Source organism: Pyrus communis, chromosome 4 (assembly GCF_963583255.1).
Source record: "Pyrus communis chromosome 4, drPyrComm1.1, whole genome shotgun sequence".
Classification (NCBI taxonomy): domain Eukaryota; kingdom Viridiplantae; phylum Streptophyta; class Magnoliopsida; order Rosales; family Rosaceae; genus Pyrus; species Pyrus communis.
Genome location: NC_084806.1, coordinates 28,662,043 through 28,733,804, shown reverse-complemented (window position 1 = coordinate 28,733,804; position 71,762 = coordinate 28,662,043). Strand labels below are relative to the sequence as shown.

Below are 71,762 nucleotides of genomic sequence, written 5' to 3'. Positions count from 1 at the left end.
AGAAGGGAGAAAAAAAAAATGGTGCATTTGAACAGAATGATGATAATTTAAAACTCTAAATATGAAAAAGCTTAATTTTCATATGTGTTAAACGAATGATGATATCTTAAAACTTTAATTTATCAAAATGACCACGATCTTTTAAAACTTGTTTAAAAAACACCATAAATTCTAACGAACTTAGAAAACTATGTTGGCTAAAAAAATGCAATTTAAAAACTCAAAGAAATGGGAACAGTCAAACTAAATTAGATGTCGCCCTCATCACCATGGGTACATATTTGATTTGGAAGAAAAATAAGCAATGCTATATATGATTGTGTTCTCATTTCTCCATTTTTCATTTTCCAATAAATACGAAACCAAATGTATCAACCATTTATTCAACTCAGTGCAGCAACTTGTTATATAAATAAAGGTGGAAATGATAGAAGAGGAAGTGGTATTATCAGATAGTGAAGAAGATACATATGGATTGAAAAAAGGGGAAGCAATTAAACTATGTAATTTAACAAAAGTGAAGGGCAACTCATCCTTTTGAATTAAATTGGGTAAAATACCACCTCAGGTTTGAGGTATATTGCAACATCGTACAACATTTTCAAAATATTTCACTTTCATAGCGTAAGTACTATTTTATTTCAATATAATAAATCTATTACATTTTTCATCCATTGATCCGTTAAGCGTTGATGTGGCTGCCAAATTTGTGCCACGTGGCAAAATACTAATTTTTTATACATTAAAAATATTATAATAACTTACCTATTGAAAAATAAAATATAAAATAAAAACTGAAAGCCCAGAAACACATTCCCCCCGACCACCTCTCTCTCTTCCACTCTCTTCACCTCCCTTCCCATCCAAAAACCCACCCCACCCCAACCTCCCCTGCAACCCCAGCAGCTACAGCCCTAGATTGCTTTTGCACTTACAACGCTCCAACCCATCGTTCCTACAATCCCCCTCCAACTTCTCCCTCCTCAAGTCCACCCTACGCCTCTCCAAAGTAAGCATCTTTTTGTAAAACCCAAGTGTTTGTCGAATGAGAACTTTGTAAGCTGGGAGGAATTTCACATAACATTAATCATAGAATAAGCAGGCTATACAAGCCTTACAAAACGGAGGAGAAGATAAACATGCAACCCACGTTAAACATTAACCTAAACGTGGTATATGACTAAGTCAAAAGGAAAACAACTTCTACCGATCCCTAAAAGCTAGGGCTTATTCGGTCATGCAGTTAAAACTGCTTACATCAACACCCTAAGTCTACGTAGTGGATAGAGCCACTACCTCCACCAACCTAATAATCTAACATTTCCTCCCTTAAACTGATTGCTATTGCTAAGCAATCAGTTTACACCTGGTTCCAGGCATACTCCCATAAGCCCACGCATCTTCAGAAAAGCATCAGTCTTCAAAGGTTTGGTTAATATGTCTGCTACTTGCTCCTGAGTGTTGCAGTGAACCAGCTGCACGATTTTGTTCTTAGTCATTTCACGAAGAAAGTGAAATCGTACATCTATGTGTTTGCTTCGGCCATGCATCACAGGATTCTTGGAGAGCTTTATTGTCGAACTGTTGTCACAGAAAACCGTTGTAGAATCTTGTTGAGCTTGACCTAATTCCTTCATTATTCTCCTCAACCAGGTTGCATGACAAGCACATGAAGCTGCTGCTATGAATTCGGCTTCAGTTGTTGATAACGTGACCACAGGCTGCTTCTTGGAAGACCAACACACAGCTCCTGAACTTAGCATGAACAAGTACCCCGATGTGCTCTTTCTATCATCTAAGTCACCTGCATAGTCACTATCTGAATAGCCTCTGAGCTCAGTGTGTCCTCCCTTTTTGTAAAGAATTCCAAGGTTGATCGTGCCCTTCAAGTATCTCAAAACCCTCTTTGCCGCTGCCAAATGCATTTCTGTTGGACTCTCCATGAACCTGTTGATTAAGCTTACCACAAACATAGTGTCCGGCCGAGTGGCTGTGAGATACATGAGGCTTCCCACGATCTGTTTATAGAAGGTGCTATCAACCTTCTCACCAGTTACATTTTTTGTTAGCTTGGTGCCTGAAACAATGGGATTGTGCACTGGATTGCAGTTCTACATTTTAAACCTTTCCAACACTTCCTAAGCATATATTTTTTTACAAATAAATATTCCATCTACCTGCTGCAATACCTCAATTCCGAGGAAATATCTCATCTTACCAAGATCGGTCATTTCAAACTCATTCATCATCGACTGCTTAAACTTAATGAACATGCATTCATCATTGCCAGTGTAAATGAGATCATCAACATAAAGACAAACAATGAGAATTTTACCTCCATCTCCACCTTTGATAAATAAAGTGTGTTCATAGGGACACTTCACAAATCCTTCCTTCGAGAAGTAAGCTTCTATACGACTATACCAAGCATGAGGGGCTTGCTTTAAGTCCATATAAAGCTTTCCGTAATTTGTAAACTTTCTGCTCCTTACCTCTCTGCACATATCCAGGTGGCTGTTCTACAAACACCTCTTCATCAACTTCTCCATGTAAAAAGGCATTTTTCACGTCCAACTGATAGATTGTCCATTCCTTTTGAGCAGCAAGTGCAACAACAACTCGGATGGTATCTAACCGAGCCACAGGAGCAAAAACTTCAACATAATCGACTCCATATTCTTGAGCATACCCCTTAGTCACCAGTCGTGCCTTGTACTTGTCCACCTCTCCATTCTCATTCAGTTTAGTCTTGTAGACCCATTTAACTCCAATTGTCTTCCCTCCTTGAGGTAAATCTGTCAATTCCTAAGTGTTGTTCCTCTCAATAACTTCTATTTCGACATCCATAGCTTTCCTCCATTTTGCACTCTTCACAGCTTCATTGTAATAAGTTGGATCACTGTCTGCTAAGAGAGCCAAATGCACCATGTCTTCTCAGATAATCCATCTCCTGTCACGTAATCTCTCATCCATACTGGTGGAGCCCTAGGTCTTCTTTCTAATGGGCTGGATATGTTTGCTTCTGAGACTTCATCTGATCCACTATTGTTGCTTGTGCCGCTTCCATCTCCATTTTCACTTCCATTTCCATGTGGTCCATCTTCATCTCATCCCTGACTGTCAACTTCATCAGCCTCAAGTTCCTTATCTGCTTCATCGTCCCATTCCAAATCTGCTATGACAGCTTCATGATGATGCTCATCCCAATCCCAGCTACTATTCTCATCAAATCGAACATCACGACTGATTAGAATCCTTTGCGAGATTGGATCAAATAGCCGATAGGCCTTTGATCCTTCACTTATCCCAAGTAGCACACACTTCCTACTTTTATCATCTAGCTTGGTCATCTTGTTATCTGGAATGTGTACGTATGAAATGCAGCCAAAAACCCTGAAATAACTTACAGATGGTATCGTACCACTCCATGCCTCCTCAGGTGTTTTGTTTTTAACTGCAACTGTGAGACTCCTGTTGAGCACATGAACTGTCCAGTTTGCTGCTTCTGGCCAAAAAGTCTTAGGTATGTTCTTCTCGGTTAATAAGCTACGTACCATATTCATGATAGTCTAATTCTTACGCTCAGCTACTCCATTTTGTTGTGGCGTGTAAGCTGCTGTCAATTGTCTTTGAATCCCATTCTCAACACATAACTCATCAAACTCATGTGATGAGAACTCCCCACCACGATCCGTGCACAAACTTTTAATACTTGCATCAGTTTCGTTTTCAACTAGACTTTTGAAAGCTTTAAAAGTTCGAAAGGCTTCTAACTTCTCAGTTAGAAAGTCGATCCAAGTCTTGCGATTGAAATCATCGATAAAGGTGAGGAGATACCTTTTCTTACTGTTGGATGTAGGTTTGATCGGTCCACAAATATCTGCATGGACGAGTTGTAGGATTTGGCATGCTCTCCAAGTACTTCTTTTTGGAAACGGATCTCTCGGTTGCTTTCCTACCAAGCAATTCTCGCACACTCTTGAGGAGTCCTTTATTTGAGGCAGTCCACTCACCATCTGCTTCTGTTGTAGAGTCTTTAAACCACCAATACTCAAGTGCCCATAACGGCAGTGCCACAACTGAACTGGATCATCTGTGAGGGCATTGAAACATGATTGATCATTGGATTGATATTGAGCAGTAAGAATGAACATGCGATTTGTAGTCATAACCGTCTCCATGATTAGTCCTTTCCCAGGGTGATAGATCTTGCACTTCCCGTGTTTAATGAGAATAGCAAGACCTTTCTCCTGAAGCTGCCCAATACTTAGCAGATTATTCTTCAAAGAAGGTACATAGAACACTCCTGTGATCACCTGAGTCATGCCATTCACTTGTAGTCGAATATTTCCTTTCCCCAAGACAGCCATACTTGTATTGTTTCCTAGTTTCACAGTTTCTCTAAAACTTCCAACAAATTCAGAGAACAACTCCCTCTTACCACACATATGATTGCTGCAACCCGAGTCGAGGAACCAAATGTCTTCTTTGATCTCCTGAGTATCCACATACGCCATTAGCAACATCTCTTCACTAGCCTCTGCATAGTTAGCCTTGGCTTCCCTGTCCTTCTTAGGGCACTCATACTGAAAGTGCCCTAATTCATGACAATTATAGCACTTAACCGTTGACTTGTCGAAGTTCTGTCGACCTCTTCCTCTACCTCTTCCACGAAAGCTTCCTCGACCACGTCCTCTTCCTCCAAATTTCTCTTCATAGGTCACCTTTAGTGCTTGTTCCTCTACGCCATGTCCAACCATCCGCTGCTCATGCACTAACAAGCTACTTTGCAGTTCATCAATTGAGAGAATATCCAAGTCTTTGGATTCCTCTATGGAACAAACCACATAGTCAAATTTAGGAGTCATTGATCTCAAGATCTTCTCAATGACTTCTACATCCGTCAACTTGTCACCATTGATCCTTCTCCTATTGGCGATGGTCAGAGTTCGACCAAAAAATTCATTTACAGTTTCTCCTGTCTTCATGTGAAGCATCTCGAACTCCTTTCGAAGTGCCTGCAGATGTGCTCGTTTAACTCGAGCAGTCCCTTGATACTTCTGTTTCAGCGAATCCCAAATCTCCTTAGCCGTATCTTTGTTCAAGATTGTTTCCAAGACAGCTCGATCAATTGCTTGAAACAGATAGTTCTTGGCCTTCAGATCTTTCAACTTTTGATCTTCGAGCACTTTCCGTTGTCCCTCTACAAGTGAAGCTCCTTCTGCTGCTGCAGGAATTCCATGCTCCACAAGACTCCAATATTCCTTTGAACGTAGGAAATTTTCCATAAGCATTGCCCAGTGGTCATAGTGCCCATCCAGTTTTGGAATAGATGCCTGCATAAAACCACTTCCTTCTCCTGCCATATTCTCGTACCTCTGCACTCAAAAGATTGTTGTCTCTCAAGCTTTTGATCAGGAGCCCCAGGTGGGGGCTCTGATACCAAATGTAAAATCCAAGTGTTTGTCGAATGAGAACTTTGTAAGCTGGGAGGAATTTCGCATAACATTAATCATAGAATAAATAGGCTATATAAGCCTTACAAAACGGAGGAGAAGATAAACATGCAACCCACGTTAAACATTAACCTAAACGTGGTATATGACTAAGTCAAAAGGAAAACAACTTCTATTGATCCCTAAAAGCTAGGGCTTATTCGGTCATGCAGTTAAAACTACTTACAACAACAACCCTAAGTCTACGTAGTGGATAGAGCCACTACCTCCACCAACCTAATAATCTAACACTTTTTCCACAATCCCCTTTTCATAATTTCCTTTTTTTAAATAAACATAAAATAAAAAAGAGAGAAAAAAAAATTCAACTTTTAGTACCAAAAACATTAAAGTGATGATTCTTTTTCCTTCCTTTTGCAGAGTAGATGCGAAATCTGCTTACAGAGTGTGATCAGGGCACCGCTATTTTTACGGCGGAGTGCTCCCATTCCTTCCACTTCGCCGGCATCTCCACCCACGTTAAGAAGAACAACCTCCTCCCATGCCCCGTCTGCAGTACCGCCTGGAAGGAGCTGCCATTAATCTCCATCCACAAACCACAAACCCAACACAAACCGCCACCAATTTCATCGCCCAAGAAACCTAGAGATGCCAATTTCATTCGTCCAGGATCTCAATCTCCAACTTGGTGTCGTTTCCGATTCAAGCCCGACCGGGATCGCAGTTGTGTATTCACTCATAGGTCGGCCCACTGCTCTAGGATCCACATCGATCTGACTTAGAATTCTATACGTCGGAGAGGAGCGAAAGTTGTTAGTCGAACGAAAAGTACTAGTTTCCACCACCAACGTGGCTGCCAAATTTATGGGGTGGGGGGTGTTGCGGGGGAGGTGGGGGTGGGGTGGGATGGGGTAGGTTTTTGGATGGGAGGGAAGGTGAAAGAGAGTGGAGGATAGGGAGGTGGTCGAGGGAATGGGTTTCTAGGCTTTCAGGTTTTTTTTTTTTTTTTTTTTTAAATAGGTAAATTATTATAATATTTTTAATGTATAAAAAAAAAAAAAAAAAAATTTCATGTGGCACAAATTTGACAGCCATGTGGCACAAATGTAACAGCTATGTCAACTCTTAACGGATCAATAGATGGAAAATGTAACTGATGTATTACATTGAAATAAAATAATACTTAAGGTACGAAAGTGAAATGTTTTGAAGATGTTGTATGAGGTTGCAATAGACCTCAAACCTAAGGTGATAAAGTATAATTTACCCAATTAAATTATATATCTAATTTACCAAATAACTGTAAAATTGACAGTTTACATAATGTAAAAAGCATTGTAAATAAATATACCTCAAAACCCAAAGTGTCCCTCCAACGATCCGAATTTTTGATATTAACAAATCTAGCAAATCGATTAGCACTAATTAACAAAGTGCTGATGAAAATAATAGCTTAGAAACAGTATCGAAAATCCATTAGTGCTAATTTAGTAACGGAATGGAAGCACTGTTGCACGAATGAAGAAACTAAAGTGATACATGATGTTAATGTTGTTAAACCACAATTTAACAAAGTGATAGACTATGGTAATGCAAAAGTCGACTCTCTTAGATACTATGCAACTAAAAATTCAATTATTGATGCCTAAACCACAAATTAAGATGATACCCTATCAAAAGCAAAGCAAATTAAATTAAATCACCCTTAATTTAGATCAATGTCTTGGGAAATGAAAATTAGACATCAAGAAAGCTAAACTAAATATCCAATTTTTTACATTCCTAGCAGAATTCAATAAACCACTGAAGCATCTAACTTTAGACATCAAAAGAGGCAAAAAGTATTTGTATTCAACCTCCAGTCAAGAAGTACATCAAAGGAGCCCTAGCACAGTTCCATTTATTCAAGCTTTCTGAGTATCAATTCTAACACATAAGTGAACAAGGTAAAGTTACTAAACCCTAAGTAACTAAAGTTAGTAAACCCTAAGAAAACCACTCACATTGAACCCAACAAAATGCCACAAACAGAAACCCAAATCAAATTTGTGTTAAAAGCCCTCTGTAAGACTATGAACCATCAAATTTAGTTGGCTTTTCACTAACAAAAAGCCATGATGCAGACACCGATAACCAAAAGTAAAGTAATCGGAAAGAACACACAAAATAACCAACAAAGTGATGACATAAAAATTTCAAGCATGTGGTATCATTTGTGAATGAACAAAAAATATATGTATCATGTTGTCTGCAAGAATAGATAATTGAGAATTCCATTCACAGGGTGACCACGACAACAAAAAAACAATAGAAAAATGAACTAAAACAGGCAAAACACATAAAATGCATTTTTGCAGAGAGGTTGAAATGCTGAAAAAACATTGCAACAATAGTAAGAAAACCAGAAAAATTACAATTCTAAACTAAATTAGCTTCATCACGCATAAATCAAGGCAGTTACGGAAGGCTAGCGTCTAAGGTAATCCAATCTATTAAAGCATCATACAGACTATTATACTTTGTTTCTCAGTATGACAATACCAATAAGAAAAAGAAAAGAAAAAAATTCATGGGATAAATTTAAAGTCTATTTGAAAACTTGAATATATTTGTTTGTCAAACTGAGTGATCAAAGTTCAGTGATGCTTTCCAAAAAGAAAAGAAAACGAAGAACTGACGTACTTGTAAAAACATGTTTAGTTGAAGGGTTTTTTACATGTACACAAACAATCATGTACACAGAGATACAACAAATTCTGATAACCACAATCAAGGCAACAAAAAACAAAAGCCAAAATTCAATGGTTTAAGTAGAAAAAGTTCAGTTGTGTTGTCAAAAGCCAAGTGGAGGTGGGAAAGCTTCAGTGGGGTGTCTCAACTTATACTTGCGGATGCCCATCTTAAACCATCCGTGTGCAGGCAAGAGAACATACACCAAGACAACAAACATAGACACACACCAACACATTATCCATTAAGGGCAGGCAAACAAATCCCTGGAAATGGCCGCTAAAAACAACTTTTACATTCTCTATCTCGCACCCTTGTTCCATCTCTCTCTCTCTCTCTCTCTCTGCAAATCAGACAAATCAAACCCCAAATGTAATCGCTTAAATCCTACCCAAACCTAATTCCTGAAATCCCCTCTCTTAGACACCTCATACCTCTCTCTGTCAGAACCGTAAACCAAATCCGTCAAATCCTCCCATTTTTTTCTCACCCTTGTTCCATCTGTCTGTCCTTGCAAAGCGTATAAATAAAACCCCAAATATAATCCTTGAAATCCTCTCTTGATAACCTAAAGCTCTCTCTCTTAGAACCCCAAACCAAATCGCTTGCACGCATCTGCTATATAATTTACAAAACTGTGAACTATAGGTCATAGTGTGCAGCATGCAAAAGTTCTGCCACTATGAATTTCTAACATGCTTATAGGCAGCCACTATAAAGTATAACTATACATATGCATGTACGTGCACAAACAGATGCATATATACAAATGCATGCATGCATACACATATAGGCTTGTACATACACACACAGATGCATACATACATATACATACATGTACACACACACAGATGCATACAGACGTATATACATACACATGTATATATGCTCACACATATAGATATAGCTATATAAATGCCTATACATATATTTAGACATATACTTAGGTATATATTGATACATATAGTTGCACATAATCTTCGTTCTGATCCAAAATTCATGATCTTGTAGATTCTAAGATGAGTGAAATGAAAGATGGAACCTTCTTGAGCAAGGATCAATTACTAGCACAAATTAAAGCTCCCAATTTGCTAATTTCTAAACTTTCATATTTGTTCTATCACTTTACAACAATTTTTAAAGCATGCTTGTTCATAGATATAGGCTATAATCAAACCAAACAGAAAAACTAAATGTATTTCTAATACTAGCAACCATAATTTTCTAACAAAAATAACATATCTTAACACATTTGTTAGGAAACAATTCACAGTCCTTCATATGTGAATGAACAAAAACCAAATGCATAATTTATTTTAAAGGGATAGATAACTGACAGGGCTAGCACAAAAATAAATAATAGAGCAATGAACTAAAAGGGGGAAATGCATCCAGTTTGAATTCTGCAGAAGCTATAACATTGAAAGACCAACACAACAGGAAGAAAAATACACACACGTAGATATACACATAAACACACACACAGGCACAAATACAAAAAAGTTAAAACAGAGCTCAATTAAAAAATAATTTTTTTTTCTTCAAAAAATCACATATTGTAAATTAGTCTATTCTGTTTACTGATTTTGTTCCAATTCAAATCACAGAAAGGAACTGAAAAGTTTAAAACAGGAATGTCAAATACCTTCACCCAAATGCAATGCTTTAGCAAGCTGACCACCAGTAATCTGCACCCAACACCAATGCGAGAAATACGAACTTCGGGATTGAATGAAAAATCACATGGTCAATAAATTTAATAAGTTTAGGGATTAGTATTCTGAAAGAGGATTGAAATATTAAAAAAACTAATAAAAGGGGTAAAATTCTATACATCGAATGGCAGTCAACCCTAAACCCTGGTTTTGAAGACCAATATATTTGTTGTTTTTCTCATGCAAAACGCATTGAAAGCCAAAGTTGATGATCATGTTTACGATGACAAACACTTTACAGCAACTTTAAAAGCATGCTTGTTCAAAGACATAAGATATAATCAAACCAAACTAAAAAATTAAATCTATTTCTAACAACAGCAACCATAATTTCATACCAAAAATAACATATCTCAACAGATTTGTTAGGAAACGATTCACAGTGCATCATATGTGAATGAACAAAAACCAGATGCATAATGTATTTTAGAGGGAGAAAAAAACTGAGCATTTGATTCACAAGGTTAGCACAACAACAAATAATAGGGTAATGAACAAAAAGAGGCAAAATGCATACAGTTTGATTTCTGCAGAAAAGCTATAACACTAAAAGACCAACACAACAGGAAGAAAAAGAGAAATGAAGAGGAAGTGGTATTATTAGACAGTGAAGAAAGCAGCACAAAATATCTGTTTTTTTTTTTTTGTCCCAATTTAATAATTTAAAAATAGATCTTGCACTCCCAGCTAAAAGTTGAAGAACCGAACCATAACCAAACATAAAACAAAGCAAGAAAACAAACAGGTTTCTAAGCAGGTTCAAACCAGAAACAGTGAAACAAGGGAAAATTGGGTTCAAAAGGGACACTTAGAGCTGGTTTGGTATTGCTGTAATTTGAAAAAAAAATTACTTCTGCTGTGTTGTGAGAATAAGTAGCTGTGAAATAAAGCAACAGAGTGTTTGATAAACTTTTTTGTAAAACTGTTTTTGAAAAGAAAAAAAAAACAATATTATAGTGTTTGATAAACTTTTATGTAAAACAAATATGAAAAAAAAAAGCTGGTTTTTCAAAGCTGAGTTTTGCAGCTTTATGTTTTTGGCTTTTTTTCACTTAAAATTGTGAAAAAAAAGTTGAAGCTGAATGTTTACCAAACATAAAAAAAGCTCCTAGCTTTTCTTTAGCCATGTTTTTTCAGAATCACCTCAGTACCAAACTAGGCTTAGCTTTGAAAGGAATTCAAGCTGCCAGCTGGGAGAAATCCTCATCAATGCTTGCAGAGATAGCTTCCAACTGGAACCAAATCTCTGAAACCAACCCTAGGTTTAGGCGTCCCTTCCTGCCTCACCGTTTCTCTAAGCAGAGCTCACAGAGAAAAAACAAAACCCAAATTCTGAGCAGCCCTACTTATTGCTTTGCTCATCCTACCCCTCCCTCTCTCCTCCAATTTTTCCTTCAAGAGTCCTCCTCTCTCTTCTGTCTGGCATCGCACGACCCCTCTCTCTTCTCTTTGCCATCAGACGACTCCTCCTCTCTCTCTCCTCTCTCGCGTCACACAACACCTCCCCTCTCTTCTCACTAGCATCGTTGCAGGCTAGGCCTGCCCATGTCGGCCCTCCATCCAAAAAACCCAACCACAAAAAAAACCCACCAACCCAGTCACAGCCCAAACCTACAAAGGCCATCAACTAAACATGCAAAAAAAAAAAAAAAAAAAAGGTGAAATCCTTAGGGGAATGGCATGTCCGTAAATAGAGTGAAATTGGGGTTCAAAAACTTTTCATTTGTATGGTGCAATTTCAAAGCTTTCTTTAGACTAAAGTAATTGTATTAGTGTCATATATACAAAATAATTGTATTATTAAAGGCTTTTTATATGGTAATTAAAGGCTTTTTTAGGATAAATAATTGTATTAGTTTTATATATACAAAATAATTGTATTATTAATTAGTTAAAAAAATTTATATCTATTTTGTACAAGGGTATTGTAGTAATCAAATTGCTTTTGATTTTGATTCATGTGAACTGGTAAACAGTTAATATAGAATATGCATTATTGCACTCCGATTCCAGATAGTTTTAGTAAACAACTTTAATAGGAATCTGATTCGGATTCCACCTCATTCCAATTCCTCTTCAATTCAATTTTTCTCAATTTGATTACGGATTAATAAATAAGCTATAAATTTATTGCTTTAAGCTTTGTTGTTTTAAACACTTTTAATTATCTTTATTTCAATTTCATTTTAATTCTAATTTGTTCATTTTCAAATCACACTTGACTTCACAGATTTAGTTTCTGCACTTACTTTCTTACTGTGGTAGCAAAATTAGTCTAAATTCATTATCTAATAATCTTGGGTTAAAAATTTAACTTAGAAGGGTTGAAGCAGAAAAATTATTTTTGGATTAAAATTTAAATTTTCTGGATTAAAAATTTCAAGTATTAACCCAAAGATATTAAAAAAACTCCGGTTTCACTAATTAACATAACAGAAAAACTAAAAATTGTCATCTTACGGGAGCAGCACCGATTTAAGAGCACTTTCACCCCTCTCAAATTCCTTAGGTGATAGTGGATTAAATCTCCTCCCTCCCCCTAAAACTCGTCCACCCCATTCCAATCCATTGGGCTCTGGGGGAGCGTAGCTGCCCACCTAGGCAAAAATAGACTAACCTAACTCTTAAGCCATAAAACAAAAGACTGACATCAGCTATAATAAAATAAATTAATAAAAAATTAAGGGATCTTTAACAAAAAGTTTTCGATATTGTTTATTTTAACGAAAAATCACATTTTTACATTAAAAAATTAATCCTCATACTATTTATTTTACCTTTTACTTTACCCTTATCGTTAAATGTCAAAATTTTCGAGATTTTTTGAAAATTAATTGTCTATTGTCTGCGGTTTTTTAGGGGTGGAAATGGTCGAATTGCGTCGAAAGAGGGAATCGATTCCTGAAAACAGTTTCAAGCCGCTCCGAACTGTCACTCAAACGAATTGGGGCGAAACACCGGAGCTTCCGTTTCCTGCTCCGGGAGGGCAATTCGCCACCACTTCATAGGAGGCGAGAAATGGATTGGGGTTTTGTGCATAAAGCTTGGGACAAGTGGGCTTCCCTCAACATTGCTTCTCCTGGTGAGTCCTGAGTCACTAAAAGCAGCTCCTCTCAACATTGGTTCTCCTACTGACTGGGCTGAATCGTTATATATTGGTTTTCGTTCATGGCATTGAGCGTTGAATTGAAATGGTTGCAGATGAGCCATTAAAAGCGGCTTTACTCATCAACTACGACCCTACTGGACCATCTCGCTTGTTGTCTACCATGTATGTTCCTTTCAATTCCATTAATTTTTTGCTTTTGGTTTCTGTTTTCTGTTTTTTGTTTATGAATTTGTGTTCCAGATTGTCCAAATGCGATTCGATTTATAACTTCGTCCTCGAAATATTTGTTCGAATCCACATTGTTTATCCAATTTCTTCCAGAGATTGAGCTGATGGTGGATTGAGGGTTTAGTCATTGTCAATTAGTCTCATAAATTATCTTCATAAAATAAGCAGGAGGAGGAGAAGGATAATGTGTTTGACAAGAATGGTTCCATTTGGTGCAAATATTGGACTCCTGAGTTTTAAGATGTGTTTAGTAAAACTTTTGCTAGTGTCATGAGCAGGGGTTGATTATTATCTATGAATTTTGTTATTTATTTTCTTCAAGACCACAAGACTAATAAAGCCCGGGTTTGATGACCTCGATAAGTGTCTGTGTGACTGTTCTGGAACGATCGAGTTAAAAGCATCTTTTTAGGTGTGTCTATTATAAAAGAATTGGCACAGCCGCACAAGACATGATATTCTTCTCTGTCAATGGGAGTGTCATGCTATATCTATCGGCTTTTCACAAAGTTGGCATTATACTTTCTGGAACTTTCGTCTTTGTAGCTTTTAAGGAATTTGTTTTCTCTTCTCTATAGTCTAAATTTCATTGTGGTTCTGGACTACCCGACTTCACATTTCCTCCAATTTTTTGGTTTCATCTTTGAGAACTATCTTTGTTTGATTCCAAGGAAAATTTGTATCTTTGCAAGGGTTATGACATAGGTTTGATTCAATTTTCATGTTTATATTTTTAGTCTGCTCAATCTCATGCAGACACTAAGTCACGTCTTAAGTTTTGGGGTTCATATGAGTTGACAGACACCAAGTCACGGCTTAAGTTTTGGGGGTTCATATGAGTTGACTTGTTGACTTGATCATCTTTACCCTCTTCAACATTAGTAACTCAATTTTTTTCCCTTTCTCAAATTTGATTTGAAGTTGAACCGCCTGCATTTTGGTAAAATATTCTTAAATTCATGTGCCTTAAATAACAATTTGCAGCCATTGCAGATGATTAATTTTGGTTTCATATCTGAATACATTATGGCCAAGATATCCCCAAGATTACCGAGAGGGCAACAGTTTTCATTCAGTTGTAGTGTTGTACTACGTGCTCGAATTTCATTTTCCAAAATAAAAAAGTTACACGCTAGGACTAGTTTAGCTTTTCAACTCCTATTCATTATTAAAATTTCATCAGTTCAAATTTTAGGGACTTGTAGAAATATTTATTATAGGACTTCTAAAATACCTTGTTCAATGCAGAAATATGGGGGGAATTTCTTGGGAAATTTAGTATAATAGTGCATTTGCTTAACAGTCAAATTGGATGTTAGATACTCCCCAGTCCCTTCTTATCAGTATTGGATTCTTGTTGGAGGTCGATATGTGCAAATTGGTTATGCTACATGTTGCTGTTGTTACATATACATCCAGAGAAAGATAAAAAGCAGGGAGTATGTAAATGATGTTTCAAGTATAGGGGTATAGGGTTTAGGGGTATACGTCAGATACTTAAGAGTAAGGCACTATGGATGTAATTTAGCTGTTTCTGGATTTATTTAGAGGATAACCGTCCTCTTAACACAAACTGTAGTCTTAATGAAACTTTTGAACGTTGAAGGAGGAATGCAAGGATCAGCAAATTCTCTTATCTGTTCTGAACATCTGACTGTTCTCCTTCTGATGGTATAAGGATTAAAATCAGGCTCTCCTTGACGTTCTGAATCCTTATTTTCTGTCCACCTTTTTCACACATGTGATTCTATTTTCTGATCCACATGTGGCATTATTTTTCCAGTTCATTTTGATCCTGCTCATGACTTGTTTATGGATCCCTGCATGAAAAATATATACGTTCACTTAGCATGTCATATTTCCTATGTGCTCCTTCTTTCTGAAGTATATGATACGGAACGGAACGGAACATTCACCTTCACATCTATTGTTGCTTTTATATTCTGTGGACTGGATGCTTGGTTTAGGTGAAAAGAGAATTTTACTTAAAATTTGTCATGCTTATCATGTTGTTCTGTTTGGATACACTACCTGAAGGTTGATTGCATGCATGCAGCGCTGAAGAGGAAGGAATAAAAGTGAATCCAATCGAATTGAGTCAATTCGTTGATTTCATCAAATGTGACAAGCTGCAGACTGAGAGCTTCGTTATTGGAACAAACCAATGTAAGTGTTTCCTGTGGGTGCAATGTGCAATCACAATTCCTAATATTTGTCTGCTTAACTGGAGGATTGGGAGGAGGGGCATGATTTTGCTTTCTGTTATTAAGGAATTTGAAGTGGTCTTGTATGGAAGTACTGAAAACTGAAAAGTTGTGATGAATTTTGACAGTAAGGTTTTCAATATATGAACTTTGTGTGTTTTTTTGTTGTTAACCGTATGTGCGTTCTTTCATTACAAGAAACTGGGTGTTTATGAGAACAGAAAACCGATGACGGAAATGAAAAGAAAAAATATAATAGAATAAACATTGCAGGTACTATGATAGATGTTATCATATCAGTTCATGAGAAGTGCTCATATATGCATACCAGGAAGGATTCGATCGTGTATGAATCTTTGTTAGTTTACCAATTATAGTAGTGTAGACCTCACCTCACCTAGTTTTGACATCTAATTGTGGTATATATTGCTGGATCTAAAATAATGACAGATGTGGTGACATCAATTCATGATAATTGGTTCTGTGCAAGATGCATGAACACATCAAAACATTCTGGTGAAGGTGCCATCGTTATGCAAACAGCAGCATTTCTGTTGGTTGGATTGTAAGCACATACTGCCTTTAATTTTACTCTAAACAACGGACGGGGTTTTGGACGTGAATTTCAAGATATGTATGATCATTTGTGAATTATCATTCAATTGTGCAGGTACGATGGTTCTATTGGCTCAGCATCTCGTGCTATGGCCGCTGTTGATCAGTTTGCATGGCAATTAAGTCGAAAGAATATGTAACCTTGTCAAAAAGATGCAGATAGCGTGGTATTCTCTGGTACCTTGCAATTCTTTTAATACCAACCGTACTAGCGCTGTATTGCCCCAAAAACTATCTAAATTGATTGAATGATATAGGCCTCATAAAACCATCTGAAATCTGAATTTTATAACGCAATGGTAGAAAGTTACGTATCCTAGTAGAAAAATGGATGGTCCGGATCACCTTGAATTGCAACTGTTCAATCAATTTTTTGTACATTCAAATTCTAATACGCGTAGCTAGACCAAAAACAATAATACAAGGTTACGTATCCTAGTTGATAGAGTTTTTGGTCTTTATTCATACGTTTTTTGTTCGAAACTCCCCTTTGGACAATTAATATAGAATGTTATAACCACAAAATCGCCTTTTGTTAGCCAATTTAGTGGCATCGAATAAAAGGGAGGGAGAAAGCATCTGATTATTTAAAAGGTTCGAGCAGAATTATGCGACATAAATCTCTTGCAAGTGATGCCCGATATTCTTTTTCTTGAACGTAACCCAAGGATAACCTCGGGGATCTTTGTGAAATTAACCCAATGATAGGACGTATTCCTTTGATAAATTCTAACAAATATGTAGCATTTCATTTATGTTGACGTAGGAATTAAAATGGAATTTTTTATATTTATGATGTTAACGCTCAATCCAGGTTAACAAATTAAAATAATAAACCCTTGGTGACCTTGGGATATGGACTAAAATAAAAATAGACTCAGAGATTTAAGGTTCATCCTTCAAAACTGGGTTACATCCATTATGTTACTCGAATTGTTATGAATTCAAGACTACAAATATCGCTTGGCAATTTACATGAACTCTCTCTTCTCCCGGTTGTTTGACCCCCTAACTAGAGGTTCCCACCCATTTATAAAGGCCCTTAATGAATTCCCCTAGCCTTGGGTTTTCCCAATCTGGCATTTAATGCGCCACCTATGTAGACACGCGTACTGACACTTTTTCACATGTTGACTAGGTATTCGGCGATGAATTGATAGGTGCTTAGTCAAAATGGCATGCATTTTCAAAGTGATGAGTGCCGAAAGACTTTGTTTGGTCTCGATTATCCAACCACGCCTCTTCAAGCACCGTCCCAACCACCTTTACATCTCGCCTAGGCCTGGCAAACGGGTCGTGTTCGTGTCATTTTCATGTAACACCTACTATCTTAACAGGTCGTGTCGTGTCACACCCGTTATCTTAACGAGTCCTTAACAGGTCAAGTCACTTTACCCAACGCGTTATAACCCCTTAAGAAAAATATATTTTTTTTCTTAAATTTGCACATACCACACATTGCCACATAAATATTACTTCAAAATATTAAAACACATTTGTCGTTTAAGTACTACATCTACACTGAAAAATAAGAGCCTAATAAACAAACATCCATACACTACTAGTCTATTGCAAAATATTAAATGTGCAAGGATATGCAAAATGAAAGAGTTTTTGTTTTCAAGGTTGTGAAGCCTTTCTGAAAAGTTTAAAGCTTGCGAATGGAACTTAAAGCTTGCATGTTATTTGTGACATCCCGTCCCGAAATTATCTAAAACGTACGTGTGAAATTACAAATTTACCCCTAGTTCGTTTCCGTCATGTTTTTGGTTACTTGGTGTGGTGTTGGCAGGTGCTGGGCCACACACACACCCTCACCTTCACTGTCTCTCTGTCTCTATCCCTTTCTCTGTCTCTGTCCCGTGTCTCTCTCTCCCTTCCCATTCACCATAAACGTACGGACAAACACACAACTCACTCAAACGTTCACAGATCGAAGGAACCAAGTACATTTTCGAACTCGTGAGGCTCGTGTGAGTGCAACCATACCATTTTCAGGTGAGAACTTCGACGTTTCACGTCGATTTCACAAGCTCCGATTTGAGTACTATTCATGCAAACTTATTGTAGCATGTTTTTGGGATTTTTAAGCTCGTAGGTAGCTTGGTGGTGTCACAAGGAGCCTCGGAGTACTTAGTTGGACGAATTTGGACGTCGGGATAGCTTGGTTCGAAGTTGGCCGGTTTTGGTTTGTGTGGACAGGTATGATCTAGTGATTTTTAGCCCTTGAAACTTGTATAACGTTGTTCTACTAGTCTAGGGCTTCAATTTGGTGTAAAAATCATGAAAAATGGTTGAGAATCGAGTGAGAAAACACGATTTGAAGTTTTTCCAGTTTTCCGGCGCCGGCGACGTCGCCGGAGGCTCGCCGGAGAAGGTGACGGAATATTCCGTCAAATCTGACGGAATATTCCTGACGCCGTTGACGGAATCCGTTAGAACTAACGGAATATTCCTCATGGCGTCAGTTGACGCCGTCAGCGTGCCAGGCACGTGCCTGTGCGTGGCCAGCGCGTGTGGCCGTGCCTTGGCTGGCGCGTGGGGGCGCGTGCGGCGGTGGAAAATTTTTCTAAAAATATGGTTGTGATCCTGAGATTGTGTAGAGCACGTTGGTATATTCATTTGTCCAATTTGAGCAATGTATGAGAAGTTATTACGAGAAGTTGGTTATGTGCTTTAAAATTAACCTTTTTGTAGTTGTTTCGCGTATAGGTGATACGTATCCCGAGGATGAGCGTGGTCACTCGAGGCAGGGGGGCTACGACCCTTCCACTTACCAGTGAGTGGGCTTTTGGTTTTCCGTATATACCTATATACATTTATATTCCCAGAAATGGTTTAAAAAGGGTTATTTGTGTTATGCCATGCACCATATTATCATTCTTTATGCATCATCACATGCATTAGTAGTTGCATATATATATATATACATATGCATATTGGGTGCTGTGGACGCACAGGTAAGTGCCAGGTAAGTGGTATTCATATTTACATTCAGTAATAGTTTGAGATGCTTAGAGAGCTCATAACCTGCACCCACGGTGTTAGTGCTCCCGCCCAGAGTAGGGCACAGTCCTTCACGTGATGTTCACCTCCCGCACCACACGCTCAGCTTGGATCCAAGTTAGGTGCATAGTCCTGTCGTACAAACCACTTTAGGTGGTTCCAACTCGTAGGTGACCCGCGATTATTCGCACAGCCTTCACGTGATCGTAACACTAGAGCGTATATATATGTTACACCCAGGCCTGTCGTACAGACCACTTTAGGTGGTTCCGACTCGTGGGCAGGTTCAATTATTGAGTTTGAGATTTGAGCTCTATATGCAGCCGTACAGGTCACGTTAGGTGACTCCGGCTGCCAGATTATTTGTTATTGATATGATTTATACCTGAGCACTTGCATTTCATTATGAGGTTCCGACATGGCATATTTTTGAGCATGATTGGCATACCCTTGAGCATGTTTGGCACATCTATATACATACGTATATATGTTTATTTTCTGGGAAGTATACAGGTTTTACGGCGAGGGGTTAGATTGTGTTTTACTAAACGGTTTTAGAAAAGATTTTTTTTTGCCCACTCACACTTTTGTTTTGCGCCCCTCCAGGTTCTAGTTGCTTAGCAGTTTCGGTGGTTTCCCAGAGGGTTCTCTTGGCTTTTCTGACAGATACTCACCAGCGTAGGGTCACCTTCGGGTGTACTATTGTCGCATCTTTTCTTTTGGACTGCTGTAGACTTGCTCTGAACTTGTATCTCACTTACGCTAACACTTGTTTTAGTACTTTGTATGCTAGTTTTAAATTATTCGTACTTTTCATATTATTATCTTAGTAGCTTCCACACGTGCACATGGTTACGTTACCTCCGTGTGACGGCCAGCACGCCCTGATCTCGGTCGGGGTGTGTCAGTTTGGTATCAGAGCTTAGGTTTGGTAGTCCTGTGCTTTTGTGTGAGTATTCTAATGGTTTTGGTGTCTTCTGTCAGAATTATGCCGCCTCGTCGGGAACCACGTCGCTCTGATGAGTCTAGTTTCCCCGATTTTACTCAGATGGGGGAAGCTATTGTCACCGCTATTCAGACAGCTATCCGCCCTCCCCAGAGGACTCCTCTGGAGACTATGTACAATCTGAAATTGGATAAGTTCAAAGGTAATGAGGGTCACGAGGGCGCAGAGCGATGGTTAGAGCACATTGAGAAGACTTTTCGTGTGTTGCACAATCAGGGGAACCTTCCTATGGAGAGGTGGGTCGAGACGACCTCATGGTTTCTGGAGACGGAGTCTGCAGCCTGGTGGGAGCAGGAGCTTCGTCGGTTGACTCCAGCTCAGAGGACTGATTGGAACGTTTTCAAGGATGTGTTCAAGAGGAGGTTTGTGCCTCCTGAGTACATTGATCGTAAGAAGCAGGAGTTCACCGAGTTGAAGCAGCGGAAGATGACGGCTAATGAGTACTATCGCAAGTTTACTGATCTGTCCCGCTACCATTTTGACGTTGCTGGTAATCCAGCGGAGATGCTTCGTCGTTTCCGCTTAGGTACTAGGAAGAGGTGGCGTTCTATGGCGACTACTACACACTGTGAGTCCTACCAGGATTTCTACGAGATATTGTTGAGGATTGAGGACTCTGAGAATATGTCGAGCGACAGTGATGAAGAGAAAGACGGCAATCAGAAGAAAGATGACAAGGGTAAAGGTCAAGCGTCGCTCGGGCCCCGTCAGACTCAAAACTTCAAGAGGGGTAGCGCTAATTCTAGTTCTTCTAGCGGTGGCTTCAGTGCCACTGGACAGGGTCGTGGAGGTAGATTTTCTGGTGGTGATAGAGGCCAGAGGCAGAGTGATGGTGGCCGAGGCCGAGCCCTAGTTTGCCGCAGGTGTAACAACCGGCATTTCGGCGAGTGTAGGCGTGGCAGCAGTGGTTGCTTCACGTGTGGACAGGTGGGACATAGAGCTGCAAATTGTCCCCAGAGTCAGCAGCAGAAACCGCAGCAGACTTTTATGCCACCACATGCACCGATCCAGCAGATCCAGGGTCCGAGTAGCTACGGCCAGGCAGGTCGAGGTGGTGCTTACCACTATCAGGGTGATGCTGTCCCTTATGCTCCGGGACCGTATCAGTATCCCCAGGATCCCTATTCCCAGGATGGCTATCCTCAGTATTCTGGCGGCTACATGCCGTATCCTCCAGCTCCAGTAGGTGGTTCTCAGTGGTACCAAGGAGGACAGTATCAGCAGGGTGAGATTGCCACCAGCAGTGCAGGGTCTTCGAGACAGTCGAGTCAGCCCAGTCAGGGGCGTGGTGCTCAGGGTCGCGGTGTTCAGGCAAGTAGAAGCCGCGGCGGACGTCAGCAGGGCCAGGGGCGTCTTCATAATATTTCCCTGCAGGACGCTCAGAACAACCCAGACTTGATTATGGGTACGTTAAACATTCTTGGTTGTTTTGCTAGAGTCTTAATTGATTGTGGAGCTACACATTCCCTTATTTCTCATACATTTGCTCAAGTGACGCAACCTCACCCCACACCTCTAGGGTACGATTTAGAGTTCGCTATGCCTAGAGGAGAGAGATGTGTTGTAGATTGTGTGTACCCAGGATGTCCAGTGATTGTAGAGGGTGTTGTTTTGTCAGCCGATCTTATCCCGTTAGATATTGTTGACTTTGATGTTATTCTGGGCACGGATTGGTTGCACTTCTATCGTGCCAACATTGATTGTTACGGGAAAGTAGTTACATTTCGCCATCCTGGACTACCTGTGGTTACTTTCGTGGGTGAGCAGAGTGGGGTGAGACACGGCGTTATTTCAGCGTTGCGAGCGAAAAAGTTGTTGTCTAAGGGTTGCCAGGGGTACCTAGCTCATGTGGTGCTAGATGAGGCTGTTCCTAACAGAGTTGAGGACGTGAGAGTGGTCAGACACTTTCCTGATGTATTCCCCGAGGATTTACCTGGTTTACCCCCAGATCGAGACGTGGAGTTCACTATTGAATTGCTTCCAGGTACTAATCCTATTTCTTTAACTCCTTATCGTATGGCTCCCGCGGAGTTAAGGGAATTGAAAGTTCAGTTGCCGGAGTTAGTGGATAAGGGATTCATTCAGCCTAGTACTTCGCCTTGGGGCACTCCAGTATTGTTTGTGAGGAAGAAAGATGGAACTTTGAGGCTGTGTATCGACTACAGGTAATTGAATCGGGTGACGATTAAAAACCGTTATCCATTGCCTCGTATCAATGATTTGTTTGATCAGCTTCGAGGTCCTTATGTGTTCTCCAAGATAGACTTGAGGTCTGGGTACTATCAGCTGAAGATTAGTAGGGATGACGTCCCTAAGACGGCGTTCAGGACTCCTTACGGTCATTACGAGTTTCTGGTTATGCCGTTTGGGTTGACGAATGCACCAGCTGCTTTCATGGATTTAATGAATCGGGTGTTCCAGCCTTACTTGGATAGATTTGTCATTGTCTTCATCGACGATATTCTGGTGTATTCTAAGTCGAAGGCGGAACATGTTCGACATCTTACTTTGGTGTTGAAGAGGTTGAGGGAACACCAATTGTATGCTAAGTTTAGCAAGTGCTAGTTCTGGTTAGATCAAGTTGCGTTCTTGGGGCACATCATTTCTGCTCAGGGTATTTTGGTGGACCCTCAGAAGGTTGCAGCTGTGGAGAGTTGGGAGCAACCGCGAACCGTCACCGATGTGAGAAGTTTCCTTGGGTTGGCGGGGTATTATCGGAGATTCGTTAAGGATTTTTCGGTGATTGCCTTGCCACTGACGAGGTTAACAAGGAAGGATGTTAAATTTGAGTGGGATGATAGGTGTGAACAGAGTTTCCAGCAGCTGAAGCATTGTCTCACTCATGCACCTGTGTTGGCACTCCCGGACGATAGTGGTGATTTCGAGGTTTATAGCGATGCTTCCTTGAATGGTCTGGGATGTGTATTGATGCAGCATGGTAGGGTGATTGCTTATGTTTCACGACAGTTGAAACCCCATGAGTTGAATTACCCTACACATGATTTGGAGTTGGCCGCTATCATCTTTGCGTTGAAGTTGTGGAGACATTATCTTTACGGAGAGAAATGCAGGATCTTTACAGATCACAAGAGTCTTCAGTATCTCTTTACTCAAAAGGAACTTAATCTTCATCAACGGAGGTGTTAGAGTTGCTCAGCGATTACGATTGCACGATTGATTATCACCCTGGTCGTGCGAACGTAATGGCTGATGCACTTAGCAGGAAGTCACAGGGCCGTATTAATGCGTTGTACGCTAGTCGTATTCCTCTTTTGGCGGACTTGCGTGCTACGGGAGTGAGGTTAGAGGCAGAAGATCGAGAAGTGGCGTTACTCGCTAATTTCCAAGTTAGACCAATACTTGTTGATCGGGTGCTTGAAGCTCAGGTAGTTGATCGGGAGACTCAAGAATTAATTCAAGCCCGAGATCAAGGAAGGAGAAGAGACCTCAGAGTTCGTGATTCGGATGGCATGTTGATGCTAGAGGGTAGAATGTTCGTGCCTAATAATGTGGAGTTGAAGAAAGAAATTCTCGATAAAGCATATATCTCGGCTTACGCCATGCATCCAGGAGCTACTAAAATGTACCATACCATTCGACCATTTTATTATTGGCTGGGTATGAAGAGGGAGATAGCCGAGTATGTGAGCAGGTGTGCTGTTTGTCAGCAGGTTAAAGCAGAAAGGAAGAAGCCGTTTGGGTTATTGTAGCTGCTTCCCGTTCCAGAGTGGAAATGGGAAAATATCACTATGGATTTTGTGTACAAGCTCCCGCGTACACATAATGGCTTTGACGGCATTTGGGTGATCGTTGATCGGCTCACTAAATCGGTACATTTTATTCCAGTGAGAGAGAAGTATTCTTTGAGCCGTTTAGCGGAGTTGTTTATCTCGAAGGTTGTGAAGTACCATGGTGTCCCTGTGAGTATTGTCTCGGATCGTGATCCACGATTTACATCGAAGTTTTGGGTGGCTTTTCAGGAAGCTTTGGGCACGAGACTACTTTACAGTACGGCGTATCATCCATAGACAGACGGACAGTTAGAGAGAACCATTCAAACGTTGGAGGATATGCTGCGAGCTTCAGTGTTACAGTTCGGTGATGCTTGGCACCAGCGGTTAGATTTGATGGAATTTGCTTACAACAACAGTTTCCATTCGAGTATCGGCATGGCACCATTTGAGGCATTGCATGGTAGATCTTGTCGCACTCCATTATGTTGGTTAGAGGTTGGAGAAAGAGTCTTAGTGGGTCCGGAGATTGTTGAGGAGACTACTCAGAATGTTCAGGTAATTAAGTCTAACCTGAAAGCAGCTCAGGACAGGCAGAAAAGTTTAGCAGATTGGCATGCTACGGACAGAGTGTATGAGGTCGGAGACTGGGTATTTCTGAAGCTTTCACCATGGAGAGGTGTCGTGCGATTTGGAAAGAAGAGGAAGTTGAGTCCCAGGTACATCGGACCATACATGGTCACAGAACGAGTTGGTGAGGTAGCTTACAGGTTGGAGTTGCCTCCGGAGTTGGCTAGAGTGCATAACGTTTTTCACGTGTCTATGCTCCGACATTATGTTGCTGATCCATCTCATGTGATACCTCCTCAACCGTTAAAGATTAATCCAGATTTGACGTATGACGAGGAACCGGTGACGATCATCGATTGGAAGGAGAAAGTTCTGAGGAACAAGACGGTGAACTTAGTGAAAGTTTTGTGGAGGAATCATTCGGTTGAGGAAGCTACGTGGGAGACAGAAGATCAGATGAGGGATTTGTATCCTAGATTGTTCTTTGACCACTAGGGGTTGTTTTGAATTTCGGGAAGAAATTCTATTAAGGTGGGTAGGTTATGACATCCCGTCCCGAAATTATCTAAAACGTACGTGTGAAATTACAAATTTACCCCTAGTTCGTTTCCGTCATGTTTTTGGTTACTTGGTGTGGTGTTGGCAGGTGCTGGGCCACACACACACCCTCACCTTCACTGTCTCTCTGTCTCTATCCTTTTCTCTGTCTCTGTCCCGTGTCTCTCTCTCCCTTCCCATTCACCATAAACGTACGGACAAACACACAACTCACTCAAACGTCGACACATTGAAGGAACCAAGTACATTTTCGAACTCGTGAAGCTTGTGCGAGTGCAACCATACCATTTTCAGGTGAGAACTTCGACGTTTTCACGTCGATTTCACAAGCTCCGATTTGAGTACTATTCATGCAAACTTATTGTAGCATGTTTTTGGGATTTTTAAGCTCGTAGGTAGCTTGGTGGTGTCACAAGGAGTCTCGGAGTACTTAGTTGGACGAATTTGGACGTCGGGATAGCTTGGTTCGAAGTTGGCCGGTTTTGGTTTGTGTGGACAGGTATGATCTAGTGATTTTTAGCCCTTGAAACTTGTATAACGTTGTTCTACTAGTCTAGGGCTTCAATTTGGTGTAAAAATCGTGAAAAATGGTTGAGAATCGAGTGAGAAAACACGATTTGAAGTTTTTCCAGTTTTACGGCGCCGGCGACGTCGCCGGAGGCTCGCCGGAGAAGGTGACGGAATATTCCGTCAAATCTGACGGAATATTCCTGACGCCGTTGACGGAATCCGTTAGAACTAACGGAATATTCCTCACGGCGTCAGTTGACGCCGTCAGCGTGCCAGGCACGTGCCTGTGCGTGGCCGGCGCGTGTGGCCGTGCCTTGGCCGGCGTGTGGGGGCGCGTGTGGCGGTGGAAATTTTTTCTAAAAATATGGTTGTGATCCTGAGGTTGTGTAGAGCACGTTGGTATATTCATTTGTCCAATTTGAGCAATGTATGAGAAGTTATTACGAGAAGTTGGTTATGTGCTTTAAAATTAACGTTTTTGTAGTTGTTTCGCGTATAGGTGATACGTATCCCGAGGACGAGCGTGGTCACTCGAGGCAGGGGGGCTACGACCCTTCCACTTACCAGTGAGTGGGCTTTTGGTTTTCCATATATACCTATATACATTTATATTCCCAGAAATGGTTTAAAAAGGGTTATTTGTGTTATGCCATGCACCATATTATCATTCTTTATGCATCATCACATGCATTAGTAGTTGCATATATATATATATATATATACATATGCATATTGGGTGCTGTGGACGCACAGGTAAGTGCCAGGTAAGTGGTATTCATATTTACATTCAGTAATAGTTTAAGATGCTTAGAGAGCTGATAACCTGCACCCCCGGTGTTAGTGCTCCCGCCCAGAGTAGGGCACAGTCCTTCACGTGATGTTCACCTCCCGCACCACACGCTCAGCTTAGATCCAAGTTAGGTGCACAGTCCTGTCGTACAGACCACTTTAGGTGGTTCCAACTCGTAGGTGACCCGCGATTATTCGCACAGCCTTCACGTGATCGTAGCACTAGAGCGTATATATATGTTACACCCAGGCCTGTCGTACAGACCACTTTAGGTGGTTCCGACTCGTGGGCAGGTTCAGTTATTGAGTTTGAGATTTGAGCTCTATATGCAGCCGTATAGGTCACGTTAGGTGACTCCGACTGCCAGATTATTTGTTATTGATATGATTTATACCTGAGCACTTGCATTTCATTATAAGGTTCCGACATGGCATATTTTTGAGCATGATTGGCATACCCTTGAGCATGTTTGGCACATCTATATACATACGTATATATGTTTATTTTCTGGGAAGTATACAGGTTTTACGGCGAGGGGTTAGATTGTGTTTTACTAAACGGTTTTAGAAAAGATTTGTTTTTGCCCACTCACACTTTTGTTTTGCGCCCCTCCAGGTTCTAGTTGCTTAGCAGTTTCGGTGGTTTCCCAGAGGGTTCTCCCGGCTTTTCTGATAGATACTCACCAGCGTAGGGTCACCTTCGGGTGTACTATTGTCGCATCTTTTCTTTTGGACTGCTGTAGACTTGCTCTAAACTTGTGTCTCACTTACGCTAGCACTTGTTTTAGTACTTTGTATGCTAGTTTTAAATTATTCTTACTTTTCATATTACTATCTTAGTAGCTTCCGCACGTGCACATGGTTACGTCACCTCTGTGTGACGGCCAGCACGCCCTGATCTCGGTCGGGGTGTGTCATTATTCATTTTACAAAATCCTCAATTTTCATTGATCATCATAACATAAGATTTTATGGTATCCACTAGTGTGAACATTTTAAATTGAAGATCGAATTCATTCATTGTATTCATATAGGGTCAAGGAGTGTAGTTGTAAAAAAATTATCAAAATCGGAGTTAAAATAACCGTTAAATCATGATTTTTCGTTGATAACCGTAAAAAAGTTTTGTCCCATTACTTGATCTCTTAATCTTTTTTTTTTTTGCGATTTTTGGTGTATGCGATCTTGAAGCATATACAAACAAGTTTGACGGTTGGATTGTTGAAATTAGTTTCGTAAAATGCATATCCCATCAAAACGATAGATTCACTAACACTTAAAGTTTATTTATACTTTCATAAAGTATAACATAAGATTTTGTGATATCCACTAGTGTAAATATTTTAAATTGAGAATCGAATTCATTCATTGTATTCATATAGGGTCAAGGAGTGTAGCTGTAAAAAAATCATCAAAATCGGAGTTAAAATAACCGTTAAATCGTGATTTTTCGTTGATAATAGTCGAAAAGTTTTGTCCCATTACTTGATCTCTGAATGTATTTGTTTTTTGCAATTTTTGGCGTATGCGATCTCAAAGTATATACAAACATGTTTGACGTTTGGATTGTTGAAACTAGTTTCCTAGAATGCGTATCCCATCAAAACAATAGATTCACTAACACTTAAGAGTTTATTCATACTTTCATTAAGTACAACATGAGATGTATCCACCAGTGTAAATATTTTAAATTGAAGATCGAGTTCATTCATTGTATTCACATAGGGTCAAAGAGTGTAGCTGTAAAAAATCATCAAAATCGGAGTTAAAATAACCGTTAAATCGTGATTTTTTGTTGATAACCGTAGAAAAGTTTTGCCCGTTACTTGATCTCTGAATGTTTGTTTTTGGAAAATTTTAGTGTATACGATCTCGAAGCATATACAAACAAGTGTGACGGTTGGATCGTTGAAATTAGTTTCGTAGAATGCGTATCTCATCAAAACAATAGGTTCACTAACACTTAAGAGTTTATTCATACTTTCATTAAGCATAACATAAGATTTTGTGGTATTCACTAGTGTAAATATTTTAAATTGAAGATTGAATTCTTTCATTGTATTTATATAGGGTCAAGGAGTGTAGTTGCAAAAAGTCATCAAAATCGGAGTTAAAATAACCGTTAAATTGTGATTTTTCATTTATAATCGTTGAAATGTTTTGTCCCGTTACTTGATCTCTGAATGTTTTTTTTGTTTTTTGCAATTTTTGGCGTATGCGGTCTCGAAGTATATACAAACATGTTTGACGGTTGGATTGTTGAAACTAGTTTCGTAGAATGCGTATCCCATCAAAACAATAGATTCACTAACACTTAAAGAGTTTATTCATACTTTCTTTAATTATAACATAATCCACCAGTGTAAATATCTTAAATTGAAGATCGAGTTCATTCATTGTATTCATATAGGTTCAAGGAGTGTAGCTGTAAAAAAATCATCAAAATCGGAGTTAAAATAACCGTTAAAGCGTGAATTTTTGTTGATAACCGTCGAAAATTTTTGTCCAGTTACTTGATCTCTAAATGTTTGCTTTTTGTGATTTTTCTGATGCGATCTCGAAGCATATACAAACAAGTTCGACGGTTGAATCGTTGAAATTAGTTTCCTAGAATTCGTATCCCATTAAACTCAATGGTATATATATATATATTTATTAAGTAGATTTAAATTTATTTATTTTGTACGTATAACACTTAAGAAATTGAATGGTATGTATATTTAAGCCGATCCAATGGTCACCAATTTTTAATATTTAATTTAATATATATATATACACATAATTATTATAGTTTTTAGGGGTATAAAATTGTTAAATTAATAAATATATATATATATATATATATATAATTATAGTATTTTTTAGGGTTATAAAATTATTAAATTAATATTTTGCTTATCGTGTATCGTGTTACCTACGTGTATACCCGAACCAACCCTTTATCTTAACAGGTGCTTATCAGGTTGTCTGATAACGACCCGATTCGTTATCATGTCGACCCGAACACCTATTAATTTCGTGTCGTATCGGATTATTGGGTTGTGTCAGGAATTGCCAGGCCTAGTCTCACCCTAAGCCTCTACTCCTGATTGCGAGTTGCCAAGTGACTTGATTGACATCTGAGTGGACCTGCCCCTGAAACCTTGCACTATAAAGTTGTCAGGTTTCCCATGTGCCTTTGGTGGTTCGAAAACACTTTACATATCTCAGTCAGGCTGAGCTAGTCGGGGGCCAACTTTAGCACTTGAGAGTATTCTCTTCTAAGCTCCTTGGGCTTTTTGATCTCCCTTGGGCTTTGACTTTACCTTGGGCTTTTCGTGGCCTCTTTCTCGGCCTACACTATTATGCGAGACTAAAAGTGCTCCACATTAACAAATAATGTTAGAGACACCAATTAAATTTGTACTTGAATTCAAGTGAATTTGATTGATAGTTTAATATCACCTTCTTTTTTATTTTTTCTTTTTTATTTTTTTATTTTTTTTCAAATTGCTTGTAATGTGTATAATGACTTTGAAATCGTAATTGGTGTAAGAACAAATTTCATTAGTTTTTGTTTCACAATAAATATTCAGATTTTATGATTAAATAACAATTTTTATTTTTATTTTTATTTATTTTTTTATGTTAAAAAAAAAAAAGTTTTGCAGGGAGGGGAGGCTACCTCATCCCAGATCCAGGACATATCACAAATCTCTTTAAGAACTTACTAATGGGGTTTTATTGTTTTTATAGATTGTTTACCAAGAGGATTGCCGAAAACAATGTTTATTGTCTAAAAACCAAAAGGGTAAAAAACAATATACTAAAAAGAAAGCCCGGCAAACCACTTAATCTTCTACTGTTAAGTACACCATTTCAAAGCGTCCATGGTCACCATATTTGACTGCCAAAGTCTTTTGATAACCATACCAATTTTTAGCGTTACATTCGCAAAGTATGTCTAGGGCATCACATGTGCATGAGTAGTGTTTAGTAGTAATATCGTGTTTATTGATAATTAATAATTACCAAACACTTAATGTATCATGATAGTTAGAAAGAAAGAATTTTAAGAGATCGAATTGGTGCACGTGTCTTTTGTTTATTTCTTGTGTTATGCTGCTTGATAGTATTCATGGAGCATTTTTGCTTACCACCCCTAAACAATGGTGTTTGCTCACTATACACTTAATCATTTGTGACGTGTCCTTACACTTAACCTTGGTTATTTTTTTTTTTCAAAATTGAAAAGGTAACATTTAATGTAAAAGTTAACTAGAATTAAGTAAAAAGATACGTGACAGATGATTAGATAGATGGTGAGCATACATCATAGTTCAGGATAGTGAGCAAAAATACTTTCTGGTATTCAAGCACCGCATCTTTTTGAAAATCAAATGACGCTTTTATTTCCTAATTTTTACGCTTGAATTTCAAATGGATTATTGTGAGCTCAGATTTGTATTATAGGTCTGATACTAATATTGGCTTGCATTAAATAATTCATAAATTTAATAAATGTTGAACGAAAATATGGATGTCAAACTTGAATAGTTTAGAATTAAATTTCAATTCATTCAGGAGAAAATAAAAGAGAAGGGTAAATTACATTCTATCACCTCAACTTTAAGTATCACATATTTTGGACATTATAATGTCATATATCACTTTACGATTTCACTGATTACAATGTCAGACATTAATTTACAAATTATTAGACCTCATTTACATATTTCTGTTAATTGCTGACTTAGCAAACGTTGTGCCCACTATTTCTTCCAAGCATATTGAGATATTAATTAAATCTAAACTATCTACTAATAGAACCTTTTTTGTCAATTAAAAGAAAGTGAAAATATTATTTAGTTTTCTATCACACCAAAAAATGATGGGCAATATGTAATTCAAATATCCAAATTTTACTTTTTTTTTATTGAAACATCATCTATAGATGATGTTAAGATATATCTAATATTAAAAAAAACAAAAACGAAAACCTTCCATCCCCACTCCCACCCACCTTCTCTCTCTCTCTCTCTCTCTCTCTCTCTCTCTCTTTCCTTCTTATTTTAAAAATAAAAATAAAAAGTGTTCATACACACAAAATGATGTTCATATACATAAAATGTATATGCATATACTAGTATAATTAATGAAGGATTTTTCCTTTTTCTAAACGAAATTAAATTAATGAAAGAAACTCTCTCCCTTCTCCGTCCAATCCATCTTTCTTGTCCATCTCTTCCCACCCATCTTCCCTGTCCCTCTCTTCCCACCCATCTTCCACGTTGCTCGACCCGCGGTTCATGTCCATTAACCCGGTTGTCTGGGTTTCCTCTTCGTTGTTCAATGCGACGGCTGCCTTAGATGGAGGAAGCGTCAGAGTAGTAGAGAATGGCTTGGCAGAGCTTTTTCGGGTCGTAGAAAACGGGCGTTGGGAAGTCGCGGGTCATCGTTCAGCAGACGGGGAATATGACTTGGATGCAAGTGGGTTGAAAGCAGAGTTGACTTTTGGGGATTTTTGGCAGCGGAGCCAGGAGAGCTCGCTGCCAGTGTCGATGGTGGAAAGAGAGGGACGGGGAAGATGGGTGGAGAGAGAGAGGACGAAGAAGATGGATTGGAGGGAGAAGAGTGGGAGAGTTTTTTTTCATTAATTTAATTTTGTTAAGAAAAAAAAAATCTTTCATTAATTAATATCTCAATACACTTGGAAGAAGGGGTGGGTCTCGCGCCTGCCATGATAGTAATTAACAGACAATTTGACGGAATATGTGATGGTGATCTAATATTGCAACGAATTTGTAAATTGATATATGACATTGTAATATTCCAAACACGAAATATCAAATTATTGGGTGACCCAAAATTGAGGTAGTAAAATGTTGTTTATCCCAAATAGAAATAAGGATTAATATTAGTTTACTACCTTAAAGTTTTGTAGTTTTCAACATTTTGTGCATGAAGTTTTTTTCATCACAGAGTCATTCCTCAAGTCTTAATTTTGGGACGGTCTCATACATCATTTAAGTTGGCTGGTAAGTTAGCCTTAAACTAGTGATGTGATACCCATGTGGACAATGACTAAGCATCATGTATCATTAGGGTCCAAGTGAAAATTAAAAAAAAAATTAAACAATTAAAAAAAATTAAATAAAAAAAAGGGACAATGATCGGCCATTTATGGGGACGAAGGTGAAGGCCAAACAAAGCCCATCACCTCCTTCTCTCCTCCCGCTGCAACATCTCTCGTTCCGGTAACTCACTTGCATGCCACCACTTGTCTCACCCCCTTCGACGCCTAGAAATCCCGCTCCATCAACAACTCTAACGTCATCGCCGACTCCGGCGTTGAGATCCTCGACACCTGGCTCAACACCCCCATCAAATTTCTTGTTCGGCCTCCAATTCTAAACTTTAGCCGCCCGAAGTTGAGTCATTCCGCGTCAACTCGATCCAATGCCCAAAATTGGGGCAAATAAAATTTTGAGGATTAGGGTTGGGTGCAGCTTGATCTAGGGAGAGAGAAAGGAGGGGAGGTGAAGAGGGTGGATGAGAGGGATAAGGTGGATCGGGTAGGTGAAGAGGGAAGAAGTGGGTGCGGGTTGTGGAGGAGAGAACAGATGGGTGCGGGTTGCACAGGAGAGAAGGGATGGGGGTGAGGTAGGAGACGAGTGGGTCAATAAGGATTTTTATTTATTTATAATTTTTTTAATATCCACGTGGGATTGACACGTGACACCCAGTTATTGTCTATGTGCGCACCACGTCATCAATTAGTGGGTGTTCTAATGGAAAACTTAATGGATGTATGAAAGTGTTACATAATTATAACTTTAAATACCAGATTGGAATGAAAAAAATTTCATTACCAAATGTTGAAAACTAAAAAACTTTAGGTAGTAAATTGAGATTAAAAAGGATGGAAAGAGAGAAGTGGGGTTGGACGCGAGGCCCAAAGCCTAAGGGTGAAGAAGAAGCATCCAATCTAGTTGGGGTGATAACTAATTTATTTATTTTTGAACAAACGATATATGTACTATAGGAAATGTGAGCTTAGCGTTATAATGAGTTAGTAATAATATAATTCAAATTCAACTTAAGACCTCTCATCTACAAATAAAAGAAATACACCAATAAACGGACGGCAAAAACCGATTTTGTATTTTGAATCCCACAAAAAGGGGCAGAGGGAACGCCACTGTCTCTTCTCTCTGCTCTCATCATCTCATGTCGATGTCGTCCTCTCAAAAACACGAGTCAGTCGTCTGTCAGCGACTCACACTAAAACATCATTCCAAAAGTTCCACATCTGCCATCTCTCTCTCCTCCCTCTGCAAGTAAGTAGAACTTCTTCTCGCTCCCCTCTCTCTAAATTTATCAATTTTTTATATCGATAAGAAAAAATCAAAAAGTGATAAAAACCCAATCTTCTCCCGCTCCATGCATCCAGATCTCACATGCGTGGTTAGTGATGTCATTTGAATCACATTTGGAGGGCCAAGTCCCAAGGGCATTGGAGTAGTGGAGCCTGCCTGGGCAGACGGAGGGAAGAAGATGGGATCGGGCGGCAGCAAAGCGACGATGTCGTCGGCATTGCCTTCTTCGACGTCGTCGTTTGGTGGAAATGACCGGAACCGGAGGCGTCGATCCAAATCCAAATGCCGCCGACTATTCAAGTCGTCATCTTGTCTGCGACTTAGAACCAAATCTCGATCTCACGACTGCGACAATGAACACCAGGTCCCTCTTTCTTCTTCTTTTTGAATTTAATTCCTGTTTTACCCCTGTATTCTGAATTTTTATTCAATTTTCTTTGAGTTTGAGCATGAATGTCTGAATTTTCGTTGGCGTTTGGACCACAATCTTTAATCTTACTTCATTTTATTAGCAACAGAAAGAAATTAATAATAATTTTCAACTATTTTTCAGGATAATAGGTTAATTATTTCTTACACTATTTTTTTAAAATCATATACATGTTAATTAAATAAATGCTTTAGAAGTTATAATTGTGGTTCTGGACAGTAAGTATATAGGTGTCAAGGTTTGTACAAGAGTGTTAAAATGATGGAAAGAAGATCGGAGAGTTGCGTTTCGTTCTAATAAATGTTTTCAACTTGGTATTGTTAAACTATTTTTGGTTTGCTTTCGTTATATAGCGAAAATACGGGAATAAAAGCAGGATTTTGTTAATTAAGCTTTGGTTATTTTGCCTCAGCTCTTGTGAAGTTGAATTAATTTTTCCCATGTAGAAAGTTCCCTCCCAAATCAATAATGTAGCAATCTTGTCCAAGGCTGCATTGTTAAGGGTGGCTACTTTTAGCAACACTTCCAATACACATCTACTCTCGGCTGTATTTAGGCCTCGTGATGGAGAGATTCTCTCATGTAACTAGTTTACCACGTGTCAGTTGTCTACGGTAGTGCACTTTTTGAACACTTTGGATGTGACGCTAGTAGGACTAAATATTGTTTGCATGAGAGGATCTCTCCTCGTGATGAGAATCTGTCTAGAACCTAGCAGTCCTTGTTATTCCAACCTAGGTCGTCCTTCTTTCCCACCACCGTCCCTGTCAACAACCTATGTAAGAACTGTCAGGAAAATATAATGGCTTTCGAAAGCTAACCCAAATCTTAAAGAATAGATTTGTAGTAAGTTAGTAACCTTCGTATGTGATCTTTGGAAATCTATTAAATGTTACACCTCCTAACCCTTAAAAAATGTTCACCGACATCAAATCTTTTAGCTTTTCTATCTTGTTAGCAAGCGAAGAAACTCTGGAATGAAACCCAACTATATATTGAATCCTAATATCCATTTGTACTATGGAAAATTTTCTCACCAAAGATGTATTTCAAAGAGGAGCATGCCTGCCGTACATTTAGGGTATTTTATAAACCAGGAATCACATTTACTTGTAAACCTTTAACCGTTAAAAAAGTAGCAGGTTTTTCACATGGGATTTTCTTTATTCATGGTTGCTTCTGTTTTCCTGATACAAGACTTCTATATTTTCCCTGCTACCAAACATAGGTATTTGGAAAATGTTTCTGGTACGCTGTCATTTGAAATTTTTATCTATCTATATGGCTGGTGTTAATTGGCCACAAATTATTAAAGGAACTAAAGTGGACTCATGCTTTAGGTTTGTGATCATCGGAACAAAGAAATCAGGAATAATGCTCCATGTGCAAGCCTGAATGACACAGAGCCAGATCATGCAAACATTGAATGTTTCAGAAAGGTTAAAGTTGAACAACCTGATGAAATGCCTTGTATAACTCCAAATGTTGAGCTGAATGAATGGGCTCAGGCTAGTATCACTGATACTGCTTCCATAACTGCTAGCAGCTCTGCCCAACCTTCTGCTACTCCAACTTTGAACACTTCAAGTCGTTTCCTTTCTCGCTTTAGCTTCATTCCAGGTAATGTAAGCTTTAGGTTGAGCCGAGCAACAAGTGTAGGGTCATCCAGGTCTTATCCTCTATCTTCGACAAGTCTCACAATACTGAACAATGAGGATGAGCTTCATCTACATGCAAGGCCTGCTAGCAGTTTGATAGATACAGATGAAAGCCAACAAGCCAATGGCTTTCTTCCAGAATCAAGGGTTAATAGGATGCCAACACATATTTATAACCACACTTCTGGCAATGTACAATTAAATACTCTGGGATCTGTTTTTTCAGACCACTTGCAAGATAGCCAAACAAATTCTTCTAGACGTGCTGTTGGTAGAAATGCTAACAGTGCAATAATGGGGGTTGGTGTAAACTTGTGTTCTACTAGAATTCATAATGAAATAGGGAGCAACAGAACAAGACCTTCTGATAGGCGTTCAGGAGCTCGGGAACCTGTTGAACGGAATGTTCGTTTCAGCAGAACCTTAAGTGTTGGAAGACTTCGTGACAGGGTACTTCGTCGATCATCATTATCTGATTTAACGTTTTCTTCTTTGCAACAAGAAGTGAGAGATACAAATCAGAGGGATGATACACGGAGTTTGGAACCTGAAGGTAATGTTGTAAACTCTGAAAATGGGTCTGGTTATTCTCCTAATATGTCTAGTTCATTGTTTGGCATTCAAGACTATGGAGTGGAAACATCAAGACCAAGAGAAGCTAGGTATCATGATCTACTTGAACACAGATCAAATTTCCTAGAGCGGAGGAGAAGAATACGATCTCAGGTTTGTTTCTTTTTCACACAGTAATTTTTGGTGCTTTGAGTGAGATTGAATAGAATAATAAATAGCATTTAGGCTCATAATCTTCTAAACGGATGTTTAATAATTGCAACCTTACCTTTATTGCTAATCCAATGCACCAACCAGTTGGCTGCCCCTTATGGACATTACTATGCCCATTGTTCCTGGTGGTTAGTTTATAGGTATAACTTGTGTGGAACTTTGTTAAAGGGAGCACTGAAACTTACAATCTGTTCTTGATACATTTTCCTCTCTCATATATTTCTTAATATAAATTTATAATTTACTTAATTACCTTGTGAAACTTTTTGGTTTGCTGATGCACATGTTTATTTTTTGTAGGTTCGTGCACTTCAGCGGTTGGGGAGCCGCTTCGAAAACACGTCTGGACATGAGAGGTCTTGTATCTTATCTGGTCAACAGAGAACAGGTCGTTGTACGTGTCGTACGAGTAATCGAGATACCCGTCCAAATGATGACAACAGTGCTAGGGCTAGCATATCAAGAATAGTTATGTTAGCTGAGGCTTTGTTTGAGGTAATGTTAATATGTGATTACCTTTTTGTCGTTCAGTTTCCTTATTAATTATATAACTTGAACAGTTTGGACGTAATTTAATTAGGTTCTGGATGAAATTCACCAGCAATCCGTGGTTTTATCTTCCCGGCCTTCTGTATCTTCAATTGGATCTGTTCCTGCTCCGAATGAAGTTGTAGAATCTTTGCCTGTCAAATTGTTTTCGAAGTTGCAAAAAGATCAGTATGAGGAGGCTGCACAGTAAGTATCCAAGTCTATCTAATATTCAGCATTCAGTTCACTGTGTATCTTTGAAGGAGTTGCTGACCTGATTCAGTATGTTGCCAGTGTACAAGAATTTATCTGCTTGCGCTTTTTGAGATGCAAGTGAATGTTTAGCCAAGGAGATCTGTTCCATTAGTTGCTTTAATCACTGAACAAACTATTTGAGAATTTAACATAGATTTTCGTAGTGCTAGTTAATAAGAGAGTCAAGCTTGTGTGTGTGTATATAAATTAAAAAATAACTTCCAACTTCTGGTCATTTTGGTTACATGCTTCTTTTCTTATCATAGTCATCACTTCATGTTGACTCAAACATAGACAAAGCCACAGTATTTTAGGTTTAGTGTTTGACGCCAACAGTTTAGGAAATTAGGTATCGCTTGTAGGTGCATTATAACATTTTGGGTTGTCTAGCACAACTGTGCAAGTTTCATTCTTCAGAGAGTCCAGTTCAAACAAAAATACCTAAGGTTATTATCTTGGTTTTTGATTTATGGAGTTGGAACAAAAGCATGAAAACAGCTAATTTCACAGCATTGTTCAGTGCTGAGCCGCTCCTACATGCCCAACCATATGTAGAATCCCAGTAGTTTCTATCCATATTTGAAAAGCATTCTAAATCACTACAAGCATGAAAACAGCTATAAATACAGCATTATTGAGTGCTGAGCGGCTCCTGAGTGCCTAACCATATGTGGAATCTCAGTATCTGTCCTTATTTGAAAAGCATTCAAAATTTCAAGAAGCATATTGGCTTGCAGTTAATATTTGAACCTCCTGAGTCGAGTTCTACATCCTTGTTTTAGATTATTCTCATTTTTCTACAAGAAATAAATTGCAAGAATGGATAAGATTTTCAAGCAACCTAAAAATAGTACAATAAATTTGCAATCCGTGAGCATCCAGATGACTGTCAATTAGTGGATTGAGAGGATGTTCCTAATGCAATGGTTTATACATTTTGGGTTATGAATATCTTTATCTTTCCTTGTTCATCTCTACTTGACTTAACATTAGCTTTTAGAAATGGTACCGAAAATTAGTTAGCATTGTGTGTAAACATGTGGATGTAATATACATGTGTGCGTTGATATTAAATTTATAATCTGATGTGTGTTGTTGGAGGTACATCATCTCTCTTGGTTAGCAAAAGGAAGTGTCTTTAGAAAGACAATTTTTTATGGGCCAATTATAACATGAATTCGATATCTATGTTTGATTTTTTTTTTTTTTTTTCTTTCCAAAATGGCATTTTTTAGGTTAAGAAAATGAATGCAAGTTGCATCTCTTTAATATGGAATGAGTTTAATAACTTTTGCTTTGCGTATCCTGTAATGCAACAGATGCTACATATGCCTTGTGGAGTATGAAGAAGGAGACAGAATGAGAATACTGCCTTGCCATCATGAGTTTCATAAAACTTGTATTGACAAGTGGCTCAAGGAGATTCACAGGTTCGAATAAATTTTCTGCTTTTGAATCTTCTAGTATGACCATTTTAAACAGATACATACTTTATTGACCTGAATAACATGGTACGATGAGTGCTTTTGCAATATACTTTATATGTTCTGGCCATGATACTGTTGAAAGTGGTTTTGCTAAATTTAGTATACTAGTTGGGTTGGAAAAGATAAATTGTCCTTCTGGCTTTTTGCGTGTTTAGTAGTAGTGCTCGCATGGTAGTACTTGGTGGTCTGATACATGATGGTATTGGTAGGGTAAGCTTGAATTAGAAAATGGTGGTTATTCATGGTAATATGTTGAAGTTAACCAGACGGATGGTGAGAATGCATATTATACCCCAGACCTTTAGATCAGGTGGCATTGGGAGAGTGGGTAAAATGTTTAGGTCCTAGGTCCAAAACTTGTAAAAAAAGGAAAATTCCTTTCCATTGTTTGCTGGATGGCCAAAATTTGCTTGTTTTGATATATTTAACTGACCAGTAACTCTCCGATTTTATCTTTCATTAATTACTGATCTATTCCCCCGTATGTTTTATAGTTGGAGATAACTTCTGATTTTGATTTACCTTTTCATTTCCCTCTCTGAGCTCTACTTGAACTCATTGCTCAAATCTTTTTTCTGGAAACACAAATCCTATGTATCTCACTGCCACTGATTGTCTGGTTTTTTTATTGCACCTAATGAAACACTGATTAGCTCCATTATTTTGTTTCCATGATAAGTTTTAGAGTTTTCCCAGTTCTTGGTAATTGATTCTCATGCTTGTTGCAGCAGCCAGTTTTCCTCTTTTGGCCTAACAATATAGAATGGAATTTTAAATGTAATACTTCCAAAGGATGCCTCAGGATATTTTATTTCTGAAATGGATCTTATCGAAAACCATTGATATTATAAGAGCCATTTGTTTCCTCGTGCCACCGCTCTAACTAATATAAGTACGAACTAATAAGCTTAACTGGTTTTACTGATAAGCTAACTTTTTGTGCCGGAAGTATCAGTGCCTCTAGTTGCTGACGTTTTCAGTTTGTATTCATATTTTGATGCTACTTCTACCGGATTAGTTTAACTGGTATGCTGTATGCAGGGTATGCCCACTCTGTCGCAGGGATATCTGTAGATCTGATGCATCGCCTGCAGAGAACTGAGACGGTGATTTTTAACTCTTCTTCTGAAGGCCTATGGACAAACAAATACGGAGCAAAGCTTTTTCGAGGCAACGATAAGAAATGTTTGTATCATCTTTTAGGAAGTTCAGTCCTTTTATGCGTGTATCATCATGGCTGCCCTGCCATTGATTGCTCTCATTGCAAAATGTTATATATGTTAAACTTTACTAGAAATGGACTGAACTACGTGCAATCAGCATCACCTCCAGCAAGAGGGAAACGGAGGAAAGGAGAGCCCCCATTGTTGTATCCCAAATTCTGTGCATACTGGATGTTTCCTGAGTTTGTTAACGGTTGATTTTAGTAGAAATGTGTCATGTTCATGTTCAGTTTAGTTCGGTTGAATGGGCTTCGTATGTCTACTTTTATTTAACATGCAAGCATAATGGCTAATTACCACATGCGCAAATGTTGGGTGATCTCGTGTGGAGTTCTTTTGATTTGTATCAAGGGTTGAGATTAAAACATCAAAACCAAATCAATTTATCTCCATTGATATCAATTTCAGTTGTGGGTTGTCGTACATTTCTTGATCATCAGATTACCAAAAGAACATTTATTTATTTATTATTATTTAATATTCAATAGGTTTTACGATTTAGAGTTTTCCGAGTTAACAAAATAGATATGAATTGGAGAGAAGAAAGAACGGTCGTAATTTGATTCCTTGATGTCCTAAACTAATAATTGCTAACATCTGCTTCTTTGTACTTAGTTTTACATGGATTTCATGCTGCCGTATTTTTAGAGATGCCAATTTCCTTGTAGATGCTATTACTAATCTTGGCTACTCAATCGACGTAATGTTTATATATGTGTTTGTTTATGGGGGTCGATATGTTGTTGTGTTCTTTGTAATGAACTATCATCCTGATGACAAAGAACGAGGTTGCCGGATTTACCTTGTTAGTGATAATTTGACATAAACTACATACTTTGCTCCATTCAGATGGTCTTTTGATTTAGATCCAAAAAACACACAATGTAAACTACATTGCCCCTTCCAAATAGTATTTTGATTTAGACCAAGTCAATGCACATTTTAGGGAAAAAAAACCCAAATTAATTTTTTTGTTAATTAATGTTCATTGATTTTTTTGTTTTAGGGTTGGATAATCTATTATTTATTTTAATGACAAATTTGTCTTTTGAAGTAAATATGGAAAATAACTTTTAAAAATCTTGATGTAATGCTTGATTTGATCCAATTATGCATATTGATCAATTTTGACCTAGCCTCTCTGCACACACAACGTGAGCGCAAGAGGCCTTTTTTTTATTCACAGTCGCTATACCCCTCAAAAGATGTATTACGTACTTTTTTTTCTATTGTACATTATAAGAGAGCTTTTTTCATGAGGGAGACTTTCTTTATCATGCACACAATTTCTTTTTTTTTTTTTTTTTTTTTTTTTTGCTCCAAAACAAACTTTAATTAAGAGAAAAGCCTTGAATACATCCAATTGCATTGCGATCAAAGTTTAGAGCTTGGATTGCAGTAGAAAGGATAGTATGATCTCAAATGAGAGTGTTTGGACTACTGAAACATACACTAGTAATTGCATCTGCAACAAAATTAGCTTCCCTAAAAATATACTTCCTAGAGATACTGAGAAAAGACCCTGCTAGGTTTTTGATATCCAAAACAATATTCTTGAATCTCCACGGAATCACAAATCTCCCAATGACTACATCAATGACCAACTTGGAATCTCCTTCAACACGAATGTTTTTAAATTCTCTATTTCACTCCATAATCCTAGCATCTTTAAGGCCAACAACTTTTGCGATAGAAATTGTATTTTCTCCTAAGCATCTTGTTCCCGCAACAATAAGGCACCCATAATCATCTCAAATAATGAATTAGCGAACAATTCTTTCTCCTGATATGTTAGTTTTGATTTGATCTTGGAATTCTGCTCTGGCTTGTTAGGATCAAGGCTGATGTACATAGTGTCCTGATCGGCCTTTGACTTCGGAATGCTGTCTCTTTAGGAGTAAAGATCTAGGTCGAATTCCTTATAACTTGTTTGTTGACCCCCGGGCTGTGAGTGCTATGATGATTGGTCCATGGGAGCGCTGAAGCTCCGTTCTCCCTTTGGGATCATGTTAATACTCTCGAAAACACATCAACATGTTGCCACTCCATCTCTTTTTATATTTTTTACCCCATCCAAAGCAAGGTAATGAGCAACAGATGGTAAGTCGATGACACATCTTTCATCTTGTGTAGCCAATTCCGGCCAAGATTGGCGTTATGGGGAGTCGAACAATCGATAACGTGGAAGGTCACTAGATGGTAGTAAGGTTTTTCCTGAATTGCCAGCTTCATCGTTCCTAGGGACCGGATAGGGTCCCTGATCCACTGTCCACCAAAACCCGACTAACTAAGGTATTGGAAATCTATATCTTGATTGCAAAGGCATTGTCATGGGGACAACATCTTGCAAGTCTTGACCAAAGAACATCAAGATGTTAGAGTTGATGATCAGGGGTTTGTTGATGGAAGTCACCGTTTGTTGCTTCTTGCACACCACCTTCCTTTATTACTGAGTTTCTTTTACAGATATTCCTATTCCCTGGATATGCAGTTGACTCCGGGAAGTATCTCTTCCCTGAAATGCTGGGTAAGATAAAGACCTCAAAGCCTTCTGGACTTTCTTCATTGTGTTTCGGGAGGAGGTCGTTAAGGTGATGCCTTTTGACTGAAATTAACAATTACTGTTGGGATTTTGGTAGGTGCTGCCTAGATCGATGCCTCCTTAAAACAAGAGAAGGCATCCTTAAGTTCTTTCACTTGCATCTTTAGATCAGCGAATCTTGTCGGTTCTTTGGCTAGTGGGTTTTCTCAAATATTTTCCAAAGATAGACATACCTCTATCAAATCTTCCCATTTGGTCTATCGCAGAAACTCCACCATTATCAGGGTTAGCGCCGTGCGGGGAGATTGTGCAATTGCAGTATGATTGCTTGGGAAGGATCTCCATAGGTGTAAAGTGATTTGGTCGAGAGGAATATGAGTTCACTCTCACTAAAAGCATCAATTGTTGGAATCAAATTCGCTCATCGTCGCGAATGGTGAAGGCATAAATCCAAGCAGAAAATAACCGTGAGCAATTCTGAGACAAGGGGGAGTGTGCTGGCCAAAGGCTCTCCGATGCTGAAGTTAGTAAGCAAGTATAAGACTCAAGAAGTGGGCAAGAGAATTAGAGTGCGATGATCGCGTTACACATGATGAACTTTAGATGAGTGTATTTATACTAGCTGAGATAGAGTCTTTTTTAGGATATAATCCTTGTACAATGCCGGGAGAATCCTAAAGGATATCTAAAAGCAGATATTGCATCATTTTTAAGTGTGATTACTTGTGGTGCACGCTGATTCCTACATTATAGGAACTCAAAGACATACAAAGGATCTTGATGATTCCATACGTCTTGCAGAACAATAATGGTCAATCTCGACAAAGTAGCTCGAACTTCGCCCACTACTTCAGAATAGGATGAGGGTGGCACCATTGCTCCGTTAATCCAGCTTCGCTCAAAGTTATTGAGTCTATGATCGGACTTTTGAGGTAATTGTATTCCGATCAGCCTTACTTTGGCCATGAAAAATCATGGTTCCACATTGGATATTACGTATTTTCATCGTACAAATTTCATAAACGGAACCGTACAATTTTTTTAGTCTTCATTTAAAGATCATCCTTACCAAAAAATAAAACAAATTGAGGTCATTTAGTCATCCAAATCTATCAAATAAATGGCCGGTTCATCATTAATATTGACACGCCTCGATCCCGATGTTCGGGGGACAGTGGGATGGCCATGTGCTGGCCGACACCCAAGGATGACACAAGCCATTTAATGAATGCATATGCCGAGAACATGTGAAACATGCATATAAATTTTGCGCGAACTACGCAATATAATATTCAAATACAAACCATACCAAAATAATATAATAATAATATTCAGCCATCAACAAAATGATAATGATAATGTACGACATGTTTAGAGCATACATCTAATTCACAATACAAGTGGAAGGTGTGACAGAAAGTGTTGTTACAAGTGATTTCAAAAGCAGAGAGGATGGCATGATATCACTAGTAGGGGAATGCCTTATAGCTCGGATCGTATGCCTCGTTCCTATATCCTGAGGGGGCAGAAAACAAACATGAGTGGACCAAGTTGATATATACAATATTAAAACAGTTATTCATCAATGTACTAACCCCCAAAGTTTATGAAAACTCAATAGTATACTATGTAATAGGTTTTCCGAAAACCCTAGCATGCCATAAAACCTTTCATAAAACATATATCGTATATAATGTGCTAAATAGTGGTATCATAATCGATCGAAACCACTACATCACCCGACCTTTTGCCCAAATATATGAATAACTTCCGACCTGTAGGCCACTACATCACCCGACCCGTAGGCCAAATATATGAATATCTTCCGACCTGTAGGCTACTACATCACCCGACTCGTAGGCCAAAATAAATATCTTCTGACCCATAGGCCACTACATCACCCGACTGAAGCCAATATAAGTATCATCGCCCGTAGGCAGAACAGTGACCACTAGATAAGCACAAAAACATTGAATATAGTCTTTCCAACATAAGTACATATATCTCAACAGAGCTTAGTTAGTCAAACATCATGTCTCAAAACATCTTCATAGTATATAGTCATCCATCATATATACTACAAAGAACATGAAGATCGATAAAGCATGGTATTCCAAAATATTCTCAATAAAGCATGATATCTCATAATAAGTAAAATCTATTTTACTCATAAAACGTAATCATTAAATCATGCTTTTCATGTACGTATTTCTAATAGTAAAATATGCATTTTAGAAGGAGGCCACTCACGGATACTCTGTCGTCGAAGAGTCGTGCAAAATAGGAAGGATGGAAACTCTGCTAATAATCTCACCTAAGCACATAAAGGGTCCAATTAATAAAACTCTACCATAGCGATTGAATTTCTGAAAATAGACATTATAAATGGATTCATGACGTTGAAAAACATAAGGGGGGACCTCATGTAACCCCATGCACTACCACACGTTGAGATGGGTCGTCGAAAACCCAGCCCAAAGCTTTGGACTGGAAGACCTGGTTTAGGGTCTCGGGTTGAGTATGACTCAGTTTTTGACGAGGGAGAAGACTGGAGCTTCCCAAGCTCCGATCGACTCCGTTACTCAACCCTAGGGTACGATCTAGCTATCAAGTTGAAGATTAGGAGGAGAGGAAAATATTTGTACCTACAACATGCTGTGAGGTGGCCGGAGTCGGTCGGAGTTTAGCTCGAAATCCATGGGACTCGCGGGAGTCTCTAAGCCCTTGCACTAGTTCCCTTGGTGCTACCTTCTTGGTCCTGGGCTCAAGGGTCAGTGTTTGTGGGTCATGGGTTCGAAGGTTGGTGTGTGAGTGTCGTTGGAGGGGTGAGAGCACAGAAAGAGAGATCTGCGAAAATGAGAGAGAGTGTGAGCTGAGAGAGAGTGAGTACTTGGGGGAGAGAAAAGAAAATGAGAGAAAGAAAATGGGGGAGGGGGAGCTACCATGTGGTAGTCAGAGAGAGTGGGAGAGTTAGGAGGAAATCCAGAAAGGGGATCCGGATTAGGTAGAGAATAAGGGACAAAAATCCTAAGTGGGTCTCACAGTTTGCAAATTAATAACGTAAAGAATGAAACATAAAAATATCTGAAAACATTCGATGTTCGAACGTAGAATCTTCGTTATAAATTCGAATTCAAATCAGTTCGCGCCTACTCGTTCAAATGTACAATTTCTGGCCCTACTAAAACTCGTTCATCGACCTCAGTCTAACACAAAGGTGTTTGACACGCCTTCCCATACAACCCCTCAAATGGTGCAGTGCTGATACTGGAGTGGTAGCTGTTGTTGTAGGCAAACTCAATCAATGACAAATAGCTATCCTAATTACCCTTCCACTGGAGAACAAACACTCTCAACATGTCCTCCAAAGTCTGAATTGTCCTTTTAGATTGACCATCGGTCTGTGGATGATAGGCAGTGTTGTACAACAACTAAGTATTCATGGCATCATTGAAAACTCTCCAAAATTTGAAGGTGAATCTTGGATCTCTGTCCGAAACAATGGTGACAAGTACACCATGAAGTTTAACAATGTTATCAATGAATAACTGTGCCAACTTCTCTAGTGTGTAGGCCAGTCGAACAGGTAAGAAATGAGCTATCTTGGTTAGTCGATCCACAATCATCCAAATGCCATCAAACCTTGACCACATGCTCGGCAAACCATACACAAAATCCATGGTGATGTATGTCCGCCTTCACCTGCTGGCAAATTATATGTCTTTTCACATAATCTACCACATCCCGTTTCATCCCATACAAGAAGTAGAATGAATGGATAATGTGATACAATTTTGTACTCCTCAAATACATGGCATAAGCCGAAATATGGGCTTCATCCAGAATTTCCTTCTTCACCATTTCATTGTCCTTAGGCACAAACAACTTACTTCCCATCACTAAGGCTCCATCTCTCTGGATTTTCAAATCTCGCCTAGAACCATTCCGCACCTATTCCTTTAAGTCTGCACAATGTTGGTTGAGCTCTTGAACTTCCCGAACCAAATCCACCAAAACATGACTAATTTGGAAGTGTGATGTCACATCCCAGTCTCGACTCTGCCGTAGCATGATATTGTCCGCTTTGGGCCGCGTCCTCACGGTTTTGTTTCTAGGAACTCATGAGCAATTTTCAGTGGGTCACCCATCCTGGGATTGCACTAGCCCGAACTCACTTAACTTCGGAATTCCGATGGAATCCGAAGCAGTGAGTTCCCAAAAAGCCTCGTGCTTTATGGAGGTGGGCATGTATATATAAGGCACATTACCCCTCTTCGTTAGTCGATGTGGGATGTTATAATCCACCCCCTTTAGGGGCCCAACGTCCTCGTCGGCACACTTACACCATTTGGCAGAGTGGCTCTAATACCATTCTGTCACATTTTAGACCGGCTTCGCTGTAGCATGATATTGTTTGCTTTGGACTTACCATTCCCACACAGTTTTGTTTTTGGGAACTCAGACGAGAACTTCCCAGTGGGTCACCCATCCTAGGATTGCTCTCGTCCGAACTCGCTTAACTTTGGAGTTTTGATGGAATCTGAAATAAATGAGTTCCCAAAAGGCCTCGTGCTATAGAAAGTGGGTATGTACATATTAGGCACATCACCCCCTCTCCGTTGGTCGATGTGGGATGTTTCAATCCACCCCCTTTAGGGTCTCGATGTCTTCATCGACACACTCGTACCACACGACAGAGTGGCTTTGATACCATTCTGTCACAAACCAATCTTGACTTCGCCGTAGCACGATATTGTCCACTTTGGGACCCAGCCACAGCCTCACGATTTTGTTTCTGGGAACTCACAAGAGAACTTCCCAGTGGGTTACCCATCTGGGAATGCTCTCGCCTGAACTCACTTAACTTCAGAGTTCCGATGGAATCCAAAGCCAATGAGTCCCTAAAAGGCCTCGTGCTATATGAAGGTGGGCATGTACATATAAGGCATATCACCCCCTCTCCGTTGGTCGATGTGGGATGTTACATGTGCCAACAATGCTCCCTGTGAATCTAGTGTCACGGTAATGCCGGTCTCTCAAAGAGAAAACAGTAGCGGAACATGGATAGCTCAAAGAGAAGTAAGCTGTCCATATGATTTCTGGCTAAGTGTCTGTTACGACGTTGGCTTGACCATGATGATACTCAATAGTGTAATCGTAGTCACTAATGAGTTCTATCCATCTTCTCTGCCTCAAATTCAATTCCTTTTGGGTGAAGACATATTTTAAACTTTTATGATCAATAAAGATGTGGCACTTCTCACCGTACAAGTAATGTTGCTAGATTTTTAGAGCAAAAACCATTGTTCCGAGCTCCAGATCATGATTAGGTAGTTTCTATTGTGGGTTTTGAGCTGCCTGGAAGCATAACGATGACTTTCCCATGCTGCATCAAAACACAACCCAATCCCGACAAGGATGCATCACTGTACATTTCAAACTCATCGCCATCGTTCGGAAGAGCAATGACTGGGGCTTGAGTAAGGTGCTGCTTAAGCTCTTGGAAACTCCATTCATAATTCTCATCCCATTCGAATTTGACCCCATTCCAGATTAACTTAGTGAGAGGTGGGGCGATTTCCGAGAAATCCTGCACAAAACGTGGGCAATAGCCAACCAGCCCTATAAAGCTCATCACTTCAGTAACATTCCTGGATTCCTCCCACATAGACACTATCGAAATCTTCTGAGGTTCCACACTAATTCCCTCAGCGAAAACTATATGCCCAAGGAAACTGATCTACACTTACTGAACTTTGCATACAGCTGATGTTTGCTCAACTTCTCCAACACCAACTTCAAATATTTCTTGTGCTCAGTATTACTCTTGAAGTAGATCAGGATGTCATCAATGAAAACAATCACAAACCGATCGAGATACAGTCTGAAGACTCTATTCATCAAATCCATGAAAGCTGCAAGTGCATTCATCAATCCAAAAGGCATGCCACGAAACTGATAATGTTTATACCTATTACATAAAGTAGTATTCAGTACATCTTCATTCCGGATCAGCAACTGGTGGTAAACCGAACGAAAATCAATCTTAGAAAACACTTGAGCATCGCTTAACTAGTCAAACAGATCATCAATCCAGGCAGAGGATAATGGTTCTTCACCATCAGCCAATTCAGTTGACTGTAGTCGATGCAAATTCTCATTGACCCATCATTCTTTTTGACAAACAATACAGGAGCACCGCAAGGAGACATGCTGGGCTGGATATAACCTTTCTCCACAAGCTTATGAAGTTGAATATTCAATTCTCTCAACCCAGTTGGTGCCATTCGGTATGGTGCCAATGAAATAGGGTTAGTGCCTGGAAGTAGATCAATGGTGAATTTGATTTCCCTCGCAAGTGGTAACCCTGGCAAATCCTCTGGAAATACATCGGTGAATTCATTCACCACTGGCATATCTCTAGCACATAGCTAAGAATCCTACACAACCCTTATGTAGTAATTTCGTCATCTAGATAGCGGAAATAATATTATTCTGGAAGATCTGTCGCTCACCTTGAAATGTGATCGCTGGTCGTCCAGGCCGATCAAGGGTCACCAATTTCTCTTTACATCCGATATAGGCATTGTGCCTAGATAACCAATCTGTTCCCAGAATGACATCGAACTCCACAAGGTTGAAAGGAATTAAATTGGCCTCCATAAGTTCCCTTTCGACAATAATTGGTCATTCCTTAACTCTCACTGTGCACAAATGAGATCTCCAGGTGGCAATGGTATGAACATATCAAAACCAAGTGATGTAGGTTGTGGGTTAATAACTCGTGCAAATTGTGACAATATAAATGAATAAGTGGCACCCAAATCAATCAAAACACGAGCCCAATTACCCTAAACAAGTAACGTACCAATGATGACTCTAGGTTTTTATTCTGCCTCCTGCTGAGTCATGGCGTTGATGCGCCCATGAGCCTGACGTCCCGAACCACTATTACGGGCCACACGAGTCCTAAGACCCTGGTTGTTGCGACTTGCTCGGTTCCCCTAAGCACGAATGCTCGAAGGTGCACCAGAAAACTGCGGCTATCTCCAAGTAGAAACTTGAGTACTCGAATTGCTACTCCCACCATAAATCTGAGTAGTCGAATAATTTCCTCACCGTAATTCGAAGTGCTCAGGTTATTACCCCCACCGTAACCCGAACCGGAAGCAAAACCATTAGATGAATGCAGAGTAGCATAATCACGGGCTATGTGTCCAAAGCTGTCACACCTGTAACACTTGGCCGTATTAGCCGCACCTGGATTAAAATGGCTAAAAGATCGCCACACCAACTCATTGCTTGAGCCCTCACTAGATGATCCCAAACCCTAACCCTGTCGCTTGAACGACTAAGAGTGTCTAAGGCCGAATGAATTAGAAGAAGTAGAAAGCTCCCTCATACTCCAGGATCGGAATCAACGACCCCGTTGGTTCTGGTTCCGAGGTTGATTATGAGTTTAAGGATGATTCTGGTTAAGTCTACTTCACCTCGTTTGTTCAATCCTCAAAGCCACCTCAATTATATCCGCGTAGGAGGCATACCTCTGTGGTGCCAGAAGCTCACAAATGTCATTATTTGTAGCAATTTGTAGTTGTATCATCATTTCCTGCTGGTTCCCATAGGTTCTTTTGCCAACCGTCGAAAGATGCTATCAAATTCTGTAGTACTTAGATTACCCTGGTAAAACTTTAGGAATTCTTGTGTCTTCCTCAGCTGATAACCGGGTCTCAAAAAGTGTGCGCTGAAAAATCTCCTGAATGTAGCCCAAGTCATCAAAGAATTACGTGGGTGAGAACCTGTCACTGACTTCCACTTATATCTTGCATTCCCCTGAAGAAAGTAACCAACGATTTTGCCCATTCAGACGTTCGGCATCTCATACTCTTTAAGGTGTCCTCCATGTTTTCTAGCCAATCCTCAGCTTCCTCACAAGCTCCAACTACATTAAGCTCTGTAATGCCATGGCTACGAGCAATCTCCATATAAGTACAACTTGGCCTGTTACTCCCAGGAAGAGTATTTCGTAGAGCAGAGGTCAACTATTGAATTCCTCCTATTAGACCAGAACGAGGTTGTCGAGGTACATTCCCACTAGTAGGATCCATGATTCTGATAAGAGGCAAACATGATTTAGAAGAACGAAAGATTATGATTACCAAATGGAAGAATGAAGTCCTAAGTATGCTCTAATACCAATCTGAAACGCCCCGATCCCGATGTCTGGGGGACAGCGGGATGGCCACGTGCTGGCCGACACCCGAGGGTGATGCAAGCTATTTAATGAATGCATATGCCGAGAATATATGGAACATGCATATAAATTTCGTGCGAACTATACAATATAATATTCAAATACAAACCTTACCAAAATAATATAATAATAATATTCAACAGTCAATAAAATGATAGTGATAATGCATGACATGTTCAGAGCATACATCTAATTCAAAATACAAGCAGAAGTTGTGACAGAAAGTGCCATTACAAGTGATGTCAAAAGCAGAGAGGATGGCATGATATCACTGATAGGGGAATGTCTAGTAGCTCAGATCGTATGCCTTGTTACTATGTCTTGAAGGGGCGCAAAACAAATATGAGTGGACCAAGTTGATATATATAATACTAAAACATTTATTCATGAACGTACTAATTCCCAAAGTTTACGAAAACTCAGTAGTATACTATGTAATAGGTTTTCCGAAAACCCTAGCATGCCATAAAACCTGTCATAAAACATATATCGTATATAATGTGCTAAATAGTGGTATCATAATTAACCGAAGCCACTACATCACCCGACATGTAGGCCAAATATATGAATATTTTCCGACCCGTAGGCCACTACATCACCCGACCGAAGCCAATATAAGTATCATCGCCCGTAGGCAGAATAGTGATCACTGGATAAGCACAAAAACATTGAATATAATCTTTCCAACATAAGTACATATATCTCAACAGAGCTCAGTAGCTCAAACATCATATCTCAAAACATCTTCATAATATACAATCATCCATCATATATACTACAAAGAATATGAAAATAGATAAAGCATGGTATTCCAAAATATTTTCAGTAAAGCATGATGTCTCATAATAAATAAAATCTAATTTACTCATAAAACGTTTCATAAAACGTAACCATTAAATCATGCTTTTCATGTATGTATTTCTAATAGTAAAATATGCATTTCAGAAGGGGTCCACTCACAGATACTTCGTCGTTGAAGGGCCATACGAAATATGAGGGATGGAAATGCTGCTAATAATCGCACCTAAGGGCATAAAGGGTCCAATTATTAAAACTCTACCATAATAATTGAATTTCTGAAAACGGACGTCATAAACGGATTTAGGACGTTGAAAAACATAAAGATGGGACCTCAGGTACCCCCACGCGCCGCTGCAAGGTGGCGACTCTGACGGCCACGTGTGAGATAGGTCGTCGGAAAGTTCACCGGAAAAGTTGTCAGCGCGTGTGCTCCATGGGCTGGTACTGGCTGGCCTTCATGCATGCCCATGCGTAGGCCTACTTGCCGGTTGGGTCTAGGCTCCGACTGGGTTTGGGCCTTGACCTGGGGTCCTGGGCTTGGGCTTGGGGTTCTACACTTGGGCCTGTGGTTCCTAGGCTGGGTTTAATGGGTTTGGGCCTAGGTTTATTGGGCCTAAGGCCTTAGTTAGCACGGCCTAAAGGCCTGGGTTCAAAGGGATTTTGGGCTTCGGTTCTAACGGGTTTTGGGCTTGAAAGCCCGGCCTAAAGTTCTGGACTAGAAGACCTGGTTTAGGGTCTCAAGTCAGGTATGACCCGGTTTTTGACGAAGGAGAAGACCGGAGCTTCCCAAGCTCCGATCGTCTTCGTTACTCAACCCTAGGGTGCGATCTAGCTATCAAATTGAAGCTTAGGAGGAGAAGAAAAGATTCGTACCTACAACACGCTGTGAGGTGGCCAGAGTCGGCAGGAGTTTTGTCTGAAATCCATGGGGCTCGTTGAAGTCTAAGCCCTTGCACCAGTTCCCTTGGTGCTACCTTCTTGGTCCTGGGTTCGAGGGTTGGTGTCTGTGGGTCGTGGGTTCGAAGGTTGGTGTGTGTGTGTCATTAGAGGGGTGATAGCACAAAGAGAGACATCTGCGAGAGGGAGAGAGAGTACTTAGGGGAGAGAAGAGAGAAGTAGAGAAAGAAAAGAGGGAGGGGGAGTTGCCACATGGCAATCAAAGAGAGTGGGAGAGTTAGGAGGAAATCTAAAAAGGGGATCCGGATTGGGTAGAGGATAGGGGACAAAAATCCTAAGTGGGTCCTACGGTTCACAAATTAATAACGTAAAGAACGAAACACAAAAATATTTGGAAACGTTCGACGTTCGAACGTAGAATCTTCGTTATAAATCCGAATCTATTCGCGCCTACGCGTTCGTGGCTATAAGTACGTTAAGAATAAATTAGAAAAAGTAAAACTACGCGTTCCAACGAGACGGTCAAACTAAGTCAACTCAAGGGCAAAATGGTAATTTCATAAGTCCGTAAATATGAAAATATACTAAATTTGGGATGGGGTTTCACAAATATGTTACTTGATACACAATTGGTGATTCGGTACATTTGAAAGACTAAATGATCTCCGATTTAAATGATTTTTGCAGAGCTGAACTTCGAATGAAGATTAAAAAGTTGACGATTCCGATTATGAAATTTGTACGGTGAAAATACGTTACTTGTAAGTTGAGTTGTGAAATTATCACCTCAAGGGAGAATGTAAGTATTATTCTTTTTACATCCCCTTAATTCTTAATATAGGAAATTGGAGCAATTGTTTATAATTAAATTGTGGATTTGGTCCACAAAAATAAAAGTTCATAAAATATACAAAATGTGGAGTATTAGTTCTTTTGTGCTGACTCTGAAAATTTTCATTAGTGTGTTGATGTTGAGTATGTGGGCTCCATATTTAGTTGATTTATGGAGATGCCTTAAGGCTTAAAAGAATTCTTTCTTTTGGGGGGGGGGGGGGGGCCGTGGGTTTTGATTTAAAGTAATTAAAAAAAAAGAAACAGAAAAATGAAGTAAGTAACAACTCCATAGGTGAGGTTGTTTATGTAATTTTACCATTTTATCTCTGATACAAAATGTGTACCTAAGCAAAGGGCATTGTTAGGCATTTAAAATGCTTCACCAATTGTGCCTTCTTTTATATAGAGGGAAGAGAAGAGACACCATTATAATAGTACAAGAATAAATAAACAAATAAATTTTATATTTTTGTTCCTCTCTCTAGGCTCACACCTTTTTCCCTTTCCACAACTTCCCAACCTACACCCTTCTCCGCCACTTTTGGCTACTTTCAATTGCAATCGATTAATCAAAGCTCAGGATTCTCTCTTTTTCATTTTCTTTTTCAACTCTAGCAGCTAACAATTATGCTCGTGCATTTTGGTCGTTGCGGGTGAAGGTGACGAAGAGAGAATGGGAAGTTGTAGCCTCGTGGGTGCATAATTTGTATTTTACTTTGTCTTTAAAAAATGAATTTAATTACAATTTGTAAATCTCATTTCATGTCACGTAAGAAAAATAAATGAAAAACAAGAAGAGTTGAAATTAAGGATTAATGCTCCATATTTTGTCAAGTTTAAAAACCAAATCTAATTGTTGTAAATGGAGGTGTGAATGCTCATTGTAATAAGCAACAATGTATGATAAAAACATTTACAACATCGTCAAAGAGAGTTGGTTTGGTAGGTTTGTAAGACATTTTGCCTATAAAAGATTGAAAAATAAAAGAAAGAAGAGAAGTGAGAAACATACGGCGGAAAGGAAAGAAAAGAGGAAAGGAAGAGAGAAAAGAAAGAAGAGAGAGAAAGAAAGGAAAGGAAGAACGAGAAGCAGATTAAAATACGAATGAGTTAGGCTAGAGAGAAGAGAGAAAATAGTGAGTTATTTTGTAATCCTATTATCTTGTTTTGAAGACATAAACACACTTACCGAATCTCGTAAATATTATATTATATTTATTTTATATTTCACTGCATTCATATTCTCAATTTCAGTAATGAATTTTTTGAGTTAAAAGGTCCAAAATTACAATTGATTCATAGTGTTCAGTCAGCCGTCGCCGACTCGCCGCCTATATTATTTTATTCGAGCCCTTCCCAACTCCCTCTTCGGACTTTTAACGAACACCTCGTCTGCTCTGCGCATATTTCTCAACCTCTATTTGTACCAATGCTGAGGGCTTTTCCTGCCCTTTCCCGCCTGCCCATTCCCTCTTTCCCCATAAGTAATAAGACCACGTAACGTCAATGCTTCACTTTTACCTTCTTCTCCCTTTTCTTCTTCTTCATCTTCTTTTTGTATTCTTTTTCCTCTGACTAATTTGTAATTTTATTGGGTGCTTTTCGCAGAAGTGCTTTTAGCAGAATGAGCTCAACCCCATCACCAAAATGCCCAAAATTTATTCGTGTGGAAGAGAGTAAGATCTGCTCAATAAGCAAAGCTGATGGTAACCCCTTTTACCCTTTGTTTTCATTTCATTATTTTGTATTTGTTTTGGGCATTGAATTTTTGGACATTGTTTTATAAGGTTCGTAAAAAATTGCTGTAAGCTTCTCTATATGATTGTGATTTTGCAGTTATCAGGTTTAGTCTTGTGTCATATAACATTTTGGCTCAGGTATGAATGACTATCACACTTTTTTTTCTGACAATTTCCGATTTCGTGCTTAATTGACCGTGTTTTAGTTTTTGCCTTTTGGGGTTTATTATATGAATCGGTATTCGATTATCGCTTTGTATCCACAAAGAAGTGTATGAAATAATAATGAACTTTTATTTAACTAAACGGAAATTACATGTTACAACTGAATCCAGCTTCCTTTTATCTTTCTATGCCAATGTGATTGTTTGTTTTCTATGTTTTGTGATCATTAATGAAGTGAATGTGTTGATTATATGCAATGTTGCCCATATTATCTTTGTATTTTTTCATTAAATGATATGTTTATTGTTAATAGTAAATTTAATTTTCTTGTATTTTGCTTCAGTTGGTTCTATTATAATGTTATTCTGTAATATTTCCTAATTCATTTGATGTTGAGGAAGTACTTTACAAGTTACATATCGGAATATGAATTCCTTGTGAATGTTATTTTTATATTTTTACCGTTTGTCTAAAATATCTCTCTATTTTTTGTATTTGCAGGTGTACGTAAAGAGCTCATTGTTTCCACACTCTCCATCCTCCTGTCTCAGGTATAATATAAATCATAACTTAAGCATTTTGTGAATAAGTTGCTCGATTGTTAGCTTATATTGATATAAGTAGTCTCTATTACTAGTTGTTCCATTTAATTGGCGCAACATTAGAATAGTTGTTCCATTTAATTGGCGCAACATTAGGATAATGTTGGCTTATAGTGATGCATAGCACGTAAGCTAACCTGCTATGAACATGGAATTATAAGCAGGAACTTAGACCTATGTATCAGATAGTCTGTTGGTTTGGTTTGTTGTCTACAACATGTAAAGTAAGTTTTGGCATGCCCAGACGGTACATCAGTACACTGCATGTGTCTACAACATACCTTTTACCTTTTTACCCATCTAATTTTGTGATGTCAATTACCTTCTTCTGATGTTTGGCTGGATTGCTTAGTAATATTCTACACATTGAGCAAAGTTCCAGGAGAAATAGATGAGTTTTTCCCTTTTTGGTAATGTTTTCTTCTGCATGTTATATAAAGTCTTTCACATGTGAGTTTTTCCCTTTATGTTTGGAAATATGCTTACCATAGGTGGAAAGCTCGCTCGCAGGCCATTTTGAGTGTTGTAAAGAACCTTGGAGCTGACTTTTTCTGTCTACAGGTTTCCTTTTATGTTCTTTGTTATATTTTTCTGCTTTTCTTGAAAGGGGAGATAAATAGTTTCTTTGCCATTTATATAACCTGTTGTTTTGAACAATATAAAATTCTTTCCAGGAAGTTGATAAGTATGACAGCTTTTACAAAGGAAATATGGAGAGCAATGGATATTCTAGTACGTATATTCAGAGAAGTGGGCAAAAGCGTGACGGATGTGGAATTTTTTATAAACACGAAATGTAGGTTAAAAATCGACTCCTTTTCCCAGTTTAATGTGCATAATTTACATACTTACTGACTAGAATGAGCCATCAAGAAAAATATGAAAATAATAAAGAACAAGTATTTAACATCTAACAACGCCAAGTAAGGAGCAAGTCTTAGCATCTTCAAAGTGTTGTTAGACATTGTGAGTAATCGGTGCTGGAAAATAACAAGGAGAAGGGTTCAATTTCAGGATAGATGCTTGAGAACACAAAGTGGCTTGTTTAGCCGGTTGAAATACTTGTGGCTTCCACTAGGAGGTAATCACGGGTAGGTTGGGATCTGGTGGCAGAGAAAGTGAAAAAGATTATTGGAAGATTGTAAGAAAGAATTCCTCTCAAGAGGAGGTAGGTTGACTTTGATTGATTTGGTTTTAAGCTGCTTACTAACCTACTGGCACTGTGTTTTTAAAATTCCAGCACAAGTACCCAATAGAATAGAGCAATTGATGAGGAATTTGTGTGACAAGGTTTTGAGTAAGGGAAGGTGGAGAACTTAGCTGGAGGAGAATTTGTGTGACAAGGTTTTGAGTAAGGTTTTGGTAAAGAGAAATAAGGCAGTGCTTGGAAAATGGCTAAGGACATTTCAGCTGGTGAGGTTTTTCTGTATGACATGATGTCATTAGAAACAGTTATGAGGTAGACAGGAATTTAAAGGGATTCTAATCCAGTAAACCTGTATGACATGATGTCATTAGAAACAGTTATGAGGTAGACAGGAATTTAAAGGGATTCTAATCCAGTAGTACAAGTTTCATTTTATCACCCTTTGGAAAGACATTTAGCAAGGTCTGAACTTTTTTTGTGTCTTGCTGTCTTTTTTGTGGTGGATAATGGAGTTTTTGGGACGAGAGTTGGCAGTGGAAACTTTGTTCATGACTTTTCAATGTCTCTACAGATTGGTAATATCGCAGTAATATAGCATAGTGTTCCTATAGTTAGAATGTGGTCAGTTTGTTCCTTTCTTTATAATGGGATGTAGGTCTCCACAGAAACTTGAGAGCGAATTTCAACTTGCAAAGGCCACTTCTTTGCCCCCAGTGACGTATCATGTGCATGGGAGTTCAAATTTTTGGGTAGTGTGATTGGAAAGGAACAAAAGGATTTTAAAGATTTTAGAGGGGAGCAGCACTAGGCTCCCGACTGCATTTTGGTCTTTGATTGCTTCTGAGTCTTGGGAAATTTCATTTCTTTTCGTTGCTACCTTTGCAGATTGGAAAGCTGTTCTTATCTAGATATTATGGTTTTTGTTGTATGTTAGCTAGAGCTTGATGCATTAGTTAGTTGCTTGTATTTAGTGGATACCCTATCCACACAATTTTAGTTGTTTTCTTTGTTTAATAGAGTTTTGTTTGTTATCAAAATTAAAAAATTCAATCTGAAGCGACTAAACCGTCCCGTTCATGTCGTGGACTCATATGAAATGGCAAAACCCATAGCATTGTCTCTGCATTGGCATATAGATATCGGGACAAATTTGGATAATTTCTTTCCAACTTTTTTTAAACTTTGCAGCAGAGCGTTACCTATTTAAATCTATTTCAAATTTAAATGCACGACTATCTCAATTGCCGGTTTAATTGTCCTTCATCCTTCAGGGCAGATTTGGTGTTGGAGGAGAAAATAGAATACAATGATCTTGTAAACTCAATTAAAGATGGAAATATACCCAGTGATGATAAACCAAATGATAAGAAAGCCACAGGAAATGAAGATGCCGGATCCAAAAATGGTAACTTCCATGCTGTTTTAATATCTAATCTGTTGCTGAATTCATGTTGCTAATGGTGTACCGTCTCAAATGTTTAAAATGTTAGAATCTTGATTTATGCTAATGCATAGGTATGTCTTTAATTTCAAGTATTTAGAGGAACTCATTCATTTGCAACTTTATCTATGTTCTTATTGTTGGTGACATTTTAAATACTTTTTCCCTTCTGCTCTGTGTTTTTTTCTATTGGTGTTATTAATCTTGATCATAGCTTCCTTATGTCTTGATACAGTTTTCTCCACAGAACTAGAGATTTGGTCGACTGTGACATTTTCTTCACTCTCTTCAGGTTCAATAGTAGAGACCACTCAGGATCGTGGAGATCCTAATGATCCTCGTGTCAGACTAAGACGTGATTGTGTTGGAATTATGGCAGCATTCAAGTTAAAACATCCTTGTAATCATTTTGTTATTGTGGCAAACACACATCTTTACTGGTAAAGTTGTTTGTTATTATATTGTTAGTTTCCTACTATTTTATGCGGTGTTGTGTTTATGCTTCTTGCATATAGACGTGTGGTTTATATTTTATTTGTTCAAATTGTTAAGGACATTGATGTTTATGCTTCAGGGATCCTAGCTGGGTAGACGTTAAGCTTGCACAAGCTAAATATCTTCTATCACGTTTGGCTCAATTTAAAACATTAGTATCTGACAGATTTGAGTGCACTCCTTCATTGATTGTGGCTGGTGACTTCAATTCAGTTCCCGGGGATAAGGTCTGATGCCCTCAAATTTCTTAATATTCACCTACTTTACTCTTGTACTGGTTTGGTTTGCATTGTTTCCGATTCTTCAGGTTTTGTCTTAGTCCACTAGGGGACCTGGTGCATGCAAAATACTTTCCCCAGTTCTAACTTCTCTTGTATTCCAGGTTTACCAGTACCTTATTTCAGGCAACTCTTCATCTGCACCAACAATGGATATTCTAGAAGATCTGCATATTCCCTTGTGCAGCACCTATGGTTATACACGAGGTGAACCTCCATTTACAAATTGCACCCCTGGATTCACTGGTACACTTGATTATATATTCTTTTCCCCTTCTGACCACATAAAACCAGTCAGTTTTCTTGAGCTTCCGGGACCGGATTCCTCTGATGTGGATGGTGGATTACCAAACCTCTTTCACCCAAGTGATCATTTACCAATTGGTGTGGAATTTGAGATATCCAGAGAATAGATTTCTTTCCTGACCAAAAAAAAAACAATAAATTACTTGATACGGAAAGTAACATTTGGGTCCTTTAAAGTTTTGTTTTGCATTTTTAGGTTTATGGTTCTTATTTTCTAAACCTCGTGTTGCATAATTAACACTGAACTGCACATTTCATCGCTTAAGAGGGAAAGAGAAACGATTGGAGACTGATTGGTTTCGGCTACGCATAGGAGTTGGGCGGCCATGATAGGTTAGCTGAATTGATTAGTGTTATGAAGTGAATGGAAGAAAGTTACAATGTCGTATTTACGTATAAGGTGACTGAATGGGTGGTGGGGAAGATTGAAGACTGAGGACTAAGAATTGAATGTCAAGCGTATAGCGCGAGCTTGTAATTAAGTAAGGTATTAAAGTGATTGGTTGTGTAGAGATTAAGGCAAGCAGGTTAGACGTTCACTCCCAACGGGCGGTTGGCAAATACCAGCTTGAGAAAGGAGTAGCAAATGAACTTAGATCCATTCTATTGCCTTCATGCTGTGTTGATGCATGAAATCTGACTTAACATATGATTTCTGTGAGATCAAATTGGACCACCAAGTCTGTGTACTTAATAATATGTCACCGCCAACCAGAAATATGTTACAACTTTTCTTAGAGTGAAGGAGTAGCTGGAATGGGGAGTATAATTTATGATAACTTTTGTATATAGAGCTAGTATTGGGGACATACGTTGTTTGACACACATTTTTACACCCTATCAAATATTACTGTGGTGGTGTTGAATTTAGGGTCTGTAGACCTATCCTCATGGTCGTCATCGGCTTCGACGGACGGCGGTGGTGGTTCAACAGAATTTGGGTCGTGGATTTAGACAAGATTCGCAAGGAATCTCCTTAATTCTGTTATTCCCCATCACAACCTCGACAGTAAACAATGTCGGAGATGAGCGCCATCATCATTAACAACAATAAAAGTCGTCAGAGAAGGCCGGGATCGCAGCCAACACAACTGCACAAAGCAGGGAGGTGGCCACCGGGTTGGGGATTGGCTCGAAAAACAGGTGCAACCATAAGCTTCAGCTCTAACCTGTTGCATTTGTGATCTAAGGTTTTGGAATCCCTTTGTTTTTTCTCCATTTTTGTTATACCCGCACATGTTTTATTTTTTTCGTTTTTTTTAATGAATATGGTAAAAAGCTATCGCGGGTTTCCTCTCCATACACGTGTTGGAGCATGGTGTGAAACTAATTTTAAAAGTAGAACTTTAACAAAAAACTTAGGCCTATAAAAATTGTGTCCTCACGGCTTGGCATTGTACCTTCATTTATATTAATTCTGATGGGTTTTCTTGCATTGCAAATAATACAAATCTATGACAATTTTAATCTCAAATTCTATTAGGATTCTATTTTAAGTTTACAAAATCACATTCCTAATTGATAATTCTATTCACAATACTCATACACTTTACGATATATACTAACAAAAATTGCCCGTGCAATGCTGCGAGTTTCAAATCAACCAGTTCTTGCAATCAGTAAATATGGTCAATAAGTTCTCATTTAAGGAACACAAAAATAATGCAAAAACCAATAATAAAGTTTTGTATTTAAATTTTGTGGTTAATGTGTATAGCAATTGCATCAGAAAATCAAATCTTGATATCATATAGCAAACATGGCTATGCGAGGAGCCCACTTCAAGCATGATGGAACTCTGATGGGACTGTCCCATCATGCCACCTGTAAAAAATATCAATTGATAAGAGTCAATATTCGATAAGTTTATCTCACAGTTATTTGATTTAAACTGATTCTTTTCATATGGTTCATCACATAAGGGGTTTGTGAGAAATCCAAGCAACCAAGACATTGGCAGGATTCGGAGATAAATCATGAAACGCTATGCAATTCAATGACAACTGAAAGGGAAGTAGGAGTACTGGTGATATTAGGATACAATCAGAAAAGCATTGAAATGCTTAGCTTTTAGTCTAACACTCCTTTTCTTCTTTAGAGAAGAGAGGCAGGGGAAGGCAAGAGGGACAGTCTGACAGGATTTTCTATAAACCAGATTTGCGAATGATTGTTGGGTTAGGCCACTTCACAACAGTCGCTCACTCTCACTCTAGGTTCTAAGTTCTATACATATAGATATACATACCAATACTATTATTTCAAGTAACTATTAATTAAGAAGAATAAGGAACTATATATACATATGTGTGTGTGTGTGTGTGTACAATGGTAGCAGATATGGATATTAGTAATGGTGGAGATTAAACTCCCAACATATCAGATAGGTGAAAGAGAGAGGAAGCAATATGGGTCATATATGAATATGTATAGTTTTCCTTCTTCAACTAAAGCATTTAAACTCCTCTAATCATCATCTTTTTAAACCATAAAAACAACAATCCTAGATTTTGGGTTGAACAACCAGTCACGGATATCCTACATCAAATCCAAATAAAAGGAATAAACAACTTAAAAAGCAACAATATTGCTACTTGGTAGTCTTCCTACATGATCTAAGAATATAATTAATTAAATAGATATAGGATCACATTGACCATAAAGTATTACCTGCAACTCAAAAACTAAAAATAAGATAGAGACTTGGCGGAAAACTCGAAATCCCTCACCAAAAAATACTCAATATTACGCAATTAGATCACCAGGTTTCATGTCATATTGTTTTTCATTTAAGAAAACCTTCTTGCAGTTTGTCGTACAAAAAATCCTACTCAAAGTAAAAATTAACAGTAGTAAGTTATAGCAACATAAAGTATAACCAGTAAATTATATTCAACATAACATAAAACACAATTTGACTAATAAACATTTAACTCAATAAATTCATTACCATATCAAACTTGAGAGTCCAACAGGTCTAAATGTGTCAAAACCTTCTTCATATTCAACTTCAATTGCCTGAAAATACCGAAAAGTGGCGCAAAAACATAATTTCATCAAAATTGCTTACCCAAGGATAAGTTAAAAATAGAAAATAGTCAAACCTCAGAAGCTCTAGATTCTTAATCACCATAAAAATTACAAATTAAACCAATGTCACATCCTGGCTCGGGCCCCCACCACATCCCGGACTCGACTTCACCGTAGTACGATATTGTCCGCTTTGGGCCCCGACCACGCCCTCACGGTTTTGTTTCTGGGAACTCACACGACAACTTCCCAGTGGGTCACCCATCATGAGATTGTTTTCGTGCGAACTCGCTTAACTTCAGAGTTCCTACGGAACCCGAAGCCAATGAGCTCCCAAAAAGCCTCGTGTTAGGTAGAGATGAGAATATACATATAAGGCTTACAGGATCCACTCCCTTGGACGATGTGGGATGTAACAACCAAAACTACAAAAAAAATATAAAAAAAAAAAAAAAAAAAAAAAAAAGCAAACATCAATTATCTAGATATATAAAAGAGAGAATTTTTTACAACTATAATTGTAAGTGGCTGGGATTTTCTGTGTTTGTCCCAGTAACTTGGGAGAAAAAAAATGGGGTGTTTGATTGAAAACTAGAAGTCTTTGAAGAGAGATAGAGAGATTACATGCCTCATTAAGCATGGATAATAGTTTGACCTTCCTTCGTTGATGTTGAATCCTATCAGCGCCCGACAAATGAGGCACATTGAAGTCTGAAGGCAGGTAGAATTACGGCTGACCCGTTCTTGCATACCTAAAAAAGATTATGAAAAAAACTGATAATTCATATGATTGATAATATTGGATTTAGGAAAGAAGCAAGCTGAAGAGGTGGCGGTGATACTCAATTATGCCCAAACTCACAGAACACTAATACGGTACTCATAAGAATACATAATTAGTATTGGTAGTTAGCAATACAGCCACCACTGAGTTTCTTTCCCAAAAAAAAACAAAAGACGAAAAAAACAAAAAAGCCCTACAAATTAGCTATAAAATAGCCCATTGTTTTTGTAGCTTGATTTTTTATTTATTAAATTTAAGTTTTTGTTTTTGTTTTGTTTTTTTTTTTTTTTTTTTTTTTGCGGTGGTCCACCTAGGGCCCTCGTACTCAGCCACCTTCGTTTGCAAGTGAGAGAGACAGCTCTCCAGATTTTGTGAAGTCGAGGCCTAAAATGGAGGCCATGCTTGAGAGAAATTGGATGAGGGATGGCTAGGGTTGAGAGAAATTGAGTGGCTCGGGTTTTCTTTTAGAGAAGATGAAATATATGAGAGATGCTGAAGAAGAATGGGGGTGAGCGGCGTTGGGGCTAGAGGTTGAGATAAATGAAGAGAGAGAAAGACAAGTCTCTCGAATTTGAGAGAAATGAGAGAGAAACGGCGCATCTGTGTCAAGGGGCCTATCTCTGCAACAGACACCCTTGTCCCATCTCCCTCTCTATGCAATCTCTGAAATCCCTCGCAACAAAACCTCCCATCTCTCTCTCTCTCTCTCTCTCTCTCTCTCTCTCTCTCTCTCTCTCTCTCTCTCTCTCTCTCTCTCTCTATCTTAAAGGCAGCATAGCCTACATCCTTGAAACCCTCATCGAATGACAATGAAGCCAAACCTACCCCCAATTCGCTCAAAACTTAGAGGACAAAATTGCCCTTCTCAACCATCATCCCCACTGTCGGATTTTAAGCTTTGGTGGGCAGAACAGTCATTAAATTTACTAAGGGTCGGGCTTTGACATTGATATTACTTCGTTCCGGAGGATTCGAGTTTCCACCAAGAGCCCAAGGATTGAACCTTGCCTGGATATTCCCTCCCTTGATTTAATCGAGGTTGATGGTGAAGTCTGGAGCTTCTAGCTCGACCCTTGAAACCTCACACATCGCTTGGAATGTTGAGCCTGGTATTCTGTTGAGAGAGAGGTTATCTCAGGGTTTTAGGTGGGAACTACCGAATGGTATACACCCTGCTTGGGGAGGAATCTAGCAAAGGACCATTGATAACTTTGGCTGCGATCCACGAAAAGTCATGCCATGCTTTGACAGGGATGTACAGAATGACATGCTTAGCTTGGGAGATTATTTTGAAGTATACTTGCATGACCTCAATATACTCTTTTTCCTACGATCAGGAGCATTTTTTTTTTCATAAGGTTTTTTCTAACTTGATGAGGTTTTGATGAGAAACTTACTTTGGAATGGTCATACCCTTTATTGGCAAACCACTATATATCCTTGTGTTGATCCTACTATTACACCCCATAAAATCTCTCATGCACCCTTTAAGGTAGCCTTATTATTGATGAGGGTCAACCCACATCTAACTAGGATTGACCTCCATTTTTGACCATGGACAATAATATCATTCTTAGACTAACCATGTGTTTCTTATATTAAAAATTAAGGACAAATTGTAACTTAGTTAATTAAAGGTATTCATCCTTGCACCTTATATCCGTGGTTTGGTTTTCACTGCCCAAATATCCCTCGTATAAAAAAATAAAAATAAATAAAAGGGTGCCTTCAAGGAATTAAGGGTTGCCGACATTGGTTTGCAAGTTAATTAGAGCATTATGCTTCATATTCTACATTTAAGTTTGAATATTCCTCTCTATGCTTTAGAGGACCTTAATGTCATATTCTATCGTTTGTTTAAAATTAAAAAATAAATCGAGGGCTACTCAGTAATACGGTCTGGTGATATTTCTTTTTACATGTAAGTGAGATGATTTAGATTCGAATATGTTAGATTGCGAATTTGATACCAAATAGGTTGTCCATTGCGTAGCTTGCTAAATTCTCCTATATCTTTAGTATAAAATATATCGTTATACTAAAAAAAATAAAAAAATAAAAAAATAAATTGAGGATTGCAATAGAAAAATGAACGTGTAGTGGGTTAGGGATATTGAAATATGCGCAGTAAGCCCAATAGAAAGCCCAAATTTCTGCCTACACCTCTCTCTTCGTTTCTCTCTCTGCCGGGTCTGTCTTCCCCTCTCACCCTGGTTTGACATGGTTGTTGCTTGTGCCTTCTGCCTGCGGCGCAGCTTTAAACCCACAAGGGCCACAACAGAATAGCAAACCTCAAAGGCCTCTCTCTCTCTCTCTCTCTCACACTATCGTGGCTTTTTCGCATCCTCTGAATCTCAAAGCAAAAATCCATGGCAGCTTCACTCTCATAAACCCTGCAGTGAAACCTACAATATCGACACACCCAGAAGAGCTAATTACATGCATTTTCCGATGGATTTGAGGAGGCTTTCAATCCCCAAACCCCATCTTTTTCTCTTCTCTCCCATCAACCGCCCGTGCGTGACCTGCACCACCCAACGCCGCCCCCAAGAGCCTCCTCAGCCACCGCCATTGCATCTTCCGGATCAACCGGAGCCGCCCGATCAGAGTTTGCACAACTGGGTATCTTCTGTTCTCTCAAAACCATCTCTAGATTCTTCTAAGTGTAAAGCTCTCGTACCCCTTTTGTCGCCTCTTCAATTTGATCAGTTGTTCCGTTCCATTAGCTCCAATGTGAACCCCAAAACAACTCTCCATTTCTTCTATTTTGCTTCTGAATCTTTTAAGTTTCGGTTTACTGTTCGATCCCTTTGTGTTTTGGTTCGTCTGCTTATTAATTCAAATCTTGTATCGCCTGCGAGATTGCTTTTGATCCGTTCGATTGATGGGAATGTGCCAGTTTCATATGCTAACCCCAGTCACAGGCATATGGAAATAGCCATTGTCATGTTGGAATTGAATACCGTGGCCGAAAGAGCTGTTGGTGTTCAGGCACTGGACTTGTTGATTCATGTTTACTGCACCCAATTCAAGAGTACGGGTTTTGGTTACGCCGTTGATATGTTTATGTGTTTTTCTGATAAGGGCTTCTTTCCATCATTGAAGATTTGTAATTTTTTGTTGAGTTCGTTAGTGAAGGCCAGCGAACTTCATAAGAGTTATCAAGTATTTGAAGTTATGTCTCGAGGTGTTTCTCCTGATGTTTACTTGTTTACTACTGCAATTAATGCATGTTGTAAGGGAGGGAAGGTTGATGAAGCGATAGGTTTGCTCTCAAAAATGGAAGGGCGGGGTATTGCTCCAAATGTTGTTACATACAATAATGTTATTCACGGGCTTTGTAAGAGCAGGAGATTAGACGAAGCTTTCCAGTTCAAGAAGAAGATGGTAGAAAACAATGTGAACCCGAGTCTTATAACGTACAGTGTGCTCATTAATGGTTTGATCAAGCTGGAAAAGTTTTATGAGGCAAATTGTGTTTTGAAGGAAATGTCCAATAGGGGATTTGTCCCAAATGAGGTTGTCTATAACACATTGATTGATGGGTATTGTAAAACGGGAAATATTAGTGAGGCACTAAAGATATTGGATGATATGTTATCCAATGGATTAACTCCCAATTCTGTTACTCTTAATTCTCTGCTGCAGGGATATTGTAAAACTAATCAGTTGGAGCATGCTGAGCAGATTTTAGACAAGATGCTGTCCCATTGTTTATCCATAAATCAAGCTGTTTGTTTCTCAGCTATTCACTGGTTATGCATGAAATCTAGGTTCGATTCTGCGCTAAAGTTTACTATAGAAATGCTTTTAAGAAACTGTAGGCCCAGTGATGGCTTGCTTACCACGTTGGTTTGTGGGCTTTGTAAAGATGGAAAGCATTCTGAGGCAGTTGAACTTTGGTTTAGGCTATATGACCTAGGATTTGCAGCCAACACTGCAACTTCAAATGCCTTAATTCATGGACTTTGTGAATCTGGTAGCACACAAGATGTTGTTCTGCGACTGAAACCAATGCTAGAGAGAGGTTTGGTAATGGATAAAATCTCATACAACACACTTATCTCGGGTTGTTGCAAGGAGGGAAAAGTGGAGGAAGCTTTTAAGCTTAAAGAAGAGATGACTAAGCAAGGAATTGAACCAGATACTTATACTTATAATTTGTTAATTCATGGTCTATGTAATATGGGAAAAGTGGACGATGCACTTAAACTATGGGATGAGTGTGAAAATCGGGGTCTGGCTCCCAATGTCTATACATATGGGGTGATGATAGATGGGTACTGTAAAGCTGGCAGAGTGGATGAGGGTGAAAACCTTTTCAGTAAGTTGGTGACTAAAAAAGTGGAGCTAAATTATGTTGTTTATAATACACTAATCAGAGCATACAGCAAAAATGGGAATATGACTGCAGCCCTTGGTCTCCGCTTGGACATGAAAAAGAAAGGCATTCAACCAACTTGTGCCACGTATTCTTCTCTTATAGATGGACTCTGCAAAATTGGCAGTGTTGAGGATGCAAAATGCCTTCTAGATGAAATGAGGAACGATGGCTTGTTGCCAGATGTTGTATGTTATACAGCACTAATTCATGGTTATTTTAAGCTAGGACAAATAGATAAAGTAGGGAATGTCTTGCTGGAGATGTCTTCATTTAACATAAAACCGAATAAGATTACCTACACTGTCATGATTGATGGGTACTGTAAACTAGGCAATATGGAAGAAGCAACTAGACTGCTATCTGAGATGACAAAAATGGGAGTTGTCCCAGATGCTGTCACCTATAATGCGTTAACAAATGGATTTTGTAAGCAAGGGAAGGTGGAAGAAGCTTTTGAAGTATGTGATCATATGGCCAGTAAAGGAGTAGCTTTAGATGAAATTACGTATACGACATTGGTTCATGGGTTGCATCAGCCCACTACATGTACAAATCAGGAATGATTGGAAACATTCAAAAGGTTAGGTTTTTACTTTTTTGCATGAAGAATTCTTCTGTTTCTGAACAGTTTTATGATATTTAACTTGTGCACCATGTTTGCGCGCCATGTTCTGAAGGTAATATGGTTCATTCACAGGTGCATATTCCTATTCTTAAAACTGATGGCCGTAGACCATGGGATACATCTCCTTAACGTCACTAAAATGATTCTTGAACATTTGGAGGTTGGTAGATCTGTACATTACTCATTTTCTTTGCTTCATATTTATATGAAGATTCTTTAATTACTTCTAATTCATTAACTATGTGGAGTTGATATATGTTATTGCATCGTCACTAGTAGGGTGAAGGTACCGCCATGATATGACATTGGTTCACTAGTAAATTTATTCCTGGGTTGGGAGTAAAATAAATAGCTGGCACAATTGTTGCTTTCCCATGTTCTTTTTTCGTCTTATTATTTCTTCCTTGTTTGCCTAACTTATTAAAGATTCTCACTGTTACATATGCTTACAGAGTTTCATCCGCTAGTAGTTATTAAGTTATGTATAAACTTAAACATCATGACATAATCACATTATATGTTGTAACTCCTTTTAGCTCCCAAATATTAGACTTCAAGACTTTCTTTTAGCTCCCAAATATTACAGACTTCAAGACTTTGTGATGATTCATATTTTAGGTGCCTCTCCTTCCATTAAGTTTACACATGCTCAAACTTTTAACATCACTGCATAAAGTGGCCTCTCTGAGAAAAAAAATTACACTTGTGTGCTCACTTCCATTGTTAACTGCTTAAGTACTATTGAGCAGTTTGGCTGTAGTATATATCCTTTATTTCCCATCTCAATGGTTGAGCGCCAATAGTATTCCTAGTAGGGATGTCCTAATTTATTAATTCAAGGTGTCTGTATCAATTGACTGTTACTTACTCTTATGGTGGTCCCCAGTTGCAACCCTACTTCATTTGAGTTTGGGACTGGCTATGTTTACAAAAGAAAGTAAGAAATCGGCTGTCTCAAATTTGAATCCTGTTTACTCTGTTGATGAGGCACATAGCTCGATCAGATGGCCATACCGAATGATTGAAACATCAATAGGTATTGCACTTTAGACCATCTCTATCTTTCGAAGGTTTATTGCATGAGTTTATTTTCCCCTTGATATATAATGTGGTTGATGGAGGCTAGAGAACTTGTTCTGAGGTGAATCACAGAATAAACAAAAAATTGCTACGCGAATTGTGTTGCATAAAGCCAGGGGAAGAGATATTTTATAGATAACTGTGGGCAAGCAAACCTGCCTCTAGCAATTTTATCAATAATATTGTTTGCTTTCTATTTTATTGTTTTCATTCCGCAAACCACAGCTGCTGAATTTGGTGAACAACAGTTGTGATCATTATTTCGAGTTGTTAGTGGTTTTTTTTTTTTCTTCTCCTTCCTGCTTCTGTTGAATTCTGTTGTATTACGCAGAACCATTTAATTTTTCTTTTCTTTCATTTTCAATCAGAATTTCCTGGATTCCTGACCTAGCAATTCCTCAGCCGATCTTTGGAGCTAGTATTGAGGTTTACAAGGTCACGCGTCAAATATGAGGTTAGAAGTTGTTTATCAAAAAGTCATGCTTGGATATAACAGAACTGATATTTTGCTCAACTCCTTTTGATATTTAAGTTCTCTTTTCTTTTCCCAGAATTTAGGATTTGATGATATCAACAGAGACTAGATATCCTGAGTGATGCTAAGTTTATGACATAACAAGTTTGAATGATTAACTTGGCATTTTTGTTTGGCTTTCAGCCATATAAACTACGGACCGTACTGACCAAATTACTGAAGGTTACTTAGGGGTGATTGTTGATTTGGCTTTGGCTACTACCGAAATGAAAGATGTACTTTGAATTCGTCTGTATAGTAATAACATTGTTTTAAACTAAATTGATCATGGATTGCTAATTTAGGCCTAATTTCATAGCTCGTCTATTATTTTATTTTCGTAGTTGGCATTCTACCTTGTTGTTTCTTGTTGGCTTAATGGAGCTATATCATTACTAGCTGTGAATCATGCCATGGATGGCTAATATTGTGAAGAGAAATTAGATTTAAAGCCTCACAATCCAAATGTAACTTTGCAGAACTTAAATGACATTTGCAACAGACCTCCCAAACGCTCCTGCCTGCTCCAGACGCTTGCTGTCGTCTGGAAGTCATGAGATTTACAACTCCCTGCAGGATGCGATGCCTGTATTCTGTTGTTGTGCGATCTTTTGAGGAGGATGGCCTTTCCAGTGCGGATTATGTGAATTTTCACGCAACTGATTGACCGGGGCTTATTTGGGTAAAAACCAGTTCCCTGCGTTTTTCCAAGGCAATTCATGGAAAGGCTCTTAGGATGCAAGAAAGAAATTCATTTATGCGTTTCCTTTCTGGTGGAGACGCGATCATCTACAGGTAGGGATTTTGAGTTTTGTTTTCTAATTTCTTAGAGAACAGAACCATTAAATCGATACCTGCCTCATGTAATGGTCCATAATGTTAATAGATACAAAATATACATGATCGAAACGACAAGATACTATTATTTGGATGACCAATTTGAATCTGCTCTATTACCTCAAAATATCGCTTTTTATTTTTCAAACGTCTAAATAAAAGTTGGTTTATATTCTTCCTTTTGTTGCTGGAAATGGGTTGAAATAACACTTTTTTATTCATGATTTGAATTCTCTCCTTTGTTTATATGGGAAATTTATTTTATTTTTTGGTTTGAAAATATTGAAAAATAAATCAAATTGAAATTTGTTGTTTAGGTGGATTTTTGTTTTAATGCTAAACGAAGAACGAAGCATTTCGATTGATCTCCCTTAATTAAGATTGTTACAGTGGCGTTCTGTGCCAATGAAATGAAGACATAAGTATTATATATCTTTATTTCATTAACATGAAATGCAACATAGTGATGTATCCGTGTTATGAAAATTGTTATTTCCCATTCATATTTGTAGTGCTTCGTTCATAGAGAACATGAAGAAAAGAGTGCTGACAAAAAAAATAAAAAAACATAAAAAAGGAGCAAAGAGAGGAAGGTGCCTTCTCATAATTTTGCATGTTCACAAGTGGTGTTAACAAGATTTAAAAGGTGCTAGTCGGGTGGTGGGCAGGAGACAAGCACTTAGGCAAGAGTCTAGGTTATTTATTTATTTATTAAACTAAATTCATTATATAAAAGGATAATGAAATGTCTATTTATATTTTTAAAAATAAATAATTGTATTGCAAACTATAAAATAGTATGACATAAATTATAAATTACTAGAACATATGAAAATATGGGAATATGCATATTAATAAGTATTCATCTAAGTATTCAACAACTCTTGTATAATTACTAAAAAAAAAAGAAAATGCAATAAGGGAGTTATCTATTTTCTAATTGAGTAAAGGTCGCGACCTAGGCAGGTGTAGGCATTGTTTCTTATTTTTTAAACGCCTAGAAATTAACCGTGGCAATAACCAGCTGCCTAGCTCGCCTAAGTGGCGCTAGGCAGGGG

General features: G+C 38.6%; 4 protein-coding genes across 9 annotated transcripts; all 4 read left to right on the top strand.

Moving 5' to 3' along the window:
- The first annotated feature begins 12,777 nt into the window (after nt 1-12,777).
- LOC137732482 (uncharacterized) lies at nt 12,778-16,477 on the top strand. The gene is made up of 5 exons (XM_068471796.1): nt 12,778-12,983; nt 13,103-13,172; nt 15,295-15,404; nt 15,893-16,007; nt 16,113-16,477. Exons 1-5 carry the CDS (start codon nt 12,920-12,922, stop codon nt 16,195-16,197), a joined length of 444 nt encoding a protein of 147 aa, XP_068327897.1. The 5' UTR covers nt 12,778-12,919; the 3' UTR covers nt 16,198-16,477.
- A 16,931-nt stretch (nt 16,478-33,408) lies between these two features.
- Nucleotides 33,409-40,197, top strand: LOC137732013 (uncharacterized). Of its 3 annotated transcripts, none has more exons than XM_068471296.1 (7): nt 33,409-33,546; nt 33,660-33,949; nt 35,356-36,399; nt 36,760-36,954; nt 37,061-37,194; nt 38,562-38,672; nt 39,771-40,197. In XM_068471296.1, the coding sequence occupies exons 2-7, from the start codon at nt 33,764-33,766 to the stop codon at nt 39,829-39,831; spliced, it is 1,731 nt and encodes a 576-aa protein (XP_068327397.1). In that variant the 5' UTR covers nt 33,409-33,546; nt 33,660-33,763; the 3' UTR covers nt 39,832-40,197. The 3 variants fall into 3 exon arrangements, with proteins under 3 accessions (XP_068327397.1, XP_068327395.1, XP_068327396.1); XM_068471294.1 differs by having other exon boundaries at nt 37,040-37,194; XM_068471295.1 differs by lacking the exon at nt 33,409-33,546 and having other exon boundaries at nt 33,554-33,949; nt 37,040-37,194.
- A 14,154-nt stretch (nt 40,198-54,351) lies between these two features.
- On the top strand, nt 54,352-59,592 carry LOC137731420 (carbon catabolite repressor protein 4 homolog 4). 3 transcript variants are annotated; one of them, XM_068470529.1, is made up of 10 exons: nt 54,352-54,777; nt 54,892-54,986; nt 55,117-55,157; nt 55,686-55,735; nt 56,278-56,347; nt 56,461-56,582; nt 58,205-58,338; nt 58,667-58,814; nt 58,949-59,096; nt 59,252-59,592. In XM_068470529.1, the coding sequence occupies exons 1-10, from the start codon at nt 54,710-54,712 to the stop codon at nt 59,558-59,560; spliced, it is 1,185 nt and encodes a 394-aa protein (XP_068326630.1). In that variant the 5' UTR covers nt 54,352-54,709; the 3' UTR covers nt 59,561-59,592. The 3 variants fall into 3 exon arrangements, with proteins under 3 accessions (XP_068326630.1, XP_068326629.1, XP_068326631.1); XM_068470528.1 differs by having other exon boundaries at nt 54,354-54,777; nt 54,889-54,986; XM_068470530.1 differs by having other exon boundaries at nt 54,629-54,764; nt 54,889-54,986.
- A 5,887-nt stretch (nt 59,593-65,479) lies between these two features.
- On the top strand, nt 65,480-70,818 carry LOC137731310 (pentatricopeptide repeat-containing protein At4g19440, chloroplastic-like). Of its 2 annotated transcripts, none has more exons than XM_068470407.1 (5): nt 65,480-68,228; nt 68,346-68,433; nt 69,160-69,309; nt 69,722-69,807; nt 70,347-70,818. In XM_068470407.1, the coding sequence occupies exon 1, from the start codon at nt 65,704-65,706 to the stop codon at nt 68,209-68,211; it is 2,508 nt and encodes an 835-aa protein (XP_068326508.1). In that variant the 5' UTR covers nt 65,480-65,703; the 3' UTR covers nt 68,212-68,228; nt 68,346-68,433; nt 69,160-69,309; nt 69,722-69,807; nt 70,347-70,818. The 2 variants fall into 2 exon arrangements, with proteins under 2 accessions (XP_068326508.1, XP_068326509.1); XM_068470408.1 differs by having other exon boundaries at nt 68,326-68,433.
- Nucleotides 70,819-71,762: the final 944 nt, after the last annotated feature.

Bases quoted from the DNA above. Each gene is read 5' to 3' on its own strand.
- LOC137732013 (XM_068471294.1), top strand. From the start codon at position 33,764: ATGGGATCGGGCGGCAGCAAAGCGACGATGTCGTCGGCATTGCCTTCT. The intron at 36,400-36,759 runs GTTTGTTTCTTT...TATTTTTTGTAG, and splicing joins GGAGAAGAATACGATCTCAG to GTTCGTGCACTTCAGCGGTT. The intron at 37,195-38,561 runs GTAAGTATCCAA...GTAATGCAACAG, and splicing joins CAGTATGAGGAGGCTGCACA to ATGCTACATATGCCTTGTGG.
- LOC137731420 (XM_068470528.1), top strand. From the start codon at position 54,710: ATGCTGAGGGCTTTTCCTGCCCTTTCCCGCCTGCCCATTCCCTCTTTC. The intron at 54,778-54,888 runs GTAACGTCAATG...TGCTTTTCGCAG, and splicing joins CCCATAAGTAATAAGACCAC to AAGTGCTTTTAGCAGAATGA. The intron at 55,158-55,685 runs GTATGAATGACT...TTGTATTTGCAG, and splicing joins CATATAACATTTTGGCTCAG to GTGTACGTAAAGAGCTCATT.
- LOC137732482 (XM_068471796.1), top strand. From the start codon at position 12,920: ATGGATTGGGGTTTTGTGCATAAAGCTTGGGACAAGTGGGCTTCCCTC. The intron at 12,984-13,102 runs GTGAGTCCTGAG...AAATGGTTGCAG, and splicing joins CCTCAACATTGCTTCTCCTG to ATGAGCCATTAAAAGCGGCT. The intron at 16,008-16,112 runs GTAAGCACATAC...TCAATTGTGCAG, and splicing joins GCATTTCTGTTGGTTGGATT to GTACGATGGTTCTATTGGCT.
- LOC137731310 (XM_068470407.1), top strand. From the start codon at position 65,704: ATGCATTTTCCGATGGATTTGAGGAGGCTTTCAATCCCCAAACCCCAT.